Source organism: Pyrus communis, chromosome 7, assembly GCF_041283825.1.
Source record: "Pyrus communis isolate YQ-2024b chromosome 7, ASM4128382v1, whole genome shotgun sequence".
NCBI classification, from domain to species: Eukaryota; Viridiplantae; Streptophyta; class Magnoliopsida; order Rosales; family Rosaceae; genus Pyrus; species Pyrus communis.
In genome coordinates, this window is record NC_142571.1 from 19,556,153 (window position 1) to 19,626,926 (window position 70,774).

At 37.0% G+C, this 70,774-nt stretch overlaps 6 protein-coding genes and 1 pseudogene across 10 annotated transcripts in view; 4 read left to right on the forward strand and 3 right to left on the reverse strand.

The window, feature by feature from the left end:
• Positions 1 to 995: 995 nt before the first annotated feature.
• On the forward strand, positions 996 to 4,498 carry LOC137734048 (BTB/POZ domain-containing protein POB1). Its single transcript, XM_068473305.2, has 6 exons — positions 996 to 1,650; positions 2,140 to 2,265; positions 2,654 to 2,775; positions 2,872 to 2,935; positions 3,057 to 3,336; positions 3,448 to 4,498. The coding sequence occupies exons 1-6, from the start codon at positions 1,386 to 1,388 to the stop codon at positions 4,259 to 4,261; spliced, it is 1,671 nt and encodes a 556-aa protein (XP_068329406.1). The 5' UTR covers positions 996 to 1,385; the 3' UTR covers positions 4,262 to 4,498.
• Positions 4,499 to 9,899: 5,401 nt separating this feature from the next.
• LOC137734010 (protein CURVATURE THYLAKOID 1A, chloroplastic) lies at positions 9,900 to 12,425 on the reverse strand. The gene is made up of 5 exons (XM_068473249.2): positions 12,195 to 12,425; positions 10,895 to 10,992; positions 10,634 to 10,741; positions 10,418 to 10,489; positions 9,900 to 10,153 (listed from the first exon to the last, which is right to left on the reverse strand). Exons 1-5 carry the CDS (start codon positions 12,337 to 12,339, stop codon positions 10,088 to 10,090), a joined length of 489 nt encoding a protein of 162 aa, XP_068329350.2. The 5' UTR covers positions 12,340 to 12,425; the 3' UTR covers positions 9,900 to 10,087.
• An 8,429-nt stretch (positions 12,426 to 20,854) lies between these two features.
• On the forward strand, positions 20,855 to 21,985 carry LOC137734337 (uncharacterized). The gene has a single exon (XM_068473620.2). The coding sequence runs from the start codon at positions 20,981 to 20,983 to the stop codon at positions 21,875 to 21,877; it is 897 nt and encodes a 298-aa protein (XP_068329721.2). The 5' UTR covers positions 20,855 to 20,980; the 3' UTR covers positions 21,878 to 21,985.
• Positions 21,986 to 32,793: 10,808 nt separating this feature from the next.
• LOC137735556 (GDSL esterase/lipase At4g01130) lies at positions 32,794 to 35,648 on the reverse strand. Its single transcript, XM_068474980.2, has 5 exons — positions 35,357 to 35,648; positions 34,496 to 34,717; positions 34,236 to 34,393; positions 33,541 to 33,805; positions 32,794 to 33,239 (listed from the first exon to the last, which is right to left on the reverse strand). Exons 1-5 carry the CDS (start codon positions 35,607 to 35,609, stop codon positions 32,971 to 32,973), a joined length of 1,167 nt encoding a protein of 388 aa, XP_068331081.2. The 5' UTR covers positions 35,610 to 35,648; the 3' UTR covers positions 32,794 to 32,970.
• A 7,300-nt stretch (positions 35,649 to 42,948) lies between these two features.
• Positions 42,949 to 46,215, reverse strand: LOC137734338 (GDSL esterase/lipase At4g01130-like; annotated as a pseudogene). Its single transcript, XR_015964011.1, has 5 exons — positions 46,063 to 46,215; positions 45,330 to 45,551; positions 45,073 to 45,227; positions 44,446 to 44,710; positions 42,949 to 43,372 (listed from the first exon to the last, which is right to left on the reverse strand). The product of XR_015964011.1 is annotated as a GDSL esterase/lipase At4g01130-like (transcript).
• A 6,984-nt stretch (positions 46,216 to 53,199) lies between these two features.
• Positions 53,200 to 58,128, forward strand: LOC137734821 (common plant regulatory factor 1-like). Of its 4 annotated transcripts, XM_088696450.1 has the most exons (14): positions 53,404 to 53,605; positions 54,069 to 54,130; positions 54,519 to 54,669; positions 54,764 to 54,826; positions 54,927 to 55,022; positions 55,132 to 55,209; positions 55,657 to 55,692; positions 55,789 to 55,949; positions 56,161 to 56,209; positions 56,348 to 56,396; positions 56,734 to 56,984; positions 57,098 to 57,175; positions 57,270 to 57,395; positions 57,502 to 58,128. In XM_088696450.1, exons 3-14 carry the CDS (start codon positions 54,607 to 54,609, stop codon positions 57,736 to 57,738), a joined length of 1,287 nt encoding a protein of 428 aa, XP_088552576.1. In that variant the 5' UTR covers positions 53,404 to 53,605; positions 54,069 to 54,130; positions 54,519 to 54,606; the 3' UTR covers positions 57,739 to 58,128. The 4 variants fall into 4 exon arrangements, with proteins under 4 accessions (XP_088552577.1, XP_068330214.2, XP_088552578.1 ...); XM_088696451.1 differs by lacking the exon at positions 54,069 to 54,130 and having other exon boundaries at positions 53,200 to 53,605; positions 56,737 to 56,984; XM_068474113.2 differs by lacking the exon at positions 54,069 to 54,130 and having other exon boundaries at positions 53,240 to 53,605.
• An 8,886-nt stretch (positions 58,129 to 67,014) lies between these two features.
• The window catches only part of LOC137735322 (putative glucose-6-phosphate 1-epimerase), a 3,765-nt gene continuing 5 nt past the window's right edge, over positions 67,015 to 70,774 (forward strand). Inside the window, exons 1-9 of the mRNA XM_088696454.1 lie at positions 67,015 to 67,252; positions 67,539 to 67,933; positions 68,080 to 68,154; positions 68,727 to 68,783; positions 68,876 to 69,039; positions 69,206 to 69,340; positions 69,456 to 69,558; positions 69,996 to 70,095; positions 70,336 to 70,774. The exon at positions 70,336 to 70,774 is cut by the window's right edge and continues 5 nt beyond it. Of these exons, the coding sequence (XP_088552580.1) occupies positions 67,823 to 67,933; positions 68,080 to 68,154; positions 68,727 to 68,783; positions 68,876 to 69,039; positions 69,206 to 69,340; positions 69,456 to 69,558; positions 69,996 to 70,095; positions 70,336 to 70,529 (939 nt within the window). The 5' untranslated portion in view covers positions 67,015 to 67,252; positions 67,539 to 67,822 and the 3' untranslated portion in view covers positions 70,530 to 70,774. The remainder of the gene's footprint in view (positions 67,253 to 67,538; positions 67,934 to 68,079; positions 68,155 to 68,726; positions 68,784 to 68,875; positions 69,040 to 69,205; positions 69,341 to 69,455; positions 69,559 to 69,995; positions 70,096 to 70,335) is intronic.

Consider the following 70,774-nt stretch of genomic DNA (forward strand, 5'->3'; position numbering starts at 1 on the left):
ATCTTATTTATGAGGATAATATACATTCATATATTTGTTACTTGAGTTAGGATCATACGTTTTGTAGGATTTATGTTAGCATAGTAGTTTTTTGTTAGAAGATATTAAATTGATTTATTGGAATTAGAAGGTGCATGAAACTAGAAGTATCTGTAATATTTTTCAAAAATATAAAATGAGTATAAAGTATAAAAAATATTACTCAACTTAACCTAATAACATGTTGATTTTTTGGACCCATATCTAAATGCCCTAAGATAAAATTACCGATCGAAAATCTCAAACATCAAAGTTACACACCACAACCACCACTTAGTACTGCGGTCTAGTGATATTCCTCTTTATTTGTAAGTGAGAGGTATTAGGTTCGATTCTTGCCAAAGACGAATTTGAACCATATTATTATTAGTTCATTGTAAGACTAAACTCATCCCTTCCCATAATATCGTTAGTAAAAAAAAAAAAAAAAAAAAAAAGTTACACACCACAACCTAATTAATGCCATATCACCTTCATATGGCAATAATTTTTTTTTTGTTTTTTTTTGTTTTTTGAAGAGAGTAATAATAATATTACCATCCCTATAATTCATCCCAATTTAAAAAAAAAAAAAATGATACACATTATACTTGGACAAAATCTTGCATCACTCATTGTCACGGTACAAACATGTGCAAATTGTACCAACCCCCTTTACAACATGCTAAAGAATTTAAACATCTTAATTCACTTAATGTAATTTGGTTTTCACATTTTCATTCGTCAAGTTTGGTCATAACAAAATTTTAACCGTTTGAAATGAACCCGAAGAAACCCAATTTGTTATTAAAGTGAAATTGGTACTCAACATAAGGTAGTAAAGGTTATGAAAGTTCCCAAAAATTGGGACAAGTTTTTGAAGAGTTTGTATTTATGGCCACCTTAATTGACCTGTCACAACCCCTAATTACATATGTTTACCTTGCTAATTGCTTTCAATAACAAAAAGAAAACTTAAAAACAATAACTCCACAATAAAAACCAAGTCGGACACAACTCCTACCCAAATGAGAGAAATTTCAGTGAACGCCAACTAACAAAACCAAAGAAGCACACAAAAGAAGGTGGAGAGAGAGACACACACACAGAGAAAGTTTAGAGAGAGAGAGAGAGAAGGGTCGCCTGCCGCTTCAGTTTTATTATCACGACTTTTATGACCCTCTCCCTCCTCATCTCCTCCTCATCGATCCTCATCGTTTCTCATTGATTCCATTTCTCTGCTCACCCTCTTTCCGTCGCCCACTGCCACCACCCAAAGTCCGTCCTATCTCCTCCCAGATTCTGCCTTCTCACACCCTCTTCCGGTCGTCTTCTTCTGTGGGGTTTTAGCTTTTGGGGGTTGGATCATGAAGGAATTGAATACGGATCTATTCGACCCGAGAACTACGCTGATGGAACCCGACTTCTCGCGGGCCGTGACGCCGTTGGCCGACGCTGACGGCGACGATTTCGCCTTCGCCTTTAACGACAGTAACTTCTCCGACCGACAGCTTCGGATCGAGATCATGGGTGACACACCCGAGTCCAGACCCGATTCCGAGGCCTGCACCAGTATCGCTGATTGGGCCCTCCACAGGAAGCGGCGGAGAGAAGACATCAAGAAGGAAAACAGTACGTTCTCTTTTGATTTTTCAATTTGAGTTTTGAATTTTGAATTTTTATGTGCTTTGTTTGGTTTCCGAGAAATTAGGGAAAGTTTGAACATTTGGGGTTTTAGGGTTTCGAATTGGGGGTTACTTTGAAACAGTTTGTTGCTTGTTCAGCTGAAAAGCTTAGAAATTTGGTGTTTATTTATCATAGAAGTGAAATTCGTATTTTGATATTGATTGTCCCCTAATAATTGTGCTTAAAATTCAAATGTAACCATTTGGGCAACTTTTGTTTGGTATTTCTGGGGTGTTTTTCCCTTCCGTTGATTGTTTCAAATGTAATAATTCCGCTTCTCAGTTGATTTGTTTTTCCCTTGATTGTTTGGGATTGTGATTTCTGTTATCTGGGTATTCATCAGTCACATGCATGGTTCTCACTTCCCGTACATTTTATTCATGCACATGATGTAGTGTTATGGCAATGTTGGCTAATGTTTTAAATTTTGTTCAGTTCTGGATCTCGCTGAATGCCCCGAGGAGCAAATCTTGAATGACAACCAGCCTGATATGGATGATTGCGAGGGCTGTGAAAATCAAGATGAGGAACCAGTTGCAATGGTTGAAGAGTCACCTTCAGGTATCTGAATGTGTCTTAAGTGAAGTTAGCAAAAGCACATAAGAGCATGGCTTTACTTGATTTGGATCTGTCCCATATGCGTATTCCTCTGTGTCCTTGAGCTCTAAAGGAAGTCGTCTAAATAAAATAATTACTGCTTAAACATAATTCTTTTTATCCATTGTGTCTGTGAGGGTTCTGAGTTAGAATGCGTAAATTTGTGAGAATAATATTATCTGAGTGAAACCCTGATACTATCAGTATGAGTCCTTACAACTTCATTACGCCATGTCCTTGTCTTGCCATGAGTCATGTTTATGGTTGTATTAAGTGATCTGCTTTGTAATTCCTAATTTTCTAGTGGTGTCGTGTTTTAAGCGCTCTTAAGCTTGAATGGATATTCTTATAGGGGATGAAGCTGCAAACAGCAACGACTCAGACTGGGGAATGGATTGCTCTACAGTTGTGAGAGTTAAAACATTGCACATTAGCTCTCCAATTTTGGCAGCCAAGAGTCCTTTTTTCTATAAGGTAATTGTCCTCTGGTTTTATATATTCCTGTTTATTTGCTTGTTAACATCAGAGGATAGTTTTTCTCATTTTTTGTCCTTATGTATTATTATGCAGCTCTTTTCAAATGGGATGAGGGAGTCTGAACAGCGACATGTAACCTTGCGAATCAGTGCGTCCGGTAAGAAAAAATATTAGAAGCTTACTGTTCCTGAAATGTTTGCTTCCATGGAAACTATTAGTTTACAAGTTGATCATGAAGAAGTTACCTGACAAGTCTTGTTTTGTTTTCCCGAGTGCAGAAGAAGCTGCCCTCATGGAGCTCCTAAATTTTATGTACAGCAATACCTTATCCACCACCACAGCTCCTGCTCTACTGGATGTGTTGATGGCTGCTGACAAATTTGAGGTAGCTTCATGCATGAGGTATTGCAGCCGGCTACTGAGGAATATGACCATGACACCTGAATCTGCGTTGCTTTATCTAGAGCTTCCTTCTAGTGTCTTAATGGCTGACGCAGTCCAGGCATTGACTGATGCTGCAAAGCAGTACCTTGCTGTCCGTTACAAGGACATAAGCAAGTAAAATTTCCGTGTGACTTGTAGTTGGACTTGATCTGACTAAATTCTTGTTCGTTAAAGTTGTTTCAAATTTTAAGAGATATATTTCTTACAGTCTGTTCTTTCAACCAGGTTTTTCGAAGAGGTGATGGCCTTACCCCTAGCTGGAATAGAGGCAATTATATCCAGTGATGAACTCCAGGTTGCATCAGAGGATGCTGTATATGACTTTGTGTTGAAATGGTCTAGGACTCACTACCCTAAGTTGGAGGAAAGGCGAGAAATCTTGGGTGCTCGACTTGCACGCTACATTCGCTTCCCATACATGACTTGTCGAAAGCTGAAAAAGGTCTTAACCTGTAATGATTTTGACCACGAAGCTGCATCCAAGCTTGTCCTTGAGTCTCTTTTCTTCAAGGCTGAGGCTCCGCACAGGCAGCGAATTCTGGCAGCAGAAGAGTCTGCTACCTTGAATCGTCGGTTTGTGGAGCGGGCTTACAAGTATCGCCCTGTTAAGGTGGTGGAATTTGATCTTCCCAGACAGCAGTGTGTGGTGTACCTGGACTTGAAGCGAGAGGAGTGTGCAAATTTATTCCCATCTGGACGGGTATATTCTCAGGCATTCCACTTGGGTGGGCAAGGGTTCTTCCTTTCTGCGCATTGCAACATGGACCAGCAGAGTTCTTTCCATTGTTTTGGGCTGTTTTTGGGGATGCAGGAAAAAGGGTCAGTGAGTTTTGCAGTGGACTACGAATTTGCAGCGAGATCAAAGCCGACTGAGGAATTCATTAGCAAATACAAAGGCAACTACACATTTACAGGGGGCAAGGCAGTAGGGTACCGTAACTTATTTGCCATACCATGGACTTCATTCATGGCCGAGGATAGTCCTTTCTTCATAAATGGCGTCCTTCATCTTCGAGCGGAGCTTACCATCAAACACTGACTTCTCTGTTAAGGTGATTGTCGAAGCGGAAGTTCGATTATCTACCCCCACGACCATTTTCATTTTGTTTGTATGTGTTTGCGTTTTACCATCCTTGTCCAAACTTGGAGAAGGCATTGTAATAACTAGACACGATGTAGGGCTCTCTGTTTGGGAGCTTAAACATGAAAGGTCTAATAGCTGTACCATACTGGGAAAGGTCTAATAGCTCAGTTTTTATTGGCTATGGTTGTTTCATTTCGTATGGTATTGGCCGTGGCTGACTCCATATTCTTCAGGTGTGGGTGCTTATTGTTTTAGTGGTGTTTGAGTGGTTGTGACTTGAACTTTTAGATTAAAGAAAACCACAAAGATCAAATTTGATAGAAACATGACGGAGTCATATCGTTTTAGATTAAAGTAAATAAACTAGTGATTTGTCAAATTCTTTACTCAATTTTGTTCCATTAATCTTGGGCGTTAGCAACACAAGAGCACAATCTCATCCCTTTTTAACTTTTTTATTTTTTGAAGAAATGATATTACTAAGAGGATGAGAGAGTGAACTAAGCTTTACACGACTAGCCATAATAATGTGGTAATCTCATCCATTAACTTTGCAACACAAATTTTACATGGCTGTAGAATTCCAAGTCGCTTATGAATCCGATTGTTGTATCCACCTTGGTCCTTGAATGAATTGACGAACAAAGATGAAATTAACCCCTCTTTTCATTTACATATTAATTTTTATATTTTCTGCTCATGAGGTTGTGAGTAACATTCTTTCAAAGTGAACTCAACGTTAATCAATCCGTATGTCAATCGATTTAATTAGACGATCCCTTGATCGACACCTCCCCTGATTACAATGAACTTGGATTAACTAGCTTGTCATCAAGCCTATGTGTTGATGCAATTCTTGAACTTCTGAAATGAAAGCTTTGACAAATAGTTGGTAAGGTTGTGTGTCATATTAGCATTAAACATGTTTCTCTAGCTTCCATTACTAATTCTTTATGTGAGCGATCTTTATGCACATTAGATAGAGATTCAGATTTTGCTTGCCCAATAAGACCATGGTTATTAGTGAGTTCATCAAAATAGAACAAGTACGTGTCCATAATTTCTCAAAAAAATGTGATATTTGATACATTGTATTGTGTTAAATACAATAAGGCACATACTTCACTAAGATAGGTACTTCTAGACCAAGTATCGATCATCATTTACCTTATGATGATGAATGATCTTAGTATCTAAATATTGGTTAATCATTTGTATGCTCAACCAATGATCTTCATCCAAAATCCTATTGATGGATAAGAATCATGTTGGCGTATTGCTCGATATGCAGCTCGAGACAATATTTGTCTTTCAATACTTTATAATCTCTCTAAACTCCTCACCACTTGACGTGGAAGAGACTCAATCTAATATCAACTAATGATCTTCTACCATAAACCTTCCAGGGCTTGCTTTTGAATCCTTTAGGGATTTTCTATACTTTAGACACTTTACTTTAGGAATTTATACAGAGCTGATTCTATGTGTACTTCAAAGAATTACTTATGGACATATGCTTCGAGCACAGGTTATTGTCAAAAATGTCTAATGAGTTGGTTGTTCAAGACTCTTTGGTTCAATGTGCGAGTTATGTATCCAACATGGGGCAAAGTCTACTTGCTCGAACTTGCCAAGTTGAATCATTAACAGTTGAGGTGGTGAGTCTTAGACAAGAGATTAGAGGACACAAGCACAAGAATAAAGAGTTGCATAGACTTGCAACTAATTACTTGGCTAACATGAGAAGAAAGCTTGACCAATTGCAAGAATCCCAAAGTCGATTCAAAATGACCACCAAAGGTTTGTGGGTAGATTCCGATGGCACCCGGTGCCTCTCTCTCCAGGAGTTTTGTCAAATATTCGGGCCTTTCACGAACCAACCTTTGTGAAAGCTCCATTATTGTAGCTATAACTCATGTATATGCACATGTATAGAAAAATTTCCTCTCCTTTATTGAACTTATTATCATTTATTTATATATGCTTGAAATTTCTAGTTCGACTTGATAGATATATGGATCATGAAAACTTCTAATTTTGACTAAAATGTACAAATGAGCTTTTAAGTCAAAATCAAAGTATACAATCAATGATTGAGAGCCTCAAGTCATCCTACGAGGTCTCTCCTAATATCATCCGCTTAATTATATGAATTCTTTGGCATTTGGAATCCATGAAAGGCATTTCATGCCCAAGATCTCAATAGTAACCAAATCGAGTTTTGATATGTTCATCATTTTCTTATTCAAAAAAAAAAAGGTAAGGGTATGAGGGAACTTCTGATAATCAATTCATTCCATATAAATATATGTCTACTCAAAGTGTTAGAACTTCAAGTTTGTAACATTATTTATATTTTGAACTTCGTGTCAAAATATTATACATATGTACATGAACTTTATTCCTGAGATCTACATCATTAGAACCTTTAAGTTCATATTTCTGAAATTCTTTCCCATATTTAATTGTACATGGATTAAGGAACTCATAGTCCTCATTTACATGAATCAAGAAACTTATGTCCTTCATTTAATAGAATATATGGATTAAGGTATAGCTTTCATTTAATTAAGTTGAGGAACTGTTGCTCTCTCAATTGATAAAAAAAAAAAAAATCATGCTTTATTGATCAAGGAACTTCAGGTTCGATCTTTTTATATAATGAGGATCAAAGAACTTCAAGTAGGGGTGGGCATAAAAATCGTGGAACCACTAAACCGAATCGAACCTCGACAAAATAAATCGTAAAAATCCGTGTTTATAAAAAAAAAAAATGTCAACTTAGGTTCAAGAACCGAACTAAACTGTTTATACTAGTTCCCAGTTCTGGTTTTCATGTTGACGGAACAACTCAGAACTGGACTGAACCTTGAATATAATAATCACTTAAATTAAATAGTTGAATTGGGTGTTTATTGTTTCACGTAGTTTATGTTAGCTCAGATTTGTTGAATTTTGGTTTACTTTGTGTGTTTAGGAAGATTTGGGTTCTCTCTTCTTGTTGCAGAGACTAAGTGATCATAGGATTTGAGTAATTTTTGTTTGCTTGAACTTGAACGGTTAATGTATTTTACTTAAAAGCTCGGTACCTAAAAAGATAAACAAGGGAAAGGAACAAATAGAGTTGGTAGGTAACTCATAATTCTACATCAAAACAAAGGACTACGGATTTTTAATTTATTATTTGCAAAGGACATTTTGTTTTCTTGGTGCAAAGGACATTTGCATTTTGATTTAGTATTTGCAAAGGATTTGTTTTGTTTGTAACTTTGTATAACCATTTTAGAAAACATATTTGAATGCAAGCATGCAAAAAACAAGAAAAAAGAAACAAGTAAACTTGGAAATACCATTTGATTTGGTATTCAAATAATTTCGTATTCGGAACTGTAAACCGGAAAAACCGAACCAGAGCAGGTGTAAACTGAACCGTACGATTCTAGTGATAAATTAAGCAGAACTGTATCGAACCGAACCTTTGATATTTCTCGAATCTGGTTCCGATTCCGATTTGAGGGTGGAACCGCTCCGAACGCACCGTGCCCAAACCTAACTCCAAGTTCTATTATATACCCATCATAACAAAATGTAGTACACTAAATAAATCATTGCACATGGCGACATATAATTTCACCCATTGTAAATAAATTGCTTTAAATAATAAAATTTGTGACAAAGAATTTAATCCAGCACCATTCACATAATCATCAAAACTTAAAAATAATGACTGTTATGATGAGAAGGGCGACAATGTTGCACCATATATCTATAGTATAGGAAGGGCGATAAATCACACCTTTCACCTTATAATATATATAATATAGGATGAACAATAATACCGCATCAATCACATTAATAACAAAATTAATATATATAATAAAACAAGGACAAAGAGTAGGAAATTGTCTCCTCTTTTTTCTTCTCCTTAATCAACGATTGAGGATCCTCTCCAAATTCTCCTTGTAAGGATCCTGGGGATCCTCACATCCTATCCGTTTATTGTACATCGTATGGCCAGCTTTCATTAGTTACAATTTTGTGTTTAATTTTAAATACAAAATTTTAAATAATTTCTGACCACACGATATACGATGAACATATAAAATATGAAGAGCCCTAAGATCCTCACCAAACAATCCGGATGGAATCCAAATCCCTAAATCACTACCCAAGTTTTGTTTCTTCCTTTCTAGTTGGTCAAACAAGTACCAACTCTCCCTTTCCGCCTTTTGCCGACACTTTGATTCACAGTCTTGTATTCTTTCTTTTCTTCTTTATCATTGAATGTTGCATTATCTTTTTAAGTTGGCGTTGCACCACTATTCGTCATTCTTTTTGCACTACAAAACTATGAACAAGTAGAGGTCAATACATTTGCATCTATTAATTAAAAATAGGGGTAAAAATTGAGGATTTTTGCACCTAATGGTTAGGAGTGGCGAATATTGAAATTGCACCTAAAAATAGTGTTACTATTAATAAATAGAGGCAAATAAGCACTTACTTCTGCCCCTAATAGTAACACTAATAGGGACATTTATTGTTTCGCCTCTATTACAATCAATCAATAGAGACAAATCTATATTTCTGCCTCTAATAAAGATTAATAGGGACAAATCTTTATATCCGCCTCTAATCCACCGCTCTTAATAATCACTATTCTTGTAGTTATGTTTGTGCTATTTTTAAAATTAAGAAAATTAGTCATATTGAGATATGAAGATAAAGATTTCTTATCTGTGAGATTTCAGCCGAGAGTTGTGAGAGGCAGAGAGTGCTTCATTGGATTCATGACGTTGTGCTTCCAATTACACGAGAGCTTACTGTACTGATAACATATTGCAAAACAAATGATATATATATAGTGGCATATAAAGTAAATAAGGCACTTACAAGGTTCAAACAAGTGTGCCTACGTCCTCGTGATATCAACAGTAATTTCTTTAAATTATCTAAAATAATAGGAGCACAAAGATAACTCTAACTATTTTTCTCTATTCTCTCTGGCCTTGATACAGCTTACATCAATTTCTCTGTTGGGTTGTGTTATCTCTGGAACATTTACTTGAGATGGTTGTATAAGCAAATAGATGAGCTAGTATGGCTCACCACCATCCCAGGCTTTATGTTTTTCATGCATGAATCCAATATCATTATATGGAGACATCCACAGTTAAACAAAAGGTTCATTCATGGCAGTTTAACAAAACCCATTTATTTAAAAAAAAAATACAAATAAAAATTTCAAGAAAGACAACCCATTTCTTTGACCAAAATGAGATGCTCGTTTTCGTTGAGATGTGTTTCAGTTATCTCGTTTGGAAGTTCCTTTAAAATGATTGAAAGCGCTTTTGGAAAAAGTGTTTTTCCAAAATTCACTTGCAATATTACCAAAGATTGGTTCCGAAAGCACTTTCATCAAAAACGCTTTTAATCGTTTCAAAAACACTTCCAAACAAGTCATTCTTAGTGAAGCCTCTTATGACATCGATTTTCAATTTAAACAAGCTCACAATTTTTAAGTAATGACCAACAATTTTGAAAGAAGTAAAAATCTAACTAGAAGTGCTAGAGCCAATTCCAACAGACCCACTGACATAAAATTGCCAAATCTCATTTCAAAGGTGAAGTCTGGGAGCACATTAACATGACTACAGCAATAAATCAAATAAAAACCTATTTATGATTACAGGACACAAATGCCTCTCACAGTGGACATACATGAATCAGAACGAAAGGATGGCGACGATAAATGTACTTTTGACACCGCGTCATGTGGATCTATTCAGTTCCAGCAATCTTCTTCTTCAGTGCTTCAATGTCTGTAGCTAGTTCTTTTCTGCTTGACTGAGGGTGATACCAAATACAAAATGCACTCGTTAGAATTATCGAGTGCTTAGATGCAGAAAGAAAATATGTTATAACCATTAAAATCATTGATGGATGGACGGGGGAATTGCGTGAATGACATGACCAAGAGAAAACAGGGTACAAGATCCTATAACGGGGCAAATATGAAAAGAAAAACAGATCTTATTTCCTGTAAAGGAATGCATCCTGTTTTTAGAAAACAGAAATAGGTTAACTTTCCGTTGGGAGTTTTAAACTAACCTTGAAGAGTAGGTAACGGTAGACAAACCATCCAGTGTATCCTAGCCCTACCAACTCCAGGACCTTTGGAAGCTGAAGGCCAATTCAGAGTAGTTCAATTAATTCAATGACACGCACAAAGTTGTAAGTTGAAAAATAGATTCATCATTTCCCATAATCAAATGGACTCAAACTTGAAAAAGCTAGGGGTATGTGGTTTCCAGAGAAATCACTTACAAGTGGCACTGAATTGACGGCGCCAACAACTGTTGAGGACAACCACACAGCGACTATCGCCCCACCTCCATATAGAAGTAGTGTAGACTTATTTTCAACTGCATCCCACTGGTAAGGAGAACATAAAGGCAATCATTTTTAAACCAACTATTGGATTCACTTCATCAAGGAAAGTCATAACAAAATAGCTGTAAGTAGCAGAAACTTAGAAAATGATTGTCATAAGATTCAATACAAAGGAGAACAAAAAGCTCTTGTTACCTTCTCCTTCAAGTCTGATAAAAGTTCATCAGTGTCCACGGATGTGGATGTCTCGTCTGAAGATGAAGCTCTGACCGGAAGAGAAAGCCTCCGGGACCCTTTGAAAGAAAAACAATCATTGCTTAAGCTTATAATTAACACATTCTTAACAGTTTATATAAAGAGTGAAAAAGTGATAGAAAAACTTAAGTATATCAATGACTTGCTCTAAGCTTAATCAATTATTTTTATCTTTCAAATGTTCTGCCAAACCGAAAAGACAAAAATTCACTCCAAAGGTTTTTAAAAATATCATCTTTGTTTGCGTGTGTTGGATTGCGCATAAGTGCTCTAGAGTTTCAGCAAGTTTGGAGCAATATATGAGATCGGTCAATTCCTACTCTACTATATGACTGTTGCCTTTTCACAGAACGGCATACTTGAGTCCCACAACCTATATCAACAACTATCAAATAAACATGACATGCGTCAACTTGGCTGCGAAGGCGTTATTTCCACTTCACAGTTTGAGCACCAAGGTTCCCTTCTCCTACCATTTGATCAAAGCTATGAAAGGTATTGAAGTGGAATTGGAGCCTGGAAGCAAAAAATAGCGGTTTTAAGTTCATTTACTTGGAATGCAGTCAATGAACCAAATCAGCTATAAGCCTAAATGCTTGGATACCTAAATACGTGTTAAAAACCAAAAACATCTGACACTCATTCCCACCCTTAAATTCTATTGAGACTAGTTCCGTATGAAACTAAAGACGGAATCTTGGAGCCCCATTCTAAAGTAAGTTACTATCGCAATAATCCAACTTAACCAACTAAGATACATCCATTCCTTCTCGCAACTTCTGCATACCTAGTATATCCACCAGATTCCTCCTAATCAATGCCTCTCAAATAAAACTTTAAGCACCAGCACAGGAATGCAGGACAGTTATCTTAGTCTCAATCAACACCCTACTTTGAAAAAATCGAAACAGCAAGGTTCAAAACCTCTGCTTCAACAACCAGAACCAAGATTTTACCTTTCCTCTACATCTATTAGCTGGAGAAATATAGAAAAACAACAGAATAAAATTTCTTCCTTCATGAATTACTACAATTTCCAAAACATTAACAACTAAAAGCAGGGAACATACTAGCAGATAATTCCATTGAGACCCACATAACAAATTTCAAAATAAATAAAAATCACAAACAAATTTCCCTCCCACCCACATTTCCTCAGCAACCCAAAAGAGCAAGTGAAAAAAAAACCATGTTGGTTAAGAAATAAACTTAAAAAATACAAGCTTCAGAAGTAGCTCACCTGAGAAGGATTTAAGAGGGAAGGAAGAAGGGGAGGAGGAGAGGCGAGGAGGGAGGTAAGGTAAGGCGGAGTAGCAGGTGGGTTTGGTGGGGAAACGTGGGATGAAGACGGCGGTGGCCGCCATGGTTGAGGCTGTCGCTGCCATGAGTATCGAGTCGTATCGTCAGCTGCTTGACTTTGTTGATTGCTTCGGTTGCTTGCAACGATTTGTTTATTTTCCCTCGAAGTGTTGGGTGTAGGTTCGTTCGTTATCCTCGTAGGGTACCGCAGTCTCATTGGAGAGCTTGACACGTGGCATAATAAACCTTTTTGATTGGGCGGTTCCCTATCTGAAATCCACGTTTGAGGTCTCCTTTTGTCAAAGCTCAAAACAAAATACTCTCTTTTGCTTGAAATGCCTCTTTTTCTGGTTAATGTTATGAAAGAGCGAAGATCCTAAATTTTGAGATTCTTGGATGCCACACAAGTTGTGTGCAGCTATATGTTTGTCTTATAAGAAATGACTCTTGGATTTCTCATTTCTTAATGAATAAGAAATTACAATCAGTTTATATATACATGTGAGAAAATAGCTTAGTAACTAATTAAACCTGATTAACTAACTAAACTAGGATTAGTTACATGGACAGCTGTAACAAACTAGAAAGTAAAATACATCAGACTATACATGTGCTATAGGTGCCTTATTACACCCCCTCAAGCTGAACGGAGGAGGGCCGAGGCAAAGCTTGGAACGAAGAAGTTGAAACCGAGCTTTAGAAAGAGATTTGGTGTGGATATCAGCAAGCTGGGACTGAGGATTGAGATAGTGCACCTGAAGCAGCTTGGCAAGAACAAGTTCACGAATGTAATGATAATCAATTTCCACGTGTTTGGTACGAGCATGAAAGACAGGATTTGAGGCCAAAGAAATAGCAGAAACATTGTCACACCAAAGAGTAGGAATAGTAGTGAGAGGAAGAGCAACATCTCTGAAAATCTTACATATCCAGGTGAGTTCAGCTGCTGTGTGGGCAAGGGAGCGATATTCGGCCTCTGTAGAAGATCGAGCAACTGTATGTTGCTTCTTGGCGCTCCAACTAATCAAGTTGCGACCCAAAAATATACAATATCCACTGGTGGACCTGCGATCAAACACACAACCTGCCCAATCGGCATCAGAGTAAGCAGTAAGATGCAAGGGACCCTTCTTAAACCACATGCCTTGATCAAAGGTGCCTTTTAAGAACCGTAAGATCCGTTTAACTGCCTGAAAGTGGGAATCGCGGGGACAGTGAAGGAATTGACAGACTTGATTCACGGCAAAGGAAAGATCCGGGCGTGTCCAAGTGAGATACTGTAAAGCCCCAACGATAGACCTGTAGTCTTTAGGATCAGCCAAAGGATCACCAACATGATCAAGCTTCTGAGATCCGAGAGGAGTAGAACAGGGCTTACAACCTGCCATGTTGGTCTTGACTAAGAGATCTAAAGCATATTTGCTTTGAGACAGAAAAATACCCTGAGCAGATCTGTGAACTTCGAGGCCAAGAAAATAGTGCAAGGGACCCAAATCCTTAACAGGAAATAAGGAACGAAGTTGCTGAATAAACTGTTGACACAGAGATGTATTGGGACCAGTCACGAGGATATCGTCCACATAGACAAGAACAAGGACAGGGGAAGGATGAAGCTTCACAAACAGAGAGCAATCAGAGGTTGAGTTTGTAAAACCAAGAGAGATCAAAGCTTGAAACAGCCTGTCATACCATGCCCGAGGGGCTTGCTTTAAGCCATAGAGGGATTTGTGAAGTTTACAAACAGAGGAAGGTTGTAAAGGATCAATGAAACCGGGGGGTTGCTGCATAAACACATCCTCTTGAAGATTGCCATGGAGAAAAGCATTGCTGATGTCCAGTTGGTGTAAAAACCAATGATATTGCACTGCCAGTGTAAGAAGAATGCGAATAGTAACCGGTTTAGCAACCGGACTGAAAGTTTCCTGGAAATCAATACCCTCTTGTTGATGGAAGCCCTTAGCAACAAGACGGGCTTTGTATCGATCAATAGAACCATCAGGTTTCCGTTTGATCCGGAAAACCCATTTGCAGCCGACCAAGTTTTGATTGGGAGAGGAAGGGACAAGAGTCCAGGTGCCGGTGGATTGGAGGGCTTGAAATTCTTCAAGCATGGCTTTATGCCAGTGATCATACTTGGAGGCTTGCAAATAAGTAGTAGGCACAAATGAACTAGGATCAATAGGGTGTTTGGTAGCTGCGAGCACTCGAGGCTTGAAGATGCCAGCTTTAGATCTGGTGAACATGGGATGAGTGTTGGCTGGAACTGAAACTGTGGGAGATGCAGCAGGAGAGGGCTCGGGAGATGAGGAAGAAGAGACAGTAGACGGAGGATGGGTGTCTCGAGGGCCTGAAGATAATAGTGAAGAAGATGTGGTGGCAGGGAGGCTGGACTGAGAAAATGGTAGGGAGAACTCAGGTGACGGAGAGAGAGGGACAGAGGAAGAACTCTGTGAAGAACCATGGTGAAGAAAAGAGGAATCATGAAAAGGAAAATGATCTTCATTGAAGAGAACATGCCGGGAAATATAGACACGGGCAGAAGATACATCGAGACACCGATATCCTTTGTGTTGCAGGCTATAACCAAGAAACACACAAGGCTTGCTTTTTCCATCCAATTTGGATTGCAGATAGGGCTTGAGCCAAGGGTAGCAGCAGCAACCAAACACTTTTAACTTGGAATAATCAGGAGGCTTGTTAAAAAGAAGTTCCCATGGAGACTGAGAAGAGCCAGAAATAGGCATGCGATTTATAAGATACAGGGCAGTAGAAAAGGCTTCGACCCAAAACTGGTGAGGAACTTTAGAAGCAACAAGAAGTGTCCGTGCAGTCTCAGTAAGATGTCGATGCTTGCGTTCCACACACCCATTTTGCTCAGGAGTGTGTGGACAACTAAATTGATGAGAAATACCATGTTGAAGCAAGAAAGAAGAGAAAGCAGAACCAGTGAACTCACCCCCTGAGTCTGTGCGAAAGATCTTGATTTTATTTCCAAGTAAGTTTTCAACATAAGCTTTGAACATTACAAAAGTAGAGAAGACTTCGGACTTGCGTTTTAAAGGAAACAGCCAACTGTATTTGCTATACTCATCCACAAAGAGAACATAGTACTGATAGCCACTAACAGATGAAACTGGACAGGGACCCCAGACATCACCATGAATTAAGTGCAACCTATCTGAGACAGTAGTAGTACTAGAAGAAAATGGGAGCTTGTGATGTTTACCAATTGCACAGTCTGCACAAAAAAACTGAACAGAAGCTGAAGTATGAGGAACAAGCTTATTAGTACGTAAGATCCTTCTGAAAATAGCTGTGGAAGGATGACCAAGGCGTTTGTGCCATTGTTGTAACGAAGCTTGAGTGCTAACAAGTGCAGAATAAGAAGCTTGAAAAGGCTGGCCTTGCAGAGGATAGAAGCCATCCCTAACTGGGCCGCGAAAAAGCATCTTCCCAGTGGAACGGTCCTTGATGACAGAACCATCAGAATCAAGGGTTAAAGAGCAATAATTGTCTCGAAGAAATTGATATGCAGAGAGCAAATTGAACTTCATCAGTGGCACATGAAGAACATTATGTAACCGAAAAGCAGCATGTGGTGTTTAGAGAATAGAAGAACCTGTATGGTGAATTGGCATACCTTGGCCATCACCAGCATAAACCTTGTCTTCACCAGAATACGGAATGGGAGAAGATATTGCAGAGATATCATTGGTGACATGCGCAGTAGCACCAGAGTCCAGAAGCCAGGTAGGCTGAGAAGAAGAAGCAGTAGTGGCACACATAGCAGCAAGCTTGGCAGGGGGAATCTTTCCAGCAAAGGCATGATTCATCCGAGCATAGCAGTCAAGAGCCTCATGATCTGAAGAATTGCATATTTGACAGGGAGAGCGATGGCCAGAAGAACGATTGAATCCACCAGAGTTGCGATTGAAATTACCAGTAGTATGATAAAAAGAACCATTGCCAGGGCCAGAGTTGGGATAATTGCCACGATAGTGGCCACGGCCTCGATTGTTTTTCTGAAAATTGCTTCGACCACGATTATTGCGCTGGAAATTACTGCGATTGCTATATGTGGAATGTTGAGGAGCATATGCCTGTGAGGGAGGAGGCGTAGGTAAAAGACCTTGCTGGAGAGATGAAGTGTGAGCAGCAAAGGCTTGAAATGGTTCAGTGAGAGACGAGGACGGAGCTTTCTTCTTGCGATGCATGAAAAGCTCTTTGTTCAGAAGTAATCCATGAAGTTCATCTAAGGAAGTAGATGAAATTCGAAGCAGAATCGAATCAATGAAAGATTCGTAATCATCAGAGAGTCCATTTAGGGTAACAGCGATGAGATCTGGTTCCGACACTGGTGCACCGGCAGCCATAAGAGCATCAGAGATGCTTTTGATACGTTGCAGATAATCAGAAATTGACAAATCTCCTTTCTGAACCGCATGAAGACGCGATCGGAGCTGGTGAATGTGCGCCGCCGAGACTCCGCCAAAACGTTGTTCCAGAATCTGCCATAATTCGCGAGACGAGGTGACGCCAACAGTGAATGGAATAAGATCTTCAGAGAGAGTGGAGTTCAGCCAGATGAGGATATTTTGATCCTTTTCAAACCAGATCTCGAAATCAGGGTTAGGAACTGCAGTACTTGTACCAGATTGATTGAGAAGAAAAGGCGGTGGACAAGTCTCCGAGCCATCGATGATACCTGTAAGCTTGTAACGCCGGAAAATTGGAGCAAAAAGAGCCTTCCAGACGAGATAATTGTCCTTCTTAAGCTTTGTAGGAACCATACAACTGATGTTTTGGATGGAAATTGAAGAAATCAAAGAATTAGGGTTTATCGGAGTGGGATTGGATGAAAGAGGAGAGGGATTCTGAGCAAGAACTTCTGGATTTGCAGGCGAAGAAGTAGAAGACGCCATGGTCAATCAAGATTGTGCAAAGAAAGATAAGATTTGGGAGGAGAAGGCAAAGATTGCAGAGGAAGCTAGGATCGGTGCGTGAGCAGAGAGGCGAGTGATACCATATAAGAAATGACTCTTGGATTTCTCATTTCTTAATGAATAAGAAATTACAATCAGTTTATATAGACATGTGAGAAAATAGCTTAGTAACTAATTAAACCTGATTAACTAACTAATCTAGGATTAGTTACATGGACAGCTGTAACAAACTAGAAAGTAAAATACATCAGACTATACATGTGCTATAGGTGCCTTATTATGTCTCTCTTATTACGCAATTAGATATGTTGTTGAGCTAACAACTCTAAGACTGAGATAATATGTAAGTCAAATTTAAAGGAGCTTGATATGTGAGCCACCTGGATTTCGGCTACCTCGACCATGAGTACTCATGAACCCATTAGATCATGCATTTGAACTATAATGTATGACATTACAATAAATTTGTAAGTTTATGTATAACATTGTAATGTTTTAAATTTGAGGTACCCAAACTTGAAGGTGTAAACTGTAATTTAGATAAAAGGTGTTTCGGATTTCCCAAGACACACACTTAAAAGAGAATCCCAAAACTAAAAATGCTAGGTCATGTTTAATTATTTTATATAATCTTTTTTAAGTTGAAGGGCAGTGAGTTCATACTTGAACTCTCTCTAACAATAAAACGTTGAATAATATTACTAAACTAATAACTAATCGGTAAGTATGGTTAAGTTGTCCTATGTTTCTACGCAAGATTATCATGATATTATTCAATTTAATCATAATAGTTCACCCCTAAAAAATTTAACTAGTATTCAATCTAGCTATAATAATCTAGTTACCTATTGTGTTCGAATCAAATACTGAGTATTAGAGAATTTGGAAATCCTCACTTAGGCACCTAGGTTGTGCGTCCACCATATGACAGTATAATGACGAGACATTATTTATATATTATGAATATAGTTAGGTTAACGTTGTCAATATACTATCTGCCTGGTCTTGCACAAACCATGTACACAACGGAGGTGAACGTTGAATACATGTGTGAGAAAAAAGAGTAACGCGCAAGGTTTGAAGTGTCAACTACTTGTTCCAAATGATTGTTTAGGTTATTGTTTCTATAAAACCAACCCAATTCAAGAAAGTATATGGGCTTCTTTGAGAGGCTTGGGCTGTTAATGAACCACTACATAGGCCCAATTGAGTCTGTTTTTGTTTTTGTTTTTTTTTTGGTTTGTCGAACCCCAATTGAGTCATTTACACACCTCAAAAATATGTCTTAACAAGAGAAGCAACAATTTTAAATCGTAATCAAGGACGCCCCAGTTATGATTAGTGACCTTATTAAAGAAATATAATGAAAAAGACTGTCGTGCTGGCAGTGAGCAGTTTTTTTTTTTTTTTTGAACACATGCAGTGAGCAGTTTTTCTGCAAGACTACAAGCTAATTTCATGTGTTGAGGTTTGTTAATATAAATGAAAAACACAAATTTGGATCATTGGTTAGCCTAGAACTCTTAACTCAAATGGTACTTAGTTATGACAGAAATTAGGAAGGTGGTACAACAATTGCTCAAATCTAATTTTAATGCACCGATGATTTCTAATTAACAAGCGTGATTCTAAAAGACGCTAGGCACTAGTCGGGTAGTATGTTGATGTCTAGCATCTCAGCCAATTTACATGAATATATAATATAAATAAGTGTCTATTTATACTTTTTTTTAGTATAATGATATATTTTACACTAGAGAGATACTGAGTGACAGTGCCTATTATACTTCAAAAAAAAAAAATACTTGTATTGGGAATAAACAAAGATAAAAAAAAAAATGGAATAAAAGCCAATGAGCTTAGTAAATATACAATTTAAAAGCCAAAAGCCAATAAGCTAAGTTAGCAAATTAACAAATTACAAATATAAGGAAGAGTTTCCACAACTACTTATTCTAATTCAAAAGCCTCCTTATTTTGATTTAGTAATCATTTATTATTTAATTAGAAAAAAACTTAATTAGTTAATGAAAAAAAACTTGAAACCGCCTAGTGTGTCAACTAGACTGCCTAGCGGCCGTCTAGACCTCCTGGATCGTCTAAGTTGCCGTCTAGTCCTTCCGATTTTAGTAACTATTTTTACAACTTTATTGTCCGTAAACAATACACCCGAGTTTGAATTTTAGTATAAAAATAATTTGTACAAAATCATCACAGACTCTCACTATCAAATACCTAAGTGCCGACTAGGCCCATTTTTAAAACACTTTTAACAATTACCTCTTGACCTTCCCTCCCTTTGATGTTGTTATTAAACAGTTGACTAAGCCAATTCTTTTGGCGATAAAATTGGAAATGGAAATGGACCTTTTGACCACTGACCAACATGCTTGATTAAATATGAAATGGAGCGACAACTTTATTCTATAAAAAAATTGCAATTTAGTAAATTTTCCACAGATTAAATCTTTATTATTGCCCTATTTATTTATTCATTGTTGTGGTTGGATATTGGAATCTTTACCTATTTCTTAATTTTAAGTATGGGATATGACATTTGAAACAAACCACTACAAAGGCCAACTCAAATCATGGGCAGCTTCCCTTCTATAGTTGTATTAAACTATGCTAAATCTCTTTACATAAAATTATAATAAGTCTTGAGAAGAAAAAGAGAGAGAGAGAGAAAAGAAAGAAATATGCAGCTGTATGCACTATGAAACATGAAATCAAGGGACTACATTTTTGTTTCTCAATGCATAACTAAAATGTATATTTTTGTACGAGGACTTATATGTCACAAGTGATTTATTGTATATTTTTGTGTTTTTGTCTCATTTCTCACATAAAAAGTGATGTATGTAACCCTGTAATAAGTAAATTCTTCTGCTTTGCTTGCCCTTCCTTTTATTCTTTTCCCTTTTTTATCTTTATTTTTTCTTTTTTGAGTTTCTTTGTGCCAAGAGGGTCACAAATCAGTTGCCTAAAATAATGCTCAACTGTAGACTTTAGAAGGTCCAGAGTTTCTGTCTTGTATTGTGGAACTATAACCCTCCAAAGCATTTGCTAGCACAAGCAACCAAGCCACTCCCTCTCTTTCCTTCATCAACTAATTCAACCAACTAGGAATTTATAAGAAACAAAAACTAAAAACAAAAATTGACAATTGTAATAGTAACATAACATCTTTTTTTATGATCAACAATTAAAATAACATCTTAAACAACTCATCCATTGGACACCTTCTTATTTGGTGCCCAACTAGCATGGACTTTCCATATGCATAGAATACATTCCACAAACAACAACCAGAACTCTTCCAAATCCCATATGTTCCTCTCCCCCATTTCTCCTCCATCAACCTCTCCAATACATCCCCAACGCCTGCCCTCTATTTCCTAGGAAAAACTCCAAAAACATCGCGACGAAACGAGTATGTTTTTGGAGAATTCAGACTCATACAGCAGGCTATCATTTTGCAGAATATTCATTTGGTGATGTGATTTTGGTTTACCTTTTCAAAACCTAAGTCAAGATTACATATCTCTTCATTTCTTGGGCATATTCTGCAGACACCTAAGACCTCTTTCATTTCACCGTGCAAATTGTTTATTGCCTTTTAAATTGTGGAGTTTTTATAGATTCTTTATTTGTTTATGAATTGTGGAAGCTTTGTATAATAGGAGCTTTCATGGATGTGGAATACAGATGGATATATGCGATTTCAATCCAAGAAGAATTTAACAACAAAATCACAAGGAGACTTCCAGGGTTGCATTGATTGATGGAGTTCTTCAACTGGTACATAATCTGGCTGATGATCTTATTTTCTCTGTTATCGCCATCACCGTCATTCATGCAAGCCTCCAATGGCTATGATCCCTTGTCCTTGACAAATTTTCTCCATGATTATGCAAATGCAAGCCTAAGGAACCTGCACACTGGCACGCTGTACAATATTTCTCTCCCGGCTAATTTTTCTGGCATGGAAGCTTCATTTGTTAGGATCCTTAGTGCAAAGTTTTGGAGTAGAGGTGCAAATTTCAGTTCATTTTATATCCCACCAAAGGTTATACCAATGCCTTCTGGCAGAAGGTTAGCTATAGTGTTTGAAAATTTAGGCAATTGGTCTTCACTTTACTACAAAGTATCAAATTACACATTGGTTGCTCCTGTTGTTGGATTCATGGCTTATGATTCTCCAAGTGGAACTGTAATTGGCAACCAGAAGCTCACGTTCACTGCCGACGGTGACCCCATCACAATCCGGTTTCCTCACATTGATGCTGCGCAAGGGGAAAATATGACACGAAAATGTGTCCAATTTGGTGATTGGGGGACCTTTGAGATCACGAACATGACTAGTGAAAATGAGTGCATTACACGTGGTATAGGGCATTTTAGCATTGTTGTTGCATCCCCGCCAACACCAGCACCGGCGCCAGGGAAGAAAAAGAGGAACCGGAAATGGTTTGTGGTTGGAATTGTGTTTGGGTTAGCATTTTTAGGGTTGGTAATGATAGTCACATTCAAGTTACTGACGAGGAGGAAACTTAAATCTATGGAGAAGCAGTCCGAAAAAGATGTGGCGTTTGATACATTTTGGGTTGGGAGAAGTAAAATGCCTTCTGCATCCATGACTAGAACTCAACCCTACCTTGAACATGAATATGTTCCTTGACCCAAGTTTTATTTTTACTTCTTTTCCTTTGTGTGCTTCTTTCCTTTCCATACAAATTTGTAATAGCGAAGTTAAATTAATTTATGAACTTTAGAACGATGACAGAAACATTATTTCCAAGTTTGTAAGGTCGTACCAATGTGGCTGTTGCATCTCTATTCTTATTTCTCTTATCACATGACTAACAAGTGAGAGGCGCCATGGTTTACTTCGCTCCCAAATATATATGGGCTTCTGCAAAATTTGGTAAGTACTTTTTTAAGTTCAATTGAGTCCAAAAATTTCACGCATGTATGCTTAATTACTTGGCTGGGTTTCAGAGAAGGGACGGCACCTGGCTTTTGTACCTATAACATTCATCAGATAAAATGTAGAAGCCAAATTTAAAGGCAGAATATAATTTGTAGTTTGCAGTCTTTGAAATTGTAAAAGAGCTACATTCCATATAAACCACCAACCCAATCAACCACCATCGAATAATTTTCGTTGTTTAATGAGAAAATGACCTGGTTTAGCATATAGCTTTATGGCCTATTGTATTCATGATCAGTGAATAGTGAATCCAAAAACCAAGATTCCAGACGGCGTTTTCAAGAATAACCTCATTGTCAACCCACAAAACGCTGGGTCGGCACCTTAATTATACTTTCTTTACATTAGATTTCCATGCATGTGCCAGTGAATAGGCACATGTTCATTGTTTAGGTATGTAGGAGATACGATGCAGATGTGGGTTAGGTTTAGTTGCGTATGGCAATATGTCCGTCCTTTTGCGCTCAAGTTTGCATTTTCTTTCTCATCAATTATATTAGCGTGGAAAAATATATAATAATAATATAAAAATTATAGAAAAAAAAAAAAAGACAATTTTGGTTTTATAGTTGTTTTTTGTTTTTTTAAGAAACGATATTGTCTACACTATATGGGTGGGGAGTGAGCTGATGAGTCCATATTATACCATGTACTTTACCCTAATTTTAGTATTAATTTATGGGTTATTTTGGTAGAATTTTGATACTTTGTTATACATTTTCAATGTAGGATATTCGATTTCCTCTGGAGAAAAAAATAATCAAACAGATGAATTTTAGAGTGATTTCAATTGGAGGATGTTCGTAAGTCTTTTTTAGATAATTTTATCAAAGTTTCAGATTTTTCTACCAAGTCGTTTGACTGTGGCGATGAAATAAAGGCCCAATGTGCAGCTTTCCCAGATTGACATTTCTAAATGTTTTGGACATTTTGAAGATGAAGATGGCATATTTGGAGGAAGATTCTTCTGAGGATTTGTAGGGGATGCCTCAAGCTTTTAAAAGAGACATTTTGGGACCAAATTGGAGTTGATTTGATCAGTCAAAAGTCTGATTTTCCGAGAAGTTCGAATTTCAATTTAAATAGAAAACCTTTTATTTCCTAATTATCTTATTCTATTATGTTTCCCAGTTTTTAGAAGATTTTTTCTAGTAAGGATTTTATTTTGCAATAGTATCAATAAGGCGTATTAGCCATTAGGGTTGAGAGGGGAGAAAGCATCAATAATTTGCTAGGCTTGGAGACCTTTTGATGACTCAAGTTTATTTTCAAGATATTTTCTATTCATGTTTTTAATAACATTTTATTCTATGATTGTTAGTAACTAATTATGTTTCTTAGCAAGAATATGTAGTTTCTTTTCAATTTGCTTATGATATTATGCATGCAAGTTTTGAATTATTAATCACCGGTTTAAACTATCTAATTGTCTTGATGATTGGCCACCATTAGAATTTTTTTTTTTGAGTACATCGATATTTTTACACTAAGGGGAGGGGAGTTCGGCTAAGCCACACAATGGGCAGTCTAATTTGGTATTGAATTCGCTATCCACGAGATTCGAATCCAAGACCTCTCACTTCCAAGTGAAAAGGAACACCACCAGACCATAGTACTGAGTGACAGGATATTTAGAAAAGTAATTTGATGCTAGGAATACATAAATCATTCCTTCAAAACCTTTTATCATAAAACATGACTTATGCATCGTGTTTTCCTTCACACCCTCGAACAAAATGGTCTAGTTGAACGAAAACAGTGTCATATTTCCACCGTCACTCACCCATTCTTAAGTATTGATCATGCCTTGTCCTCCCTCTGGGTGGAAACTACCTTCATTGCCACATTTATCATTAATCTTCTCCTGTCTGTTGTCATTGGTTAGTCTAGTCCTTATGTCGGTCTTTTTGGTCGTCACCCGAATATGTCCTCTCTCCGTACATTTGGTTGTCCATGTTACCCACACCTAAGGGCTTATACTACTAACAAATTGGAATCTTGTGCCAAACAATATGTTTTTGTAGGTTACAACTTGCAGTTTAAAGGTTATAGGTGTCTCGATCCACAGACCAATCAGATTCATATATCTCATTATCTTACCTATGACGAAATTGATTTTCCTCTGGGTCGCACTGCTATGCCTCCTCTTCTGGAACCAAGTCAGGCCTTATCTCAGCAGGCCCTTGCACGACAGCCCATATTGTCTCATTCTCTTCCTGCAGCTCTTGCTCACCTGGGCCCAACCCATTCTGCCACGTCTTTTGCTCTTGGACCCACACTGCAGTCCACCGCTCTAGGTTTTGTAGCCCATCATGAAAACCACCCTCACGTGCTCTTATAACCCAGCTCGTTCCTAGCTAACGTGCCTCCATCTGGGTCTGTTATCTCTAATGTCTCTCAAGCCCCTGCCATACAACCTGCTTGTCCTGCTTCTTCTAATGGGTCGTCTTCACCGATCCAACCATTGTGGTCCGTGTCTGTGCAGTCTCATCCAGCCTTACCTCAGTCTCCTCATCCCATGCAGATCGATCCCGTACTAGTCATTCCGCACCCAAACAATACACCGATGGCACAGTTCATTATCATCTTCCTCATGCCCTCACTGCTTTTCTTAAAAATGGTACATTGTTTCTTGTTCCATCTCATCCCACTCAAAATTTAGTTGGTTGCAAATGAGTTTTTTAGATTAAGCATAATACAGATGGTTCTATTGAGCATTATAAGGCTTGCTTGTTTGCTAAAGGTTTTCATCAACAATATGGGTTTGATTATGATGAGACACTCAATCCGGTTGTTAAGCCTACCACTATTCACCTTGTTCTCAGTTTAGCAATCACTCATGGATGGTCCATTTATCAGCTTGATGTAAAAAATGGCTTCCTCCGTGGGTATTTACAGGAAGATGTCTTTATACTCCAACCACCTGACTTCGTCAATCCTCAGCGCCCTCACCATGTCTGTAAGTTACATAAGGCATTATATGGTCTCAAACAAGCTTCCTGAGCTTGGTTTCAACAGTTCAACACTTTTCTTCTCCGTCATGGCTTTGTGCAAAGCCTAGCCGATCCCTCATTGTTCACATTCCATCATGGTGAAACTCATCTTATCTTATTACTTTAAGTGGATGATATTGTATTAATTGGGAATAATTATGTGGCCCTTTGGAAGACCTCGGTCATCTTCGCTATTTTCCGGGTCTTGAGGTTGGTCCTGCTTCAGATGGCCTTCATCTTTCTCAGACTAAATATACTCTTGATTTACTTAAACAGACAAATATGGGTGATTGAAAGCTATGTAACACCCTCGTAACCTTTCATGCTTAGCTGTCCAATCAAGATGATACCTTGTTCTCTGGTCCATCTGACTTTCGTCACTTATCAAGCTCCCTACAATATCTCACTTTAACTCGACCGGACATTGCCTATGCAATGAATCATATTTCTCAGTTCATGTCTCGTCCTGCTCATACCATCTTATTTTTGCTAAGCGTATTCTGAAGTATGTCAATGGTTCCATTGAACATGGGATTTCCTTTCGACGGTCGTCTATCTCTCCTCTCCTTCATGGTTATTCCAATTTTGGTTGGGCTGGTTGTCCGAACACAACCAGCACCAGATCGGGATTCTTGATTTTTCATGGCCCTAATTTGATATCTTGGAGCTGTAAAACCATTTGTGAATGACAATGAATTATGCCGAGAATCTTTGAGAGAGTAGTTGACTTGGTAATCAAGTTAATGAAATCTTTTATGATTCTTGGAGCCTTAAAGGAATAAACATATTGGAGTCCTAATTACTTGCAATCAATTTATGGCCCTTTTATTAAGAGAATACAAGGTATAAGAGTCATGATGGGACTCTAATTGATTAGAAAAGATTAGGGTGGATATCCTTTCCGTTAATAGGGTGGAATTGGTTGAAAAGCTAGCTATATAACCAAGAAGCAGTCCCTGCTTCCATACCGTTGAAATCTCACAAAACTACAAACCTATTTCGCTAGTAGAATTCATAAAGAGGTATTGGAAGTAGAAGACTACTTCTGTTATTCATTCAATGGCGACTCCATCAGGTAAGTCATCCTTGCGACTAATGTGATGCTATGATTTGGTTGTTACTGATCTGTTTTTTCATGTTGGTAATCCTAACACTGCGTTGGTGATATTGTTAGCTTAATTCTTATGTAATTCTTACATGTGGTATCAGAGCCACCCAACGTGGCTAGGGTTCTTTATTTTTACTAAAGGAACTGAGGTATATATATTTGATTCTGGTTAAATTAATGCTTCCGCTATACTCTGACCAATTCATCTGCAATTTCTTTTAAAATCAATTGCATGATGAATAATTACATGGTATTCTTCGAGTTGTGTTTGTTACATTTATGCAGAGAAGTACATACATTCAGAGTAGTGAAAACACTTGAATGATCCTGGTTAAATGCTTCCGCAATCCTGAATGAGTTTGTTGTAAACTTGCTGCATATTTCGCACGCATCAAAACTGAAATGCTTGCAGAATGGCATCAAGTAGAAGGAGTACCAGACTTCAACAAATTAAGTAAAACTTTAGGAATCAATATCATTTATCTATCACTAAACGACTTGACAGATAAATTGATGATTGATTTTATTTTGGATGAACCATGTGAGTGTTTGCTCAATGGTTCTTGGTTAGAGGTTCAACTGATTAACATAAGCTTGAGACGCAAATATTTTTCCGGCGGCTTTTGGCTCTATTCGGCATTTTTCATTACAAATTCTCTCCGGAAAGGTATGAAATTGTTCTTCGCAATTTAATCTCCATCTCATTTGGTTGAATTGAAATTAAGCTTTTGGTTCCAACTAAATCGATTAAGTTAAGAGTTCATGCTTCTGCTTATGTTTTAAATTTTTAAATTTAAATTTGGTAAGTTCTCTATTACAATCTTGTGATATTATTTTGAGGTGATGGAAATTAACCTTATGGATACTAGTTTCCTGGTTGAGCCATGGTATATGATTTCATACTTTAAAATTTGGATTTAGATACCATGGCACAAATGTGTCGTATGTAGGCACACAAGTTCATATCTTAGTTGAATGTATGAACTAATTTTACAGAAATTTAGAAGGTTTAGAAAACTTTTCAAGTCCCAAATCTCTCAATCTTGAGAAGCTTGAGTTATATGTATCTTGTTCACATGTTTTTTGGGATTTTCATATTCATGAATCTATTACCCTTGTATTGAAGAGAAGAATTGCACGGGTAGTGTTGAGATTTTTTGCCTATATAAACTTATATTTTAACTACATTGGCTTATTTATTGCATGATTTAACATTGTAGTCCGGTCCATAATTTTTTGGAATGATGAATTAAAGGATGGTAGTGTGGCTTTTGCATTGAAATTCCGTATGGTTAACAAATTTGGATATTTTGCTGATGTAGAATTTAAGCGAAGTTGTCTAAATGACTAAATCTTTTTCTTTTATGGTGAAAAGGGATGCCTTGCTTGTTGTAATCATCAAAAGAATGAAATTTTTGTTACCTATTTGCATTTTGTGTAGCAAACATATAGTGAGTGGTCATTGTTTAGCCAAATTCTCATCAATGCATATTTATCTGACAGCTCTAGAACAATAATTTGATAAATTTTCCTAACTCGAATTTTGATGAAATTATGTCATGTCATGTTATATAATGAATTCTATACATGCAAAAATTTTCACATCTTTTGGACAAGAAATGGATTTATGGTAAAATTTGAAGTGTGATACCATGTTGCTGGAATTCTGCAGACTTCTGTAGAATAGTGTGTTTGTAATATTATTTTAATATATTTATGTAATTGATAAATTCATGAAATTTTAGTATGATATACATTGAGATATTTATTTCAAATCTGAAAATTCTCACGGGCATTGGTTTGAAAATAAATCATTAGTGAATTTTTAATCTCGAGACTGTACTGCAGCACATTCCATTTCGATTTTATTCTTAGCCCACTTTTAAGATTGCAAAAATTATGGAACTTTTGGTGACAATAAATGTATATGTCTAATTCATTTCTGGAGATTCTCATGCATATTGGAGACAAATTGAATTTTTGGTGAATTATTTAGTCTCCGGTATGTACTGCAGAATTTTTGGCGTTTCTGCAGCACATCCCATTTCTAATTTTCTTTTAGTACACTTTTAATCTCTCAAAAATTATGAAATTTTGGGAATTAACAGATTTGTATGTTTACCTTATGTCTGAAAATTTTCATGCATATCGGATGAACAATGAATATTTGGTGAATTTGTAATCTCAGGTCTGTACTGAACATTTTCTGCATTTGCTGCACCTCTCTTTTCGAATTCATATTTTGGCTCGCTTAAAAGTTTTAAAAATCATGAAATTTTGTGAAATAGTAGCCATATATGTCTAGTGCATACCTAAAAATTTTCATGGCAATCTAACGAGAATTGATTTTGAGTGAATTTGCAAACTAAAGTAGTATTGCTAAGTTTTTTGAATTTCGAAAACTACATATGTTCTGAAATATTGTTTTCAGTGATTTGTGCACATCTAATGGTATCAACTATTTGACATGTTTAATTGATCCTATTTGTTCTTATCTTGTGCAAATTCTCAATACTAATGATTTCTATTAAGCAACATTGATTAAATTTGGTTGAAAAGAATGTATTGGTTTGTTTTGCGCAAACCAATATTTTGGTCATCAATTATGATTATGATGATCATTGTCTTTTGAGACAAAAATTGAAAAGTGATATCAGTTTACTAATTGATCATTTTGGTCTCCAACGAATAACTGAATAATCATGCTTCCTCTTTCGAGAACTCTATTGTTCAATTTTAATAGCGACATACTCTTGTGTCTGATTTAATCTTTTGAGAATCATTGAATATCCAACAAAACGGTTATTTAATACTGTTCGAAAAGATTATTTTGAAAAATCAGAATTCTAATTTATAAGGTGAATACTTTTGTCCCAATGGGAATTTCAGGAAATCACTCACCAATTATAAATTAGTATTATAGCAAATCATAAAGTACTTCTAACATATTTTCATCTGGCCAAAGCTGTTGAATTTATATGTATTTTGTGTATTTTATGTTTTGGCTAGCTATGCAGGTATTTTCTTTGCATGATTAGTTTCTGCCCAAAGGTGTAACAATCATGCAATTTGGAGTTTGTTCGATCCTCCACAACTCGATGACTTCCATGACGAATCTTGTAGAATCAAGAATGAGTAGGTAAATTTGCCAATCTTTTGCCTTAATTTTCTGTAAGTTCTAAATTGGATTAAATTTATTGTTGAAAAATTGATGTTGTTGAGATATCTATGTGTTTACTTTAATCGACTTTGTTTTAGAATTAAAACATAAATTTTGAGTTTGCATTCTCTTATTAGGTTTCATTTTAATTTATGACCTAATCTTTAACACATATGTGAGTCTTATCTCATACACTAAAATAAATTTTGTAGCCATTGGTTTATCTAATCACTTGTCACTTGTAGATCGATTAATAATGTTGAGATATTGTTCCTTATATAAGCCTAATTTTGCTACATATAGATTGGTTTATTATGTCCAAACCAACTATTTTGTGACTCAACAAATTTATTTAAGAAATTTTCGTGTTTTGAGCATATTAAAGATTGTAAATTGGTTTTATTTAAATTATGATTAATTCTGAAATTTTGGTAGAGCTTACACTACGTTTATTGATTCAACTAGCCTATATTTTGTTATATGAAAACCACTTTCTCCAGTGTTTAATCTTGCAATTTTGAGTGTTTGCCCAAGTGGGAGAAATAATGTATTATGGGCTTCGCACTCATCAATTTTGCATGTTTTTAATGGTCATAGTTTTGGTAGATACAACGGACATTATCATACTTGTTTATATTTTATTTGTTATATATGCAACTAAACGTGTAGGAAATTCAAGAAGGGTTAATGAGTATATTCTGCTCAAAAGTGTTTTGCTTATTAATTCTTGTATGTTGTTCAAGAAATTGGACTTGTGATTTATATTTTATTGATGGATAATTAATCTGCTCAAAAGTGTTTTCTTATTCAGTACAACTATAAATCAATGTATAGTGAAGCATGGAATTGACAAGATGGTATATACTTCATCTGCTCAAAAGTGTTGAAGCTATATACGTTTACCCTTGTATTTTATGTTTTAGCTATGCAAACCTAATATAATTAGTTTCTGTCCAAAGATGATTCTAGAATTATATGCTTTTGATGCATTAGAAAACATTTAGTTAAAGTTTTCTATTTCTGTCAAATGTTAGATGAACAAAACTGACCAAATGATTTTGTATAGTTTTTCAGTCACAAGTGTCACTTCCCTACAAATATCTAGAATAAAGATGTTGAGCTCACAAATTTTATGTTTTATATCCCATGACTAATGTTTTGCAAATGGGAGTTTTTGAAAGGTATTTGTTTCATTTTGTAGACATTTACAAAGTTTTGTTTTACTCTCTTAATCAGTGGGAGTAATAATACTTTATCTATATATAATTTTGTCTCTGTTGATCAGTGGAAGTAAGAGATGACCTTTTGTGTTAAAAATTTGAAGTGTTAGTGACTGATACTTTAAGAGTAAATTTTGTTCATAAGTTTTAATAAGAGGTCTTGATTTTGTAAACAATATGTCGTATTTTACTTGTTCTCTTATTATATTCTAAATTGACAGAAAAGTTGGATTTTGTTACCAACCCTGTTGAGTTCTTTTGTGAACTACTTTTGTACTGGTTTTCAGTTCGACTATTGTGAGCTAATGTTTTGACTATTAGCTCTTGATATCATGACTTTGTTAGTAACATAGTGCTTTGAGTTAAGTGTGCATGTAATCATGGAGTGCAAGGAACTGTCCAATGTGTGCCTTGTTTTCCTTGGTTCTGCATTTAGTCTCAAAGTGACAAGTTACTTAAAATGTATGATTGCATATTTTAGTGGACTCAAGTGATCACCATATATATTTATCTCGTTAAGGGGTTCTCATTGACATCCAAGTGGGAGAATGTAAAACCATTTGTGAATGACAATGAATTATGCCGAGAATCTTTGAGAGAGTAGTTGACTTGGTAATCAAGTTAATGAAATCTTTTATGATTCTTGGAGCCTTAAAGGAATAAACATATTGGAGTCCTAATTACTTGCAATCAATTTATGGCCCTTTTATTAAGAGAATACAAGGTATAAGAGTCATGATGGGACTCTAATTGATTAGAAAAGATTAGGGTGGATATCCTTTCCGTTAATAGGGTGGAATTGGTTGAAAAGCTAGCTATATAACCAAGAAGCAGTCCCTGCTTCCATACCGTTGAAATCTCACAAAACTACAAACCTATTTCGCTAGTAGAATTCATAAAGAGGTATTGGAAGTAGAAGACTACTTCTGTTATTCATTCAATGGCGACTCCATCAGGTAAGTCATCCTTGCGACTAATGTGATGCTATGATTTGGTTGTTACTGATATGTTTTTTCATGTTGGTAATCCTAACACTGCGTTGGTGATATTGTTAGCTTAATTCTTATGTAATTCTTACAGGAGCTCCACCAAGCAACCGACTGTTTCTCACTCTAGTGCAGAATCCGGATACAGGGCCTTGGCTCATGCTTGTGCCAAATCCATTTGGCTTTCCTGTGTTCTCCGCGAACTTTGGTAATCCGGCTGTCTCTCCCACTCTACTATTTTGTGATAACTTGAGTACTACTTATATGGTGGCTAATCATATTTTTCATGCCCGGACTAAGCACATTGAGCTTGATTATCATTTCGTTTGTGAACAGGTGAAGCTTGGTTTCATACAAGGTATAGTTTATTCCATCCACTAATCAACCAGCGGATGTTCTCACCAATTCCGACTCCGAAGTTCAACCTACTCTAGTCAAACTTGTCGCTCAACGACCGCCAAGTTTGAGCGGGGCTGTTAGTATAGGAGAATCAAGTTAGGATTCTATTGGGCTAGGTTATGTACATCCTTGTGGGCTTAGGTTTACTTGTACACCAAGTCATTTGACTTGTATATATTTGTACCTTGTGTTATCAATCAAATCAATACAGTTATACTTCTACAGTTTAACTCTCGGGTTCTGAAGTCGCCTTAAACCTAAAATGAATAAAATACACTATGGGATCCCATAATATAGGGTGAAGTGCCGATTTAGTCCTTGAACTATCACCTCAGTGAAAATTAGGTCCATGAATTATTTTTTTGATAAAATAAGTCCTTAAATTCATTAAAAATTGCTAAATTCATCCCTACTATTATATCCAAAGCTATTTTATCCAATTTTTCGTCAACTTAAGTCACTTGACACACGTTAGAGTGTAATATCGTTCTTTTCTCGCCTATAAGCCCTTAACATTTCATATAGGTTGCAAATCTAACGTTTCATTTACTCTCCAAAGTTAACTCCATACACTATTTCTTTATGTAAAATTACCAATCTACTCTCCAATGTGTATCACATGCAAGTAACGTGACTTAAATTGACAGAAAATTGAATATCATAGCTTCGAATATAATATTAGGGATGTAATTGGTAGTTTTTTATAATTCAAGGACAGATTTTTCTGAAGAAAAAAAATAGTTTAGGGACCTAATTTTCACTCAATTGATAATTTAGGGACTAAATTGGCAAAAGCTTATGAACCAAATACTTTGGAAAACAAAGTTATTACATTCTTGCAGAATGAGATTTGTAGGTAGAGAACACAACCTTTCAAATCCAATCCAATCCAATCTTTGAAAGAAAAAGAATTTCTCAGGCGATACTGTGGAGGTCACAGAACTGCTCAAAGGGAAAGGGAGGGTCTGAGAAAGTGCCGTTGAGGATAGCCAATGTTGTTAGCTTGTTTGCAGCTTCTGTGGCATGGACTCCATCCCAGCTCACATAGTTGTAAGGGTCACTACAAGCAGTTGCAGTCACAGGTCTCCCATTGACCACCTTTGTATTTCCACAAAAAACTTGAGGGTCAAAATTATGGGCACCACCACCATGCCCACAACATGATTTTGTACCATACTTCAAGCCTGTTTCAAAACAAAATAAAACTAAACTTACAACATAAAAATTTACTTGATGACATGAAAATTTCTTGTCGGGCACATTATTTGACATAATATGTTACCAAGAAATGTTCTCTTGTTGGACTGTGTGACAATTAGTAAATTGACTTGTTTTTGAGTGTGTGATCTAGATTCACAATCTGATAGTATAAGTATTTGTCCCTCAATTTAAGCATGGCGAAAGAAAAAAAAATAAAATGAAAACATTTCTCTAATGATATAAAACCTAATTAAATGGTAAAAACCTTGGTGTCGAGAGCTATACCATGAGATGTGGGATGCCTAAAGAGCTCAAGCAAAACAGAGGAGGTATCCACATATATGAGGGAACCATTTGGGAGGGAGCCTCTAGTTTGGCTAAGTGCCTCCTTCAACAACTTGTTGTAGTCCACGACTGCGTTGTTGTAAGCAATTGAGCATCCAAATGCGTCGAGTTCAGAAGGAGGAAGCCCCGCCAAAATTGATGGATAACAACCCACTGGTGCCAGATTAAGTACCAGAAATGCACGCCCTCCTAATGCATATAGCTCCTATAAGTTTTGAAAACCAATATAAGCGAAGTGTAAATGTCGGATAGTTTGCTATTATTGTAATGGTAAAGTACTGTTTTCTTGACAGACAAATATTTATGCTGACAAAATTGTGAATTTGATTCATATATTTTAACGAAAATTCAATTTCAATCTTTATAAAAATTATTGTTATATTGTTAGACAATCTAATAAAAGATTCAAGAAATATTTACCGAGGCGTGCTTCACATATTCTCTAAAGTAGAAAAACTTTTCTACACCCGTTGCATGAAACAACGTATCTCACATTTATTATATCATGCGAGTAACACATGACCATAAATGTGAGAAACTGTTTTATGCAAAAGTATACCTTTTCTCCTTTGATGATCAAGCCTAAAACTCATCTGCTCAACATTAGGTATATATGGAATTAAGTACTGACTCACCTTGATGGTACCAGCAATTTGAGAGACCACTTGAGGAAGATATTGCTTCACTCCACCTACACCAATGGCTGCCAAATTGGAGGTGAAATCGTTTTGGCCAATGTAGAATGTGTAGAGTGATTTCCCAAAAATATCCAGGGAGGGAAGTCTCTTCAGTTCTAAGCAACAACAATCGCAGTCATCAGAACTAACAAAAACTCGCATACATACGTGAATCAAGACAGTTAGTCAAGATAGTGTACCAATTCGTATATGCTTACCTTGTTGATTCGAGGAGTGGTGAAACTCTTCAACTTGGCTCTTGAATGCCTTCATTTGGTTGAGCTGGATGGCCAGAGAGAATGGGCTGATTCCAGTGACAAACAAGGAAGTGTTTGGCAAAAGCACAGTGGATGCTAGTGTTGCATAGTTTGCCCCGTGTTTATAATCAGATCCAATTGATTTCAGGTATGGACTTATAAATGGTAACCCTAGAGCTTGAGCTGCCAAGTTCAATACCAAAAAGCATAAATTCAGGACACATATCTGCTGTTATGTACTTGTGCGTCGACACTAATACACATCTTCGTACTATCGATATCATGTGACGTAATTTTATTAGCAACAAACACCGTGTGCTTTAACAAATATTGCATTGCTCTAAAAGTTCCACACAATGTACAATTGGTTTAGCTTGGCTCGAAGACATACATATGTAAGTTAAGTCAATTGATTAGAGCAATATGTCATCTGTATGCTCTCAATTAAAATCTCCTTCTATCATACAAAAAGATAGGTAAAACTTCACCTATGATGACTTAGATATTTTCTATATCATTAGTGATATAATTAGTGATGTAAAGGAAAAGAACAATAAATGGCTACTGATTAGTCAAAACTTTGTCTAGCTGTGGAGTCTTTGTCTTGTGGTATAAAAGGGCCTAATAAAACAATCCAACTGACCTGTCAAATGTAGGGCCTCCTATATCCTACAGGATTAGGAAAATATCAAGCCAAATGACAAAATTGCTGAACGAATACAAGCACTAAACAGGCATGAACTATGACCTCCTAATCAACTAAGTCCCCGTTTGGCTGATAAAGTAGTGCAAGAACACCAGACCGAGGGTTGTGTGAGTTACCTAGAAAATCAACAATGAGCCTCCCATCTGTAGCCCGACCAACAGGTCTCTTGAAGTATGTCATGCCATTGGGTCCAGATTGCGCCGGAAAAGCTGCCCAAAATCCTCCTGTATCTGAGTTCGAATCTCCAAAATTGAAAATTCCCTCGAATTCACATTTAGCGTGACCTAAACAACTCAAAGTTGCCACCACTGTCATCCATACGATTAAAATCTTGTGGAGGACACAAATTTTTGGTACACACGGGCTCATTTTCTCAGTAGCAGATAGAATTGACTGGTATATAATACCAAGCTTACTCCAGTATATATATACACACATATATATAAGGTGAGGCACATAATTACACACAGGCTCATTTTTTCAGACGCGTGAAACTTTAGCTCCACCATGTGTCGGTCATGCTATGAATTGTCCCACATAGGTTGTTGCCCACAATTGATGTATACATTGATTGACAATTATTTTCAATTCCTAAAATACTTTTGTGGAGCCAAAAATAATCACAAGGTAACATGTGGATTTTTGAACAAAATAGGACAAAATTACCCTTGAGGCATAACGAGATTCCTACACGCGAGCAGCTTCATCCCTCAATAAAGTCGAAAGTGCCCAAAATAGATAACAATTTGAAACATATTTTATCAAATCCCATTTACAAGGTAATTCCCAAAACCTATCTCATTCCATATATTTTCTACTTCATTATTTAGCTAATCAATTAGTTAAATAATTTATTCATTCCATAATTCCTAAAACATTCTTTCTAAAAACATAATAATTGATTAATTAATGGGTTAATTGCCTAATTAATCCATTAAATGTCAATTAAGTCACCCAATTAACCACAAAATATACCCCAAATTCCCAAAAGACCGGGCACCCTGGTTGATCTCATCATATTTACCTATTTTATCATACTAATTAGCTAGTTAATTTGGCAATAATTCTATTTGCTAAATTAACTAGTCAATTATTCCCATAACTGCTAAATTCAACCTAAATCAAGAATCTAGCCCACAAAATGAGCTAGGTGGCTGGTCCTCTCTCACCCAAAGAGGCCGGCCATTCTCCTATAAAAAGGCTCATATTTTCTCCAAAACACACTTCCAAATCTCTTGCAAAAACTCTCTAAAATTCTCAAACACTTTCTCTCTAAATTCTAACTTTGGCATCGGAGGTACACACTTCCAATTTTAATGTAATGACATTAAATAAGATATCTATTAAATATTAAAACCAAAATATAATATAAAATGAATTAAGTACACATTAGAGGTCTAAAATCAATATACAAGCTAACACCAGGTTTTTATTGAATTTTAATCTTCTTCAAGGATTAAAGTTCAAAAACCCCTTTCGTAATAGTTTGATGTTTATATAGCTACATATATATATGGGTAATGCTAGGGAGACTAAATTTTGTAAAGTAAATGATGTGGTTGTTGACGATTAGATTATTACTTAAATATTGATTAACGTGCTTATTTCCTATTGGTGACACATCATTTAATTTGCAAATTTAATTTAAAAGTTTAATCTTCCTAACATTACCCTGTATATTTTGATGTCAATTATTTTTGTTTAGTTTTGAAGTCTAATCACTTTTAAGAGACAAGGAATAATAGCCCCCCAATGTCAATGGAGTGTTTAAAGTGATTGGTTAAAATGTTAAATCTTTCATTACTCTGATGTAAACATTTGATCTGAAATGGAGGACGATAAGCATTGAAGATGTACCAAACACCCAGATCAGAGAATTCCAAGAAATGGCTAAGCTTCATAGTTGTTTAGCCTACTGATTATGATTTCCCACTCTTGTTGGAGATGGGTTTTGAGCACTTTCCCGCTAAATGAGACTCCCTTGAACCATGATTGGCGATGAAAGACTTTCTTTCTTTGCAACCAATACAGAGTCATAGTGGCATCATTCGTCCACTATATGCTTGTCACACATTCAAAAACTGGATTACTTGTCCAATAAACGCTTTCTATGTGGTGAATTGGTAACAAGATAATATTTCTCCTTATAAATGATTTCGTTTGCTTTTCTTTCTCTTTTTTATTTCGAAAATAGTTGGTTCAACTTCATGACATCCTCAATGCACAGCAGTTGGCACTCTTTATCACCATCAATTAGACATGATATTTGTGTTGTGTTTTTCGTGTTCGTATCATTTTTGTATCATACCTAATATCTTAATGGGTCGTATCATATAACACTCGTTAAAATGAACACGTAATATGACCCGACCCAAACTCGATCCGTTAATATTAATGGGTAATATAATCAACCCGTTACCCATTAAAGTAAATATATTTTAAACCAATAAATAATCAAATAAAAATATAATACTAGTTTGGTATATGCATATCATATTGTCACATAAATATTACTCCAATACATAAAAATACATTTGTCTTTCAAGTATTACATATCTTAAATAAGAGCGTAACGAAAAAAACATTAGTACCTTACTACAAAATATCAAATATTCAACGATATGCAAAAAAAATGTTATAATAATAGATAGAATCCAACGGTAAGGATTTAAGAAGATTAGGTTTTTTTTTAATTAATGTACAAGTGTGAAAATATATATATATATATATATATATATATATATAAACGCTCGTAATGACTGATGAGTCGATTTTATATTACATATTTTACTCTAATCTTAGTAAATTTTGGTTATGATTTTGGTAGATTTTGATACTTTGCATTATATAGGACATTTGACTTCCTCTAGAGCTAAACCTGATCAAGCGAACAAATTTTGGAATGATTCAAATTAGAGGATGTTCGTGAGTCCATTAGTTTGATCATGTTGAAGTTTCAAATTTTTCTACCAAACAGTTATTTTCTAGCGAGTAAATAAAGGAGCAGTGCGTGGTGCTGTGACTTTTTTTTCCGTTAATTACGTTTTTAGGAGTCCAAGATGGCCTCTTTTGGGTTCAAGCCGTTTTGGAGAAGTGTTTAAAATGTTTCAAGCTTTAAATCTAGCTATCTTGGGCTGGTTTTAGGAAAATATTTGGGTCCAAAACGTGGGTTATCAGATTATGGGTAGATTTTCCTCATCACCATTTTTTTTTTTTTTTGACAAATTTCCTCATCACTTTAGAATTATGTTTCCTAGTTTATTCTAAGATATTTTCTAGGAAGGATTTGATATTCTATGTAGTATAAATAAGCCATCGTGGCCAGCTCTATTCTTCTTCTCTATGCAATTTTTGATAGAGGAATTTGGCCAAAGCTTAGAGATTTCAAACTTTTACATTCAAGGTGTTTCTATGACAACCCGTCCCAAATTTTACGTTTTTATTAATTTTAGAAGCGTGAATTTACGAAAATGCCCTAAAGGCATGGACTTTGACTTCCGTTGATCATCGGTTAGAGTGACGTATGACTTATTCTTTTAGCATATCCTCGTAGTACTTGCCACTATGAACGCATAGGCTAAAACCGTTTGCGAGTCTGAATTATAACGGTATAATTACGGACGTTTGAAGTTGGTTATTTAAAGGTAATTAAGTTATTTGAACTCCCACTTTGTGGGAAGACTAACTAATCAGCCTTAAGTAAAGAGAAAAGGGGACCAATCAAATTAAAAGGGATGGAGGACCAATGAGAAATCAGAAAGAAAGAAGAAAAGAAAGAAAAAAAAAAAGCTCACAACTTTCCTGTGGGTTTTTCCACTCACGACCACCCATTTTCCAAGGCCGATTTCGGCCAACTCCAGTGGAGTTTTTCGACGCCACCATCACCATCTTGAAGCTCTCATTACCCTCTACAAAACCCACCTAAGAACCACCTTGATTAACCACGGTATGTGGTGGTTTGAGGCCACGAAAATTAACGGTTCTCATGATGCTCCGGCCACCCTTTTTCATTTTCCGGAAAATCGGCAAAGCGATGGCCGATGCCACTACTTGGGCTTTGTAGCCCATCCTCCCAGGAGCAAAACCCAACCAACCTTGACCCCGTTGGACCATCGTAGACGACGAATCGACACCAAGAAGCTTTAGGCACCCGTCAGCTTCGTGGGAAAATTGACCATCTTCCGTCCACTTTTGGACTTTGTGGCAGGTATGAAAGATGTTCCTCTCTTTGAGATCTTCATTCTTGTAAATTTTGGTAATTTTTTGAAATAGTTGGATTTTCCGACGAGTCAGGGCGGCCGACCGCCACCCACGGCGACGCGTGGCCAATGGACCGCCAATGCTATTTTTGGGCTATGTTAAATGTGTTGAATTTAGTCTTGATATTTGATTGACGTAGGTTGATTGTTGGAACCTAAATTTTCTACGATACATTAATAGGTATTTATGTGAATCGACGATCCAACCGTTGGATTGTCACCAAATTTTGTTACATTGTAGTACATAATATTTGAAGAATGTAGGAACTTACAGATTGGGAATTTGACATACAAATCTTTCCGAATTGGATTTGTAAGTTCATAAAATAAAACGTTAATCGCTAATCAATTTTGGGAATTGGTGAGGATCCAACCGTTGGATCGTAATAAAATTTTAGTATGTTATTTTAGAAGCATAATTTGGATCTTTGGAAGTTATAGATTGGAAATCTGATATGCGAATCTTTCGAATCGAGTTATACAGGATTGTAGATCCTACCGTCGATCAAAGATCGACGGTTGACTTTCGGTCAATGGGTCTCAAATTATTCTTGAAGGTCCTTGAGGATATGTTTTATGTAAATTATGTATTCTATCGGTAAGAACATTGAGACGTGATTTGATAATTGGTCACAGATGACAATAGATCGAGATGTCTCGATATGCGTGCAAGATAATCATAGCGTGGACTCCAGGTGAGTGGGTCTTTTTCTTTCAAAGGCATATAATTGATAGTTCCACAAACACTTCTAAAGTGATCTATGCTTGTTACCTACAATTAATTATTGCGAACTACGAATGGCTTGATCCTTGTTTAGGGTACGTAAGCAGTCTAGCAAGACGTTAGATGTAGCCATATAATAAATGAGATTAAATAATTGAGACAATAGCCTTGTTTAGTGAATTGAGCAATGTGAGGGACATTGGTGGGAAGTGTGAGTTTTAGCTTTATGATTTGGTGACTAAATGTTGATCATAAATCAATGCGTGAAGAATCAACAAATTGAAGTAAGGAAAGATAAGTAATGATAGTTAATTTAACTAGTGTCTAATTGGGCTTATCACTGATGATTACTCTCAAAAGTAAATAGTTTGGGAGTAGGGTGTTATTGATTGTACATGTTACACCGTATTATATGTTCTGGGAATATCATGAAATGTTTGGGTTTAGATTGCATCATGGCATATTCATATGGATATTACTTGAACCTAACTATTGTGAATGCTTTGAAGTGCTAAATGACGCCACGGACATCCAGGTAAGCTTCAGGTGAATACATGTTGATGAGTGATGGCAGTGAGTATGATTGTGTTGAGATATATTGTAGCTCATAAACCTGCACCCCGATGTTAGTGCTCCCACCCGTGGCCAAGGCACAGTCCTTCATGTGATGTTCACCTCCTGCACCTCACGCTCACCTTGGATCCAAGGTAGGTGCGCAGTCCTATCGTACAGACCACTTTAGGTGGTTCCGACTCATAGGTGACCCGTGATTATTCGCACAGTCTTCACGTGATCGTAGCACTTAAGAGTATTTATTTACACCCAGTGTTGTCGTACAAACCACTTTAGGTGGTTCCGACTCGTGTGCAGGTATACTTATTGAGCTATTGGCTAGCATGTTATTGAGTTATTGGCTAGCATGATTGATGAGATATGTGATGAGATATGGATAAGTCGTACAGGTCACTATAGGTGACTCCGACTTATATGCTAGCCATGATTGATGAGATATGGATAAGTCGTACAGGTCACAAGAGGTGACTCCGACTTATATCTAGCCATGATTGATGAGATATGGGTGCAGTTGTACATGTCACATTAGATGACTCCGACTAATATATTATTTTGTATTGATTAAGTTCATTTGGCCTACTTATTAATGCATGGTGGAGTTAATGGACATGGCAAATCGTGGTTTTGGTCATTTTTGAGTATGGTTTGGATATATGTATATATGTTGTATTGTCTTATGAAAAATGATACGGGTTTTACATTGAGGGGCATTACTTTTAGAGTGGTAATAACTTTAGGAAGCTTGGTTTTATTGCTCACTCACAGTCTCTGTTTGGTGCCCTCTAGGTTTTAGCTGCTAAGTTTGTATCGACAAGGATCTGTGGCGAATCTTAGTATTGATAGATACTTCTGAGGGTATGATTCTTACCCACACGTCTGTACCTTACTTATGCTCTGACGTCGTGTGTGAAATGGGTTCGCTCCCACTCACAATGCACTCTGGTATTTAAAATTTTTAGGTTCAAATTTATTCACATTTTTCTACACACTATCACATTTTATGGCTTCGTCACCTTTCAGGTGTCGATCAGCACAGCTCGATTCAGGGTCCAAGTGGACTTTCTGGATCGGGGTGTGTCAGTTTCCAATTTTTTTTATTTATATTAAATTCCTTTTGATTTTAATTATGATTAGCGTAACTAACTTTCTTTGGCTCGGGCGAAGTCATGAGTCTTAGTATGAATATGTAGTTTTTATTTAATTACTTATGATATTATGCATGCATACTTTGAAATATTAATCACTGTGTTTAAACTGTCTTTATGTCTTAGTGATTCGCGACCATTAGGATGTTTAGATAAGTAATTGGTTGCAATTCGGTCGGATATCACCGGAGGATTGAGTATTGCTTCTTTTGGTTAATCATTGTAATTTCACTTAGGATGAATATCACATCTTAGGGGTTGCATGGTTTTTCAAAGAGTTTTCACAAAACTTAATGAGTCTCGCATGTTCATATTTGATCTAAATATCACAGACAGGTTGCATGTTAGATATACTTTCTTGCTTGAATATCACAAGAAGAATATGCATTAGGAAAACATAACCTTCAAAGTTGCATGTCTAATTCATAAGTAATTGATAAAACTACATAGGATTGTTAAGATGACGGCGAAACCCTAGTGCTTTTACAACTTTGATTTCCAAAAACAATTTTCTTTTCCTTTTCTCTTCACTTGTAAGTAAGAGGTCTTAGGTTCAATTCTCGCCAAAAAAAAAATTTGAACCATATTATTGCTAGCCTATTGTAAGGTAAAGCCCAACCTCATCCCTATATTATTTCTAATACATTGAGCTTGATTATCATTTCGTTCGTGAACGGTGAAGCTTGGTTTGCACAAGGTACATTTTATTCCATCCACTGATCAACCAGCGGATGTTCTCACCAAGGGTCTTCTGACTCTAGGGTTCAACCTACTCTGGTCCAAACTTGTCACTCAACGACCGCCAAGTTTGAGGGGGACTGTTAATATAGGAGAATCCGATTAGGATTCTATTTGGCTATGTTATGTACATCCATACGGGCTTAGGTTTACTCGTACACCAAGTCACTTGACTTGTATATATTTGTACCTTGTGTTATCAATCAAATCAATACAGTTATAATTACAGTTCAACTATCGGGTTTTGAAGTCGCCTTAAACCCATAATGTAAAACAAACTGTGGGATCTCCCATAATATAAAAGCTTATGAACCAAATACTTTGGAAAACAAAGTTATTACATTCTTGCAGAACGAGATTTGTAGGTAGAGAACACAACTTTTAAAATCCAATCCTATGCAACCGTTGAAAGAAAAAGGATTTCTCAGGCAATACGGTGGAGGTCACAGAAATGCTCAAAGGGAAGGGGAGGGTCTGAGAAAGTGCCGTTGAGGATAGCCAATGTCGTTAGCTTGTTTGCAGCTTCTGTGGCATGGACTCCATCCCAGCTCACATAGTTGTAAGGGTCACTACAAGCAGTTGCAGTCACAGATTTCCCATTGATTACCTTTGTATTTCCACAAAAAACTTGAGGGTCAAAATTATAGGCACCACCACCATACCCACAACATGATTTTGTACCATACTTCAAGCCTGTTTCAAAACAAAGTAAAACTAAACTTACAACATAAAAACATAAAATATACTTGATGATATGAAAAATTCTCGTTGGGCACATTATTTGACATGATATGTTGTTAGGAAATGTTCTCTTGTTAGACCATGTGACAATTAGTAGATTGATTGTACACCACATATTAGTTTGACTTGTTTTTTAGCGTGTGATCCAAATTCACAGTCTGACAATATAAGTATTTGTTCATCAATTTAAGTATAGCGAAAGAAAAAAAGAAACATTTTTCTAATGATGTAAAACCTAATTAATTGGTAAAACCTCAGTCGGGAGCCAGGGGCGGAGTCACCTTGTTATTAGAGTGGTCATTTGACCCTTCTGAAATTGTAATGAGCCTCACTAAAATAGTATGTATTATATTATAGTTTATTAATGATACGTTGTATTGTTATATATTGCCCCTTGTAGCCCACTAAACAACTTAATGCCCATTTGTTAGTTGACCGAAGAGTCTCAATATGGACAAATTATTTCCTTCTTTCATTAATTAATGCATTTAAAATATTTAGAACATTAGAGAAATTACACAAATTGAAAAGGTAATCAATCAATTAGCATTAAACTTTAAACTCCTCCTCCATCATCAAAAATACTTTTAAACTTCTCCTATTCAGAGAATCGGGCATCTCGACCTCCAAGATAGCAAGCCTTCATTAGTTCATCTTTAGAATTCATTTCTGAATCAACAAATTAATAGGTAATTCTAAACTCTTAGTTTACAATTTTCTTTGTGAATTTGGTGATTATTGGTGAGAATTATTATCATTTATTAATAAATAAATAAATAAAAAAGAACATTGTAATTCATAGAGTTAGTGTCAAAAGAGCTTTTTCTGCTATGAATATATTGGAAATTGATTCGTGAAACTGAATGGAAGATATGTGGATGAATGACAACATGTTTTATGAATATTTATTAAGACTAAGGATTGTAATTTTTATATTAATTTTTCTTTATCATTTACTATTATAGTTATTTAAAGTTGACCCTCCTTCAAAGTTTTTCTAGCTACGCCACTATTGGGAGCTATACCATGAGAAGCGGGATGCCTAAAGAGCTCAAGCAAAACAGAGGAGGTGTCCACGTACACGAGGGAAGCATTTGGGAGGGAGCCTCTAGTTTGGCTAAGTGCCTCTTTCAACAAGTTGTTGTTGTCCACAACTGCTTTGTTGTAAGCAATTGAGCATCAAAATGCGTCGAGTTCTGAAGGAGGAAGCCCCGCCAAAAATGATGGATAACAACCCACTGGTGCCAGATTAAGAACCAGAAATGCACGCCCTCCTGATGTATAAAGCTCCTATAATTTTTTAAAACCAATATAAGCAAATTTAGTTATTATTGTAACGATACAGTAATGTTTTCTTGTCGGACTAATAGTAACGCTGACATATTGTGAATTTGATTCATATATTGTAACGAAAATCCAATTTCAGTCTTTGTAAAAATGATCTTTATATTATCAAACAATCTAATAAGAGAACATTTTCAAAACATTTTTTTGTTTCTCAAATCTTGCATGCAATATTTACTAAGGCATGCTTTGCATCTTCTCTAAAGTAGAAAAACTTTTCTACACCCATTGCATGAAACGACATATCTCACATTGACTATATCATGCGAGTAGCACATGACCATATATGGAATTAAGTACTGCCTCACCTTGATGGTACCAGCAATTTGGGAGACCAGAGGAAGATATTGCTTCACTCCACCTACACCGATGGCTGCCAAATTGGAGGTGAAATCGTTTTGGCCAATATGGAATGTGTAGAGTGATTTCCCAAAAATATCCAGGGAAGGAAGTCTCTTCTGTTCTAAACAGCAACAATCAGAGTCATCAGAACTAACAAAAACTCGCAGACATATGTTAATCAAGACAGTTAGTCAAGACAATGTACCAACACGTATAGTTTTACCTTGTTGATCCGAGGAATGGTGAAACTCTTCAACTTGGGTCTTGAATGCCTTCATTTGGTTGAGCTGGATTGCCCGAGAGAATGAGCTGTTTCCAGTGACAAACAAGGAAGTGTTCGGCAAAAGCACGGTGGATGCTAGCGTTGCAAAGTTTGCCCCATGTTTATAATCAGATCCAATTGATTTCAGATATGGACTTATAAATGGTAACCCTAGAGCTTGAGCTGCCAAGTTCAATACCAAAAGCAAAGAATCAGGAAGCATATCCACCATTAAGTAATTTTGCATCTGACACAATCAGTTTAGCTTACCTTAAAGGCATACATATGTAAGTTAAGTCAATTAATCAGGACAGCGTATCATCTGTATGCCCCTAAGTTGAATCTCCTTCTCATAAATATAGGTTTGACTACCGCATGTATAAAAATATAACTTCATCTATGATGATTTAGATATTTTCTATATCTATATGCCTTAACATCTATATCATTGGTGATATAATTTGTGATATATAGGCAAATATCCTACAGGGCCTAATAAAACAATCCAATTGACCTGTCAAATGTAGGGCCTCCCATATCCTACAGGATTAGGAAAATATCAAGCCAAGTGACAAAATTGCTGAACAAGTACAAGCACTAAACATGCCTGAAATCTGACCTCCTAATCAACTAAGTCCCCCGTTTGGCTGATAAAGCAGTGGAAGAACCCCAAACAGAAGATTGTGTGAGTTACCTAGAAAATCCAACAATGAGCCTCCCATCTGTAGCCCGACCAACAGGTCTCTTGAAGTATGTCATGCCATAGGGTTCAGGTTGCGCCGGAAAAGCTGCCCAAAACCCGCCTGTATCTGAGTTCGAATCTACAAAATTGAAAATTGCCTCGAATTCACATTTAGAATGACCTAAACTACTCAAAGTTGCCACCACTGTCATCCATACGATTAAAATCTTGTGGAGGACACAAATTTTTGGTACTCACAGGATCATTTTTTCAGTGGCTAGATAGAATGACTGATATAATACCAAGCTTACTCCAGTGTATATATACACACACATAAGGTGAGGCATATAATTACAGAGTTCAGACGCATGAAACTTTAGCACCACCATGTGTCGGTCATGCTGTCAATTTCAAATCTCATACCTCCATTAAAAGAAAATAAATGGCGTGAACTCTTCATATAATTTGTTGCATAGTTCTTCTAGATACGTTTATACAGCTACATATATTGATGTCAATTGATTTTGTTTAGTTTTGAAGTCTAATCACTTTTAAGAGACAATGAAAGATAAAACCCCAATGTGAAGTGTTTAAAGTGATTGGTCAAAATGTTAAATCTTCATTATTCTGATGTAAACATTTTAATCTGAAATGGAGGACGATGAGCATTGAAGATCAGAGAATTCCAATAAATAGCAAAGTGTGAACCACGAGAGTAGCTTTTGTTCTCGACTTATAATGGTGGTCGTTTTTCCTTGTTTAGAAGAAGTTTAGGATTGGACTCTTATGGATACGAGCAACGTATCTTTTTAGATAATGATTTTTAGATTGTTGTTTTCTTATTATTAATTATTTTGTTTGTTTCTATTTATTTCTTTTCTTTGATTTACTTAATTGTACGTCTAGAAAAAGTGGGAGGATTGGAAGAGGATAAAAAGGGGGAGCGCGAAGTTACTTCATGTATATTATGATATGCTTGGTACTTATTTGCAGCTATCCTTTTTAAGTAGTGTATCATTATTGCGATCCTGTTGTAATTCATATAGATATTTTGATCTCTTTTTTATCATCATTGTGTAATTCACCAATGCTAGAAATCAAACCAGGCCGTGCGTGAGAACTGAGACCCCTTTGAAGCATGATTGAAGATGAAAGTCTCAAGCATGAGACAATCTTTCTTTGCAACCAATACATAGTTCCAATAGCATCATTTATCCATTAAAAGCTCGTCACACATTCAAAAAAGCAGAATACTTGTCCAATAAACAGTTGCCACATAGTGAATTGGTAACAAGATAATATTTCTCCTCATGCATGGTTTTGTTTGCTTTTCTTTCTCACTGTTTTTGTGATTGGGCCTTTGAATAAGAAAAAAATGATGTGCTATTTACACCTTATTTTTTTACTTTTGTGCACTCTTATTATATTTTTGCATTTATTTTTTTCAATTCCTAAAAAAAAAAAGATCGGATCTCAAATCTTTTGTCTTAAGGTCCACGTCAACTGGGGCCTACCAACGTGGCATTGCTATCAACGTGTTTGAAGAACCTTGTGGGTAAAGTTGCTTTTTATGGATTTGGATCCTCCGATAAGCTAATGGAGAGATCCTCTTAACCAATCATCATGAATCGTTGGATTGAATTTTTATTCAACAGTTACAATCATTATAATTTTAAAAGGATCCCGTTTATAACTGTTGGATAAAAATTTAACGGCTCACGATAATTGATCATGAGAATCCTCTTCATTAGCTCAGGAAATGATCCAAATCCGCTTTTTATTGCTTGGACTTATTCACCACGCCATTAAATTTTTAAAAGAAAAAAGATTTTTTTCGGATCTCTTATATTAAGATCACCAGATCAAGTGATTTGAGCATTTGAAATTTCATCTAATGATAAAAAATTATTATAACTTTTAAGAAGTTAAAACAAGTAAATCGTTGGATGAAAATTCAAAAGTTTTGATTACTTAATTCGGTAACCTTAATGAAAGAGATTCGAAGAAGATCTCTTTCCTTTCTAAAAAAGAGGCTACCACGTCAGATACCTCCAATGAAATGTCCTTTTCCCAGTCCACCGCAATATACGCATCGCCGTTCATCTGGCCAGCAGATCAACGGCCCAGTTTTGCATGACGTGTTCCTTCTGACTATTTGGCCACACGAGACCCCACTTGGTCTCACATGCGCCACTCTGGTGCGGGCACTCCCATTGCAAGAGTAATTTTTGAGAAGTGCTGTATGAATCAACTCTTATTATAGTACGTATATTCATCTACTAATATTATATACGGAAATATCAATCTACGATTAATTGTTTGGAGCGAAAGTATTAACTTAACATACAAAGTTAAGGTAGCCTTTTGGGAGAGATTTAACTTTGTAGTCGAACACATTAAAAAAAAACTTTGTAGTCGAACTAAACAAAATCTGCTAGCACTAACTCATTTAATTAATTGGCTTAAAAAAAAAAAAAAAAAAAAAAACCTCATTTAATAATTATATTGTTTTTTATTTTATTTTTGTGATTTTTTTAGCATACGATATTATATATATTAAAGGGAGAGGTGGACTTAGCCTCACAATGGGCTAACAATAATGTGGTTCAAATTCACGTTTGGCAATAATCGAACCTAAGACCTCTCACTTACAAATGAAGAGAAATATCATTAGACTGTAGTACTAGTGGTCTCTAAGATTGGCATAACTCCTTACTTTGATAGCTGTGATTTTAAATTAATAAAAGTGATCACTGAGATTGTCCACCGTTAATCATTTTGGTCCTTGTGTGAAAATCTCAATTAAATTGAAGTAACCACCAATTCACAGAAGAATCATAATGATAGACGGCGAACAATCTTAAGATCTACTTCTACAAACTTTAAATCTCATGAACCAAAATAAGAAATATGACATCTCAAAGACAAAAATGCACATAATGAAATTAAACACTAGCAACAAAATTACTTTTGAGTTACTTTTACTTTCGATATTTTATTTTCATTTAATTTCTGTTATTTCTTATCTTCTATCCCATTATCTTTTTTATTCTTGCGTGTTCAATTTTTTAGCATTTAGATTGTATAATTTTAAAAAAGATTAGTCGACAGAATCGATGGTAGAACCGTAAACGTACGTAGTATCATATGCAATTGATAAACAATTAACCTAAAAATAATTGATAATTAGGCATGCCCTAGTTTTGGTCCACTACATCAATTGGTTTTTTCCATTTTTAACGCCTTTTGTGACCGATTTGCTACCAAAATTGACGAGGTGCACCCATTACCCAATGTGTGTAGCAAAATGAGAAGGTAGGGATGGGGAATGAGGGTTCTCTTTGGATTTTCTTTGTGAAGATTATAGGGATTCTTAAATTATGTTTGTTCGTCATAAATCGTACGATCAGTTTTTGTCAAGTATTATTCATATTTAATTTTAAATAAAAGTATTTAAAATGATTTCTTTTTTTTTTTTTATGAAGAAGAAATTTATTAAAGTTTAAAACCTCTAATACAACCGTTTTCAATACAATCAAAATTAAAGACCTCCGTAGCCAAAATCGGAAGCCAATAATCCCAAAAATGAGAGTTGGCAACAATGAGGCCCGTATAAGCTAATGCATCCATCACGAAATTTGTCTCCCAATAAATATCTTCCAACTGATATGTCGAAACCCAGAAGCTAACCATTTGATATCTTCTATGATAGGTTTAAGATGCCAAGGGGGCATCCAAACAATATCTTGCACCACCTGGATGACAAGCTTAGAATCTCCTTCAATCATCAACTTCTTCACACATTTGCATTTGGCGAACAAAAGCTTAGAATCTCCTTCCTTTAAAGCAACAACCTCTGCAACCAAAATGGTGGCGCCATCAAGATTCAATGCCCCAGCACCAACAGGTTGCCCCTCTTCATTTCTAAGAACAAAAGCAGCTGCAGAACGATTCGAACTAACAGACCCATCAAAGTTTAATTTTCATATAACCATGATGAGGAGGACGCCAGCAAATGGGGTGTTGGTGGCAAGCATCACCCCTAGAGATCTTCTTACAATTAACATTAAAAAAGGATAAGCCTACACTTTGCGGCAATGGAGATACTCCGAGCGGGACTATGATTCATACTTCTAAAAACTTTATTATTTCTATCATTCCACATTTGCCAACAATTCAGATGAGCTATACTAAGGTCACTCAAATCATTGCACTCAGTATTGTCAATTAATTCCATCAAATCTAACACGTTATTAAATTGGGGCAAATTATTCTTCCAGGAACTTACCGAGGAAAGGTTCCACATTTCTTTAGCATGCTCGCAATTAAGAAAAATGTGATTTTGAGTCTCGTCCTCATTGCCACACATAGGACACAATTTGTTAATATTCTGAATGAATTTACTCAATTTCATCCTAGTATGAAGTCTTTCATGAACAAGAAGCCAAACAAAATGTTTTACCTTGGAAGGTATCATTAACTTCCATATCTGCTTAAGGAGTTTCTGTCTTTTAATTTCTGACCGCACCAGAGGTACGAAACGAACACGATTTGAAGATTTCCAAGAATTTTCACAAAGAATATCCAAATAGAATTCTCATTCAAAGATGGGTACACTAGAATGTAGCACCCACGTGGATGTAAGTGGTGACACGTTAGCCATTTCAAGATCTCTAGAAAGTATCGGCAACATGATATTTGAAAAGTGATCATCTTTGGATCTCTTTCTTTTAATCCACCAAATCAGGAAACTCATACCATTAAAATTTGAATAGCTATAAAGAGAGGTCTACTTTAAAAGTTATAATAATTTCAGCCTTTAGATCAAATTTTAATAGTACAAATACCTTAATTTGATAAATTAGAAGGAAGAGATTCGAAGAGAATCTCATTCCATGATATTTGAGCTGGCTACGCAATCGGTGCTCGCCTGCACCCCACATCCTTTCCGAGTCAATCTACGTGGAACACGTCAGCCGACGGGACCACAGACACCGACATGTGCGGAAACGGGTAGGGCCCAGCACGAAGTACGTGTTGAGATGGGTGCGTTGCCCATTTGATTATTCTCTTTTTGTTTAAAGGAAGGAAAGGCCTCGTTGGCAGTTGCACAGTTCCATACTTTCTCCCTCTCTATCTCTTACGTGTCGTGTCGATCTCCTCGCCGTCGGATGGGATCAATGTAAACCGTCGATTGTATTTGCGTCAGGGTGGGACCCATGCGATATTTGACCGAATATATGAGTTTCATTTTCTAACGTATCTGGGATGGCGACTGAGGCGAGGCATTGGGCGTGACGCGATGGTGAGGTAGAAGATGGAGATGTGGTGGAAGGCGGGCGGAGTGCGGTGGCGATTGGGTAAGATTCGAGTCAAAACGGCAGGATGCGTCAAACAAGGAGTGGACGCCGCGTGGCTTGCTTTGCATGTCAGAACAAACGTTTTTTACATCATCTACATTGCACAGGTGTTGGAGACATCTCTCACAAAAAATATGATACATGTGTATTTTAGTCGTATTTGTTAATTTAACCTGCTGTGAAAAACGTTATTGTTAGTTAGTTATACCAAAGTTTTTATGCAACATTTGTGTGACTAGAAATGATATTCAAGCGTGATTAATTCTTACAATATTTCAGTCTAATAAGAACTCACTTCCTGTATTGATTGTCGTCATCAGCATTTTCCAAAGAAATCGCCAATAAGTTGAAAAGGATAGCCAATAAAAGATCGATTTTGGTTTTTATAAAATAAAAATGTTAAAGAAGTCATATTTTCAGATAATATTTTACTGACTAACTATCTATGATATAAAAACAGGATCTTCCTCACTCTTTTCATAAAATTATATCGGAGGATCAATGTTGTCCAATAAGAATGATCTCAGGTACCGTTTGATACGTTGGACAGGACGGAGCAAAGTGGGACAAGGCGTTCCGTCCCACGTTTGGTGCGCCTAAAACGGGTGGAACGAGCTGTTTCACGGAAAGAGTTTTGGGTGAATTTTCGTTCCACCTCACCCCTTGGAACGACTCGTTCCACATCTGTGGAACACAAAATTATAACCTCTCCGTCTCCTTCTTCTTCCTCCTTGTTTCCATCCGAGGGCATCTTTGCTCCTGTTCCATTCTGTTCCGTTCCGTCCTGTCCTATCCCGTCCCGTACCATTCTGTTTCGTCCCGTCCTGTCTGCATACCTATCGTTTGGTATGTAGACGGGACGGGATGGAACGGGATGGGACAGGACGGGACGGAATGGAACGGAACGGGAGCAAAGATACCCTCGGATGGAAACAAGGAGGGAGAAGAAGGAGACGGAGAGGTTATAATTTTGTGTTCTACGGATGTGGAATGAGTCGAGGGGGTGAGGTGGAACGAAAATTCACCCAAAACTCGTTCCATGGAACAGCTCGTTCCACCCGTTTTAGGCGTACCAAACGTGGGACGGAACACCTTGTCCTACTCTGTTCCGTCCCGTCTCACGTACCAAACGGTATCAAAGAATGTTATCCAATGAGAAGCAACCATGCAATCAAAATTCGGGGAATTGTGCAATAATTTAACTAAAGGATAATGCTAAATAGATTAAATTTATACATAAAACTTTATAAATTACACGACATAAAAGTTGATGATTGAAGTATTATTTAAGCGTTGATAAACGTGCTCATTTATATTGATAACCCAATATTTAGCTTACAAAATTTTGTTTACAAATTTAATCTTTCTAACTATATCAGTAATTAAATTATGAAAAACTATCTATAGATTAATCAAAAGCTAATTTATGCAACAATGGCATGTGGCATATAGCTTGGATCCGCACGTCATGACTTTTGAAAATCACGTCCCGCCGGGCGCCAGGTAAAATATCTGCCAAATCACATTTTTAAAGAAAAATCAGATCCTTGTTACATAGAGAATCTTAATCTAAGCATCTCACTATCTTGTTAACGTGTGGCTCAAAGACCCCATTTAGTGGAACCTTTCTTTTGATGATAATTTCTACTGCTAAGTATTATGATATAATAATATTCTTCTTCATTTGTAAGTAAAAAATTTTAGTTCGATTATCGTCAAAAGATCAAATTGAATCCAGAACCCGGAACGCGTAGATTGAGTGGCCGCTAGACACGTGTACGGACAAGCTGACGCCGGAATAAATAAAAAAGGCCAGCGCGAATGTCGACGGGCCAGCTCAACAACCACTACACGACTTCGTATATACGGTGTACCGTATACGCCCTCCCTCCATACAACACGTGTTCCGTGACGTGGCCGTTGGCTTGGCGCTCTTCTTCTTCCTCCCCCTCCCCCTCCCTCTTGTTCTTCTCCTCCATCACTCCCTCTGTCTATTGTTTTCCTTTGCGATATAAAATGAGCTCTTTCTCTCCAAATTTTTAGAGAGAAGGAAAATGCAAGGGTTGTGAAGCCTGGTCGCCATTGAAGACAGTTGAAGCTTTGAGAAATTTGAAGCAAATTCTGCAGTTTTTTTTGCTCTTTTTAGCTTTGATTTCGGACGTCGGGAGGGGAAGATTCGGAATTGAGAGTTCAAGGTACGTTGAATTTGGAGTTCCGGTTGATTTTTTTACGTTTGGATTGTGGCTAAGGCTCTGTTTGGTTGCTGAGAAAATGGATAAAGTAAGGGGAAAGGGCATAATTTCTTTGTTACTTGAACGGAATTACGATGAGAAAATGTGTAGGTAGATGAAGGAATTCAAAGTATGCGTCTTTATATTTTTTTTCCCTCAGCTTGAGATTTTCTTAGCAACCAAACAGAGGCTTAGAGTGGAATATTTTGATTGATCTGGAAGAAATCTCTTTTTTGTTTTCTTTTTTCCTTTGAAGTAGGATAAATTAGCGATTAATATAGTTTTACTTAGTTGATGAACACTCACCAAAGAGCTAATGCTAATGCTATTGCTGCTACAAAATTTGGTAAATGAATGAAGTCTCAATTGTTGTTCTAGTGTGAAGTATTCAGCACCGTCTTCAATCGGTTTTCCAAATTTTCCGCAGATATCCGATTCCTCTGGTTTCGACCGGTTTGTTTTTGATTTGGAAGATATGAACTCCATTTCGTATGTGCATCAAGCAATCTCAAGTAACATGTTGTTTTCTTGTCGGTGCTTTAGCGTTAATTGAGTTTGTTTATGGAGGCGAATCGATTCATCGGTCTTAATTTATTTCTGAAAGAGCGTAAGAAAGGTTGGCTGATAGATGTACACTAACTTCTTCTATGCAAGGCATCGGTAAAATATAGTTTGTTGAAAAATGTGCAAGTAGCGGAAACTTATAAGCATATTTTCTGTAAGCTGCTTATCCAAAATTTTCAACATTTCTTATCTCAGATGAGAAAATCTTTACCAAAATTTGTCATCTTTGAGTCATACATTTGCCTATTGGTTTGCTAGTTTTTGTTTTCGCCTTCTCGGTCACTGTGGGTGTGCTAATTTATGCTCTGTGCAGTCTGGACAGATGAAAGGAGTGATGCTCTAATCAAGGAAGATCGCGATACTTCTTCACGTTATCATTGAATAAGCCATTGTCTTTATCGATGGGAAACGATGATGATGCAAAGTCTGCTAAATCCGAAAAATCATCCTCGCCTCTGCCGGGAGTAAGCACATATATGTTGTTGTTTTTGTGATATCCTTAGTGGTTTACTATTGGGGCTTGTTTCTAAGTATTTCACGATCGTTTTATACTGACAGGATCAGACAAATCATACAAACCAGACCAATACGCAAGTCTGTCCTGATTGGGGAGCCATGCAGGTTACGCATTTGTTTTGCATTTTTGCCCGAACAACTTTCAGTGGAATTATGTTGTACCGTTTCATGTGAACTGATTCGGGCCAAACCCTTGTACCTTCAGGCTTATTATGGTCCCAGAGTTGCTCTCCCTCCATATTATAACTCAGCTATGGCTTCTGGGCACCCTCCTCATCCCTATATGTGGGGAGCACCACAGGTACTTTCTTTTTCTTCAAAGTGGTTCAAACATTCAATTTAAGTTAGCAATTGCCTATGCATGCTGGAATATACTGTATGAGAAGTTGTTGACTTGTTAATTCTTTCAGCATATGTTGCCACCCTATGGTGCACCTTACGCAGTATACTCGCATGGAAGTGTTTACGCACATCCGGCAGTTCCCCTTGTAAGTTTAAATTTTCATCATTTTCGTTGAAGATCCTACATTTCATCAAACTTTCTGTTTGCTTCGCAGTTTGGAGAGTGATTTATTGATTTTTAAAGTTCCCCAACTTTAGTGATGTACCTTTTGAAAGCGGAGGCTAGATTGTATTTGCCCCACATTCTTTACTATTATTGTGTAACCGTATTTGTACTAGTACTTCTTGGACATTCCAATTGCCACTGATCTCCCCATGCTTCCCCAATGGAAATGAATAAGCATTGCCATTTCCTTATGTAGATATAGCTCCCAGTCAATAATTCATAACTCCGTCCACCCTATTTGGTTAAAAGTTGTTGCGCAATCCAGTGCCTTCCACGTCCTTCCCCCTTTTTTCCCGTGTGATATAACTGTAATATTTACAAGACTGGAAGTTTCTTATGCATTAACTAATTGTTTTTCCTGATATAGGCATCCCATGGTGAAGGTGTTCCATCCTCACCTGCTGTAAGTGAAGTTTCACCTCCTGATTTTCATATGTCCATAGACAGAGTGTTTCATCTTTATCTTTGAATGTAACTCTATTGTGGTGCAATAATGCAGGCCGCCACTCCTTTGAATATGGAAACACCTACAAAGTCATCTGGTAATACTGAACGAGGGTTAATGAAAAAGCTGAAAGAATTTGATGGGCTTGCAATGTCAATAGGCAGTGGTAATGTTACGAATGCTGAAGGTGGAGCTGAACAGAGTCTCTCCCAGAGGTTTGTAAACCAGTTTATCTTATTTCTTCCTTTTGTTGGTCCACCTTAAAGATATGCCCCTCCTAGCGCACCACTCTGGTCCACTCTCTGGTGGACTGGAATTCTCCTTTCGCTCACGTGTATCTGGAAAATTAGTTCACTAGGCTCTGCGTTTTTCGTGTGAATATATTGTTTATGGGCTAATTTTGTGAGTTTGTTACCATGTTAACAGTTCTAGAACTGAAGGTTCTAGCGATGGAAGTGATGGGAATACTGCTGCGGTGAGGACTTCTTCATTTGCTTGTAGCATGTTTCTGCTGTACCGTCCTTTTTTTTTCACTTGATTTGAATATTCTATGTATATTTATTGATGATTAATGGCGAAGTTAAATTGCACTATCTGCCTGTTTTATGGCCAGGCAAATCAAACCAGAAGAAAAAGAAGTCGTGAGGGAACACCAGCCACTGGTATTACTCTGTTCTTCACCAAGTGTTACATCTTGATGAACAACAAAGTTGGCCTGCAATCAATATCTTTTTTTAGTAAATATCTCTTATTTCATAAAGCTTAAAATCTTAAGATGTGAGTCAATTGTTGTTTTACATCCAAACACACTCCCTCACATGCGAACATCTCTCCACCACTTAACTCAGACTTTGATAGGTAATATTTTTAGAGGTTTAAAATCAGGATCCTCCGCTTTGATGCAGTGATAGATTCACTGGTGTTTTACAGTACACCAAATCTTAAGTTGTTTGTTTTAACCTGCTTTGGACACGTATTTTTGCTCAATATTTGTTCCAGCAGCTGGAGATAGGAAGACCGACATGCAGCCTGGTCCAGTTTCTGCTAAGGAGGCAAATGCAGCTACTGATAAAGTGTTGGGTGTAACTATTGCTGCTGCTAATATCCCGGGAAAAGTGGTAGGACCAGCTGTTTTTCCTGGTGTGACCACGGTGTTGGAACTCAATAACCCACCTATCTTGAACTCAAAGACGAGTCCTACCTGTGTTCCACAATCCTGTGCAGTTTTGCCTCCTGAAACCTGGATAGATGTATGGTTTGCGCATGTCACTTTGTAGTTGTTAGATATGCTTTAGTTTCTCATACTTCATCCAAGTTTTGCACCACTGAATGTAACTTATGGTAGCTTGATTATGATTCGCAGAATGATCGGGAGATTAAACGGGAAAGGAGGAAACAATCAAATCGGGAATCTGCTAGAAGATCCAGGTTGAGGAAGCAGGTATGGAAATTGTGAAAGAGCCATGTAATAATATTCTATTTGTAGAATGTGTTCATAATAATGAAGATATGATGCTAATGCTTATTCCGTCCAGGCTGAGACTGAAGAACTTGCACAACAGGTTGACGCCTTATCTGCAAAGAATGTGGAACTTAAATCTGAAATAAACCGATTAACAGAGAATTCTGCTACACTCAAGCTAGAAAACACTACGTTATTGGTACGTTCACATGCTATTTCAGAATCATTTCTTTCCTTGGAGATTGATGAAAATTTATGCGGCCGTTGTTCTTGTGCTAACTTACATTCTTTTCTCAACATACTAGGATAAACTGAAAAACGCACGCGCAGGAAGAATGGAAGATATCATCATGAACATCGATGATAAGAGGGTCCAGCCTTTCAGTACCGAGAACCTACTGTCAAGAGTTAATAACGCAGGTTCCGTTGCTAGGGATGCTGAGAAAGACGGCGACAATGACATGTATGAGAAAAACAAGGGGGCAAAGCTGCACCAACTCCTGGACGCGAGTCCAAGGGCAGATGCAGTCGCCGCTGGCTGATCAATAGACCGGTAATTTGTGCAGTTTATTTAGTTATGTAGTTTTGGCATATTACAAGCCCAAAATTACTGCTAAAAATTAGCCGGAGAACGCACAGCTAAGCCGCTTGGAATTGCGGTGAAAGCTGAGGCTCTAATTTTTACAGTGTGGTTAGTTATCTCATGGAAGAAGTAACGGCTTATTTTTTTCTGATTTAATCTTGAGTTAAAAGACTAGAATTCAGATGTGCTGGAATGGCCACTGAAGGGTGATGTACATTGAAGAGTGGAGAGATTTAGAACAGAACAACCAGCCCTAATTATATGCGTGTGTGTGTGATGTAAACTTAACAGTTAAATGTGATGACTCTGCAATGTCAATGTACGCTTTTATTTGTGACACATTTTAAAATACTCGTCTCCATCTCTTTTATCACGCGATATTATGGAATATTGAATAGATATGAACATAGCACGTGTCTAACTAGTTGCAGACAAGAAAACAAGTTTGTCATGCTCATTTCTAGCGACCAACGTGAGATGTAATTGTTGAATAACATGAAAACTTTAGTATGACTTAATAATTGCGTAGCAACCATGGGTCTGTTGTCCTCATTTTTGTGTTTTCATTGTGTCTTCTTGTTAATTTTTCGATACTTGTCCTAGTACTTAATCCGCAGTTAACTCTGTGAAGTTTTTTTATTTGGTAATTAAAAATTAAAAACAAAACTAAAAAATACAATGAAATACGGGAGCGTATTCTTAATCAAAATCAATCTCCTTCTCGATTCTCATCTCTTAAACTCACTCTGAGTGAGGAGGATTATTATAGCGGGTGAAGGATCAGACTTCCTGCAATTCATACAATTGAAATCGGAGAACCCGTGATGGTTACGGTTAGGGCTGCCATTATGCGACTCTAAGATATTGGGCTTCTATTAGATCAATTAGACCTGCTATTGTTGTTGTTATCTATTAGGCTCATTACATATGTAATACCATTGAGCTTGTTTACATCTCAAACCCTAGCTATTTTTTGGTGTATTTAAACCCCTTTTATGCCGTAAAGAGACTAGGAATGAAGATAGGAATTTACTTTGATTTCTTTTCCATTTTCTACATTTACTTTCTTGCAATTTTCCTTTTATCATGTCTGATCCTATTATTATTTCCGGCAAAGCGCTTGCAGAGGTCATCATCAAACTACATTGCAGGGTTCATATAAGTTTCAGATTTGTATAAGAGAAATTTTATTTGAACCCACATTTCTTATCTCTACACCCAACTAAATAAATTTATCTACCAAACTTCCAAATTTGTCCTTGAATAAATAAAAATGAAAAACTAATTTTATAACCCTAAAACACAAACAACAATAATCTCTCTACACCCTTTTTATTTAATCCAGTGAACTCAACCCTTTTTATAGAGAGAGAAAAAAAAAAAGTGTAAGGGGATGGTGGGCGTCGACGATTTTGGAGAAGAGTTGCCGGCGTTAGGGTTAGATTCATCGGATTAGATAAAATGGGTGTAGAGAGAGAAATTTTTCATGTTTGTGTTTGGGTTTATAAAATTGTTTCTTCTTCCTTATTTATTTAAGGGTGAATATGGAAGTTTGGTGGACAATTTTTTCTAGTTGGGTGTAAAAATAAGATGGTTGGGTTCAAATAAAATTTCTCTTTGTACAATTTTTGGAGCAGATCGGACTGTCTACTCTACTGGGTGGGATTGAGTAGGAAAATGGAGGGTTAGGTAAATTATTGAAAGGGCAATTGGTTGAATCTCACGCCTTCTCTGTCAATTAAGAGGTATTGTTGGTTTACCCCCTTAACTTGTATAGAACTGTCAAACTTTAATTTTAACCGATTACCCTCTGAACTTGTAAAATTAGCCAATTTGTCTTTAAACTTTACTTTTAACCGATTATGTCACAACCCGTCCCGGAATTTTAATTCCGAGGACGTGAAGTTATGAAAATGCCCTTAAACGGGACTAAGGGGCGTAAAATATGTTGTAACTTGATGATTTGGGGATTGGGTAGGATCCCACCTCCCTCAAATCTCTCCCTCATTCCCGTACCTTGTCTCTCTCTCTCTCCTCCCTCACAAATCTCTCATTCACTCTCCGTTCTCTCTCTCTCCTTCGAACTCACACGGACCACCCACAAAACCACCCTAAAACTATACCAACGAAGAATCTAAGACCACCATCGTACTCCTGAAGACCACACGAACACGATGGTACCAATTTCAGGTGAGTTTCACTTCGGAAAACATGGATTTCAATTTCACTGTGCGTGTGCACTGTTCATGCACACGTAAAGATTGATGTTTTTGGGATTTTGAAGCTTGTAGGAAGCTTGGTGAGGTCCTAAGGAAGCTCGGAGTGCTTTGTTTGAAGGATTTGGACGTCGGGATCACGAACCATAAGTTTGGCCGAATTTTCGTATTTTTGGAAAAGTTTGATTCCGTTGTTTGTAGGCCCTAAAACTAGTCCAACGTGGTAGATTATGATTAGGGCTTCATTTTGGTATAAATTACGTGAAAAATGGACGTAGGAACACGGAGAACGATAAGTTCAAAGTCTGGCCGGAGCTTTCGGGGCTTTTTCCGGCGAATCCACGGCGATTTAGGGGTCAAGGCAAGTATGGATGTGTTCATCTCGTCAATACCTTCATTTTGATATATAGTACGTCGAAAATGGTTAAGAAATGAAGAAGTTATGACACTTTGAAATTTACCCAGAAATTCCGGCAAAACACCATCTCCGGCGAAACCAGTCCGGCGACGTGAGGAAGAAGACGCGCGCGTGGGCAGCGCGTGAACAGGGCGCGTGGGGGCGCGGGAGAGCTCCAAATTGAGTTCTGAAAATTGTCACGCGTTCGTGACGTCGTGTAGATCACCGTGGTATATTCATACACCAAAATTGAGCAACGTATGAGAAAGTTATGGACGAATGTTTGGTGTATGTGCGTTAAATAACGTCAATTTGGTTACTTTTTGTATAGGTGAAAATTATACAGAAGAAGAATGTAACCAATCTAGGGGAGGCTCAGGGACCTATGAGACGTCGATGTGATCAGTGAGTGGGCAGTTATTTTTCAGTATATATATATACGTATGCTTGACGTATTTTAAAAGAAATACGAATTAAATATCCTGTCATATATGCATCATATTTTAATATGTGCATTACCATAATTATGCATACTGTTGCATGGTGCTGAGGAGGCCCAGGTAAGCTACGATTGAAATACTATCATCACATGCATTAGTAGTGGCATACATTTATATGTGTATTTGGTGCTGTGGACGCACAGGTAAGTGCCAGGTAAGTGGTATTCATGTTTGTATGCAATAGTAGTTTGAGATGCTTAGAGAGCTCATAATCTGCACCCTCGGTGTTAGTGCTCCCGCCCAGAGTTGGGGCATAGCCTTCACGTGTATGTTCATCCGCACCGCATGCTCGCCTTGGATCCAAGTTAGGTGCAAGCCTGTCGTACAGACCACATTAGGTGGTTCCGACTTGTAGGTGACCCACGATTTATCGCCCAGCTTCACATGATCGTAGCACTAGAGCATACATATATATATTACACCAGCCTGTCGTACAGACCACGTTAGGTGGTTCCGACTCGTGTGCAGATTCAGATGTTGAGTTGAGATTGGAGCTCTATATGCAGCGGTACAGGTCACATTAGGTGACTCCCGGCTGCTAGATTATATGTTATTGATGTGAGTTACGCTTGAGCACTTACATTTCATTATGAGGCTTTGACATGGCACATTCTTGAGCATGATTGATATATCTTTGAGCATGATTGACATATCTATACATACGTATATATGTTATTTTCTGGGAAACTATACTTGTTTTACGGCGAGGGGTTAGTATATTTAAAGAGAAAAGAAAGTTCTGAATAAGTTTGTTTTGCTGACCCACTCAATTTTGTTTTGCGCCCCTCCAGGTTCAAGAATTGGAAAAGGTGTGGTGACTACGAGGAAATTCAACGGTGTTCTGACAGAATGGCTAGACAAAAATTAGGACTCACCTTTGGGTGTTTCATCTTAGAAATTGTATCTTTAAAGCTTCCGTACTGTGTAAATGGTTACGTCACTCTCACGTGACGGCCAGCATGCCCTCCTTCGGGACGGGGTGTGTCAGATTACCCCCCAAACTTTTATAAATATCTAATTATCCCATTGGTGTTAGATTTTCAAAACTTCCATCATAGGAATGTTTTCGCCCGAACTCGCTTAACTTCGGAGTTCCGATGGAACCTGATGCCAGTGAGTTCCCAAAAGGCCTCATGCTAGGTAGAGATAGAAATATACATATAAGGTTTACAGGATCCACTCCCTTAGGCAATGTGGGATGTTACAATCCACCTCCCTTAAGGGCCCAACATCCTCGTCGGCACACTCTACCAGGGATTGGCTCTGATACCAAGTTGTCACATCCCGACCCAGGCCCCCACCACATCCCAGGCTCGACTCTACCGTACCACGATATTGTCTGCTTTGGGCCCCGACCATGCCCTCACGGTTTTGTTTCTGAAAATTTGACTATTTATAAAAGTTCAGGAGGGTAATTAGCTAAAATTAAAGTTCAAGGGAGAAATTGGTTAATTATAAAAGTTCAAGGGGATAATCAACTAAAATTAAAGTTCATATGAGAAATTAGAAGTTGCATACAAGTTCGGGGCTATCGACAAATATGCCATCAATTAATGCCATAATTCCTAAAGATGAGAATTTTTTTTTTTAACACACGATATCTACACTAAATGTCACATCCTGGCCCGGGCCCTTACCACATAGCATGATATTGTCCGCTTTGGGTCCCGACCACGCCTTCAAGATTTTGTTTCTGATAACTCAGACGAGAACTTCCCAGTGGGTCACCCATCATGAGAATGCTCTCGCCCAAACTCGCTTAACTTCGGAGTTCCGATGGAACCCGAAGCCATTGAGTTCCCAAAAGGGCTCATGCTAGGTAGAGATAGGAGTATACATATAAGGTTTACAGGATCTACTCCCCTAGGCGATGTGGGATGTTACAATCCACCTCCCTTAGGGGCCCAACATCCTCGTCGGCACACTCAGCCAGGGATTAGCTCTGATACCAAATTGTCACATCCCGGCCCAGGCCCCCAACACATTTTGGGCCCGACTCCACCGTAGCACGATATTGTCTGCTTTGGGCCCCGACCACGCCCTCACGGTTTTGTTTATGGGAACTCACACGAGAATTTCCCAGTGGGTCACCCGTCATGGGAATGCTCTCGCCCGAACTCGCTTAACTTCGGATTTTCGATGGAACCAAAGTTAGTGAGTTCCCAAAAAGCCTCATGCTAGGTATAGATGGGAATATACACATAAGGCTTACGTGATCCATTCCTCTAGGCGATGTGGGATGTTACACTAAAGGGGTGGTGGGAATGGCTAAGCCTCACAATGAGCTAGCAATAATATGGTTCAAATTTGCATTTGGCGAGAATCAAAGCTAAGACCTTTCGCTTAGCACCGCTTACCAGTTAAGAGGAATACCACTAGACCACTTACCACTTAAGAGGAATACCACTAGACCGTAGTATTAAGTGGCATGAATATGAGTGTTTTTATATCACCTTTTTGAGTTTTTATTTTTGCTTTTTAAACATTGTTGGATACTTGAATTGTCTTTTTTACCTTATTGTATAACTACCATAAAGTATAAGATGAAATTAACACTTAAACTAAAATTTATCAATATACCTGCACCTAATAATCAAACCCTAACCATTAAATAATCTTTCTTCGATCTATTCTAGCTAAAACCTAAGACACTCTCATAGAGAAAAGCAAACTCTTTTTAACGGATGGATGGTGATTTTGAAATTTTGCATCCTCCAATTAATGTATGGTTCGATTTATGCAAGTTTTTTAAATTTGATTTTAGTTATTTTTTTAGGGTTTAGTAGTACGTATTGCCTGCAAAAAAGGAACCCAAGTTTGTGTGCTAAACAAAAGAAAGAAAAAAGGGATTTATGCCCTAGCTTTTGCCGTGAGCAAGAGGGGGAGTTAAACGAATAAGGGTCTTTCATTGGTGGGGTTATGCTAAAATTAAGCTTGCATCCATGCGATTTTCCATGGGGTGCATGCTTCATTCCAACGTGTTTTTTTTTTATGTAAAAAAAAAATGGTTCTTGATTGGTGGGTTTAATTCTCACCGGTTCTTATTAATTTCGATTTTGATTTCTATTGAATTATGAAGAATCGAAAGGAAAGACAACAAACTTGTTGGAAGGAGAAAACGTCAAAGGAGAGAGAACATATGCTTTGATTTTGGGTTTTTATTCTTTAAAAGGGTGAACTGCCAATTTAGTCCTTGAAATATCACTGCAGTGAAAATTAGGTTCCTGAATTATTTTTTCGATAAAATCAGTCCCTTAATTCATTACAAGCTGCTTTATGATTAACGCTTTTTATTCAATTTTTTTCCCACTTAAAGTCATATGACACATTATAGAGGGTAATACCGTCATTTCATCGCCTACAAGCGCTTCAAGTTGTATATAGATTGTGGACATAGTGTCTAATGTACCATCCAAAGTTAACTTCATACATTATTTCTTAGGAAAAAAATAAGTCCTTAAACTTGTGAAAACTACCAACCTACCTTACAAAGTCATGTGAGTTTAATGGACGAAAAATTTAATAAAATAGCTTCAAATCTAATATTAGGAATGTAATTGGCAAATTTTTGTAGTTTAGGACTGATTTTTCTAAAAAAGTAATTTTGGGACTTAATTTTCACTCAGATGATAATTCATGGACACTTTGTCATCTTACAGTTTAATTTCAAAGTGAGACTCTTTGTCATCTCACAGTTTAATATCAATTCATGTGATAACAATATAAAACATTGTGCCAAAAAACATAAGGTAACAAAGAGTTTATGATGATAATTCAAAAAACATTATCACTCAGATGATAATTCAAGAATTAAAACTAGAGAGCAAATTTGATGCAGAATGAAGTTATACATATTCAAATAAAATTTCTCTTGATATTTTCATTATTATAAAAAAAAATAGTAGTACATCCATAGAGAACAGATTGGGGCAGAGATTTGCTCAATACTCACTTTTTTAACAAACAGATAGGGAGAAAAAAGTGAAGATTGGCTTTGAGAAAGCTGAAGACAAAAATTGTACAAGATTAATGGTGTTGTTACTGCATATATTAGGAGAGTAGAGATTACGATTCAGATTGCTGACTTTTGCTAGAGTTTGAGATAGGGGCATCAAGAAGAAGGTTGACATAAGCTCGCATATTTAATTGTATATTTGAGTTCTTTTTTAATTGTTAAATGCAAAAAAAAAAAAAAGAAAAAAAAAAGAGGTTAACAAAGTTCTCTCAATTAAGTTATGAGACAATGTGTCAAAATATTAGTAAAGAGATACAATGGAAACACATAAATGAAGACAGCTGACCTAAGACCATACACACCGGTGTTGTGGTTACATTAGAAATTTATTCCTTATAAAGCACGTCTCAAGTACATAGCGAGGTTACAATCATACTGAAAATTTCTCCTTTATAAAGCACATGTCTAATGTTTCATTTACATGTGATGATTTGGATGATTCATAATGCATAAGGGGAGTGGGAATTTAGTCAATTGAAATGTCAAAGAACTATCTTAAAATTGGAACTTATCATAAACTCTTTGTTACCTCATGTTTTTTGGCACAATGTTTTATATTGTTATCACATAAATTGATATTAAACTGTGAGATGATACAGAGTCTCACTTTGAAAGAGTTTCTTTACCATTTTTCTTCAGTCAAAAAACAAAAAAAGGGAAGCAGACAAAGACGAAAGGTTGAACGTGGACCTGGACAAAAGGACACAAGTAAAGCAAAGACAATGTGGAATGAGAAAACATAATACCTTAGACGTAAACTAAAACGAGTTTCTTCCTGTCATTTGAGCCAAATGTATATCGATATTGAATTGAAAGCATCCTATTTTTGAATACTATGTGAAATTTTCACACATGCAACTCCTAGTTCTAGAGTCTTTTTATAACCTCCCTTTTTGCTTAATATGAAGAATTCTCCCTAATATTCTTTTTAGGGTAGAATTGTCACTACATCTTTAGCACATAATACATATAGTCCTCTTAATGAAGCTATTATAAGTATCGGTGATACTTAAACGCAGAATTTCTCCCGACAAAGTAAAATCTCAAGAATATTAATCACAAGTCCTATTGCAACCACAAAATAAAAACAATTTGACAATATAATACAGTAATACTCCGACTTGATTAATATATTGACCAACCATACAATTACTACCGTCCAATGTTTTAAAAGACGCGCCCTGAGGTGCGCCTAGACGGCTTTGGAGGCGGGGCGGGAGTGATAACGCCTCTGCCCAGTAGGAGTGGGCGAAAACTTGCCGAGGTGTGGTCGAGGCGGGACTAGGCAGCTAAGGCGCGCCTAAAGGCGGTTGGCGGGTGTTCCTAGATCCATCCGCGACCCAAAATCGAAATAGAATGCTCTGTTTTCAGGCTCTGCCATTTGGGTTTAGGGTTGCAGGTGTGCGGCGTCTTCACGAGGAAGACGACCGCGAAGAAGAAGAAGGAATTTTTTTTTTTTTAAAGACTTGGTCCAAAACGACGTCTTTTTGGCCAAGTCTTTAATTTTTTTTAAATGACTTGGCCCAAAACAACGTTGTTTTGGCTAAGTCTGTTTTTCTTTTATTTTTAAAACCCCAAGAGTCCCTGTTTGCTCTGTTTTTCTCACCTGTTTGCTCTGTTTTTCTCACCTGTCCCCTATTATTTAAGGTCTCGTAAGGCTTCGCCTCATGCCTCACGCCTCACGCCTAGGCCGAGCTATCCCTCGGACGCCTCGTCCACGCCTCACGCTTTTAATACATTGCTACCGTCTCATAAAAATCATTCATCTTGCTCACTAGAACCACCTCAATATATCCAAATTAATGTCAAAATCCTTGGCCAAAAGCAAACTCAACACGCCACAATAAACATAGGAGGACACAAACGCTGTCATTTTCAGTTCATATTCAAAGTTGGCACTCACTAGATCAAAAAAGAGCTGCCGAGGTTGGTGAGGTCCAAATAAATGGCTTCTCAAACATTTAAAACTGCATGGTCTCCATCTCAAACTTGGACCCTCAAACTTCCCTTCTATTTACTTTATAAACATTGACCACTCGTACGGTGTTCATGTACTTCTCGTAACTCCACGTCCCTACTCCTTCCTACCAGGTCTCTGCAAAAAACCACTGCTTTTTTTTTTCCCATTATCTTCAAACATATTTCCTTTTTTTTTTATTCACTTCCTTCTCATTCTCCCATGATGTTGCCCCCTACACTTTTGTTTTGGTCTTTTTATTTTAATTTATTTCTTTTCGGTTCCTTGGCTTCTGTTATTAATACCAAATTCGAAACACTGAATGCTTCCTAGGAAAAAGGGTTGCCTTTGCACTTAGACATTTACTCAGTTTTGGTGTTTGTTCAAGGTATTGTTTGTGCATTGTTTAATTTGCAAGTTAAGAGAGGCTTCTGCCTTAAAGTTTAATTAAAAACTTAAGGCTTCTAAGGTTGCTTCGAGTAATTAAGGACTGAATTCCTTTTTGTTTTCAATTTTCCTTTGATGCGTTTTTCGAAAAAGGCATGTTACAGTTGAGAATTTGGTTTTATTCCTTTTTATGAGTGTTTAATTCAAAGTTGCACAGAAGTAAGGCTGCACAAATTTGGATTTTTTAGCCCTTTTCTTTTACATTCAATTGATTGTATGAATTTTAGGTGGGTGTTGGAGGTTTGCTGTGCAGCTGCCAAGTATCACTTCTTGGGTTTTCTGGATTTGGGGTTTTGGTGCTTTAATGACACTTTAAGAGGCATTAGCATCTTGGGGTTGTAAAAGTTGAGATTTTGTAGATCTGAGGAGTAATGGTAGTTGCGTTTCAATTTTAATGTAAAAGATTACTGCTTTTTCACAAGTTTAGGTGTTTGGTTAAGTTTAGATCTTTGATTGTGTCACTGGGACTTGTTGAGTTGGGAGATGTAGAATTCTGCTTGTTTTTTACAAAATGGGGCATTCAGCAGCAGAATGGGAACATAGGGCAGCCATTGAGATTACAAAAGATAGGAATGGGGTAGAACAGGTGGTGCTTCAGAACCAACAAGGGGCTTCAGCACGGGTGAGATTCGAGAATCTCTTCTTTTCGCCATTGATTAAGTTTCCGAAGGCTATGAATTTAGAGTTTGTCCTCAAATTGTTAGTTCATATACCATGTTGATTTCTGTATTAGTAGGGTTCTTCATGATTTCTCTTCTGATAATATAGGTTAGCTTACATGGAGGACATGTCACTTCGTGGAGGAATAAGCACGGCGAAGAACTCCTGTTCACTAGTAGCAAGGTATAACTTTCCACTTCCTATTGTATATATTTTCCATCCATTTGTTTATTTTCTACAATTTTGTGGCTGTTATAGTTGAGAGCATTTGATTTCGTCTTTTATCGTGGCATGGATGCTATTCTATGTTTTATAAACGTTGTTTGTCTAATTATTCAGACAAGTAATCACAAGATATGTATGGAACCAGCTTTCAAGGGTTATATCATTTTCCAGGTCAAACTGAAGTTTTCAATTCATATGACTTGGTTGAATGGTGAAGAACTAATATTCTCCGTACAATGGAGATTGGACGTGGAAGTAAAACTGGGTTGACTGAGTACTCTGCTTTAGGATAGTCTAATTTGTGCTAGTTCATAGTTTATAACGAGTTTGAATCAGATTTCCGGTTGGATCAGAACTTCGACTGCATTTTATGTTTTATGCAATGTTATGTCCTCATACATAACACAGGAGACTTAGCTGCCGATATTTGGCATAATGCAGTCACCATTACACGAGTAGTTTAATACAGATCTTACCTACTTGAGATATGGATAATAGATTCTTTTTAACATGCGTTCCATCAATCATAGACAATCTCCAAGCCCCCAAAAGCGATGCGAGGAGGAATTGTCATTTGTTTCCCACAGGTATTATCAATTATTCCTGTATAAACTATCCTTTTAAAATGATATAAAAACTGAAAACTCCAACTAATGCTTTTACTTAATCCTTTTTGAAGTTTGGGAACTGTGGATTGCTAGAACAACATGGTTTTGCGAGGAACAAGGTGTGGGCAATTGATGATAATCCTGAAATGCGTCAACCACACGATTCCAATGGAAAATCCTTCATTGATCTACTACTTAAACCATCTGAAAATGACCTGAGGTGTTGGCCACATAGGTATGAGCTTGGATGCAGTATTCTTAGATAAAACTACAATAAGTTCTCTCATTAGGTAAAGGGGACAAACACCTCGTTTCCTGTCGATTGAAGTTTGTATGGTCTATTTTTTCACAAAAAGCAAATCCTAGATAATTTTTTTCTCGTTTCTTTGTTTCCTATGCAGTTTTGAGTTTCGACTTAGGGTGTCTCTTGCAACAAATGGAGATCTGAACCTGACATCCCGAGTTAGAAATGTGAATGGCAAGCCATTTAGTTTCTCCTTTGCCTACCACACTTATTTTTCGGTTTCTGACATAAGGTATGTAGCTATTATTGTTGAATTCACAATCATCTGCCTTCCGGCTGTTGCATATTTGCTTCCATTATTGGCGTGTGATATGATTTTTCAATGTGAAAATGACTTCTGTCCATAGTGAGGTGAGGATAGAGGGGCTGGAGACACTTGACTACTTAGACAACCTTCGCGAAAGAAAATGCTTTACAGAACAAGGAGACGCCATAACATTTGAGTCTGAGGCATGTTTCTTATGCATATGAAATTGCTTTTACATATAATGCAGGAAGTTGAAGTCCGTGAATATGGTGAAGTCTTTGCAAAAAGTCTGTGAAAAGTTTATCCCATACGTTCACTTCGTCCATTGTCTCACTCATTTTGTTTCTAAAATTTTGAGTCAAATTTGAAGGTAATTCGGAAACAATTGGAGTTGGCATTTGGCAACAAGTCATTAATTGATTTCTGCATACGGTGATATTAATTGTAAGCGGTATGGAAGAATAAGTAGTATTCAACCTCCCAGAACAGTATTATATTCATAATGTTTCTTCCAAACTCATTCAGTCTTGACTTTCTAATTTGTTGGAAATAAATATTAGCTAATTTTTGCTTTTCTTGCTAGCAGTGTTGATGCAGTATGAGTTTTTGGCTTATAGAAACAAAAACTTTCCCCTTGCAGGTCAGTCGACTTTATCTAAGTTCGCCCAATGTAGTTGCAGTCCTTGATCATGAGAAAAAGCGAACATATGTAATCAGAAAAGAAGGACTACCAGATGTTGGTAAGCGGGGACATATTTGATATTTTCACTCTTTTATACTTACGGAAAGTGAAATTCGTAGTGTTGTTATGTCAACCAGTACGATTGAAAAAAAATGGACTGTTGAAAAACTAAGCATATCACATTCACATGTTGAACATAAAGATGACTTCATGCGTGATCTTTCCGTTGCCCTCCAAGATATATGTTGTTGATACTGAATTTGGCTTTCTGTTTTCATTTTCATTTCCCCTCGCACAGTTGTTTGGAACCCGTGGGAGAAAAAGTCGAAATCTATGGTTGATTTTGGTGACGCGGAGTACAAACAAATGCTTTGTGTGGATGGGGCGGCAATAGAGAAACCAACCACCTTGAAGCCAGGCGAGGAGTGGACAGGGCGACTGCAGCTCTCAGCTGTGCCTTCGAGCTTCTGTAGCGAGCACCTTGATCTTTAGAAGGGAGGTGTTGGAAGACCAGTACAGATTATATATAGGGTAAAGTGCTTTGAGTTTAGGTAGTGCTAGGCCGCTAGCGGATATTGCAGAAGGGGTCAGTCCTGCTGTAGTTTGTTAAACTTGGATTCTTCGAACTAGGATCAGAAAATGAAACACCGAGACCCGGCTTTCTATTAACTTTTGTGAAAGAGTAGGAGGTGGTTTTCATTGTGCTATTAGCCCAAATAATAACGTGTTATGTTATG

Coding starts and splice junctions, on each gene's coding strand:
- LOC137735556 (XM_068474980.2), bottom strand. CDS start 35,609: ATGAGCCCGTGTGTACCAAAAATTTGTGTCCTCCACAAGATTTTAATC. Junction 34,394..34,495: donor CCACTCCTCGAATCAACAAG/GTAAGCATATAC, acceptor GTTGTTGCTTAG/AACTGAAGAGACTTCCCTCC. Junction 33,240..33,540: donor TAGGCATCCCACATCTCATG/GTATAGCTCTCG, acceptor GTTTTGAAACAG/GCTTGAAGTATGGTACAAAA.
- LOC137734821 (XM_068474113.2), top strand. CDS start 54,607: ATGGGAAACGATGATGATGCAAAGTCTGCTAAATCCGAAAAATCATCC. Junction 54,827..54,926: donor CTGATTGGGGAGCCATGCAG/GTTACGCATTTG, acceptor TTGTACCTTCAG/GCTTATTATGGTCCCAGAGT. Junction 57,176..57,269: donor GATCCAGGTTGAGGAAGCAG/GTATGGAAATTG, acceptor TATTCCGTCCAG/GCTGAGACTGAAGAACTTGC.
- LOC137734048 (XM_068473305.2), top strand. CDS start 1,386: ATGAAGGAATTGAATACGGATCTATTCGACCCGAGAACTACGCTGATG. Junction 1,651..2,139: donor AGACATCAAGAAGGAAAACA/GTACGTTCTCTT, acceptor AATTTTGTTCAG/TTCTGGATCTCGCTGAATGC. Junction 2,936..3,056: donor CTTGCGAATCAGTGCGTCCG/GTAAGAAAAAAT, acceptor TCCCGAGTGCAG/AAGAAGCTGCCCTCATGGAG.
- LOC137734010 (XM_068473249.2), bottom strand. CDS start 12,339: ATGGCAGCGACAGCCTCAACCATGGCGGCCACCGCCGTCTTCATCCCA. Junction 10,993..12,194: donor CCCTCTTAAATCCTTCTCAG/GTGAGCTACTTC, acceptor TTTCTTTCAAAG/GGTCCCGGAGGCTTTCTCTT. Junction 10,154..10,417: donor ACCGTTACCTACTCTTCAAG/GTTAGTTTAAAA, acceptor TATCACCCTCAG/TCAAGCAGAAAAGAACTAGC.
- LOC137734337 (XM_068473620.2), top strand. CDS start 20,981: ATGGAGTTCTTCAACTGGTACATAATCTGGCTGATGATCTTATTTTCT.